At 35.6% G+C, this 72,089-nt stretch overlaps 4 protein-coding genes across 4 annotated transcripts; 2 read left to right on the top strand and 2 right to left on the bottom strand.

The window, feature by feature from the left end:
- Positions 1 to 2,091: 2,091 nt before the first annotated feature.
- Positions 2,092 to 3,534, bottom strand: LOC145799171 (uncharacterized). The gene is made up of 3 exons (XM_082888716.1): positions 3,056 to 3,534; positions 2,875 to 2,973; positions 2,092 to 2,666 (listed from the first exon to the last, which is right to left on the bottom strand). The coding sequence occupies exons 1-3, from the start codon at positions 3,095 to 3,097 to the stop codon at positions 2,229 to 2,231; spliced, it is 579 nt and encodes a 192-aa protein (XP_082744842.1). The 5' UTR covers positions 3,098 to 3,534; the 3' UTR covers positions 2,092 to 2,228.
- A 38,346-nt stretch (positions 3,535 to 41,880) lies between these two features.
- On the top strand, positions 41,881 to 43,068 carry LOC145799724 (uncharacterized). Its single transcript, XM_082889356.1, has 2 exons — positions 41,881 to 42,877; positions 42,967 to 43,068. The coding sequence occupies exons 1-2, from the start codon at positions 41,885 to 41,887 to the stop codon at positions 43,066 to 43,068; spliced, it is 1,095 nt and encodes a 364-aa protein (XP_082745482.1). The 5' UTR covers positions 41,881 to 41,884.
- Positions 43,069 to 47,546: 4,478 nt separating this feature from the next.
- Positions 47,547 to 51,462, bottom strand: LOC145799723 (uncharacterized). Its single transcript, XM_082889355.1, has 3 exons — positions 51,310 to 51,462; positions 49,342 to 50,436; positions 47,547 to 48,598 (listed from the first exon to the last, which is right to left on the bottom strand). The coding sequence occupies exons 2-3, from the start codon at positions 50,429 to 50,431 to the stop codon at positions 47,547 to 47,549; spliced, it is 2,142 nt and encodes a 713-aa protein (XP_082745481.1). The 5' UTR covers positions 50,432 to 50,436; positions 51,310 to 51,462.
- Positions 51,463 to 51,893: 431 nt separating this feature from the next.
- LOC114306150 (aquaporin NIP1-1) lies at positions 51,894 to 66,912 on the top strand. The gene is made up of 6 exons (XM_082887594.1): positions 51,894 to 52,024; positions 63,057 to 63,221; positions 63,977 to 64,201; positions 65,499 to 65,702; positions 65,957 to 66,018; positions 66,472 to 66,912. The coding sequence occupies exons 2-6, from the start codon at positions 63,075 to 63,077 to the stop codon at positions 66,695 to 66,697; spliced, it is 864 nt and encodes a 287-aa protein (XP_082743720.1). The 5' UTR covers positions 51,894 to 52,024; positions 63,057 to 63,074; the 3' UTR covers positions 66,698 to 66,912.
- Positions 66,913 to 72,089: the final 5,177 nt, after the last annotated feature.

Genomic DNA, 72,089 nt, shown 5'->3' with positions numbered 1-72,089 from the left:
TTCTCCTGCTCTTGCATTACAATCGAGGTTGCTTTTTTTAGTACATTCATAAGGAAAACTTGAAAATGCTAAATAAGCAATAAATTTGGGGCATAGTTGAATCAAGTATCTCTGTGTCCCCTCCCAGAGCTAGATGAAGCATCTGATGCCAAGCTAGGCCCAACCTGTGCCTCCTCATTGAGCCAATCCAAGCACTCATCGGACAAAGTGCAACTGAAAGTGGAAGCAGGGGCCAGGAGCTCTCTAGTCCTCCATGCTGTGGCATATCGGGCAAGGTGTGCACCCCGGATCGGGAAAGCGGCTGGGTACTCAATCCCCTCCGGTGGGCAGGTCTGATCATGACCAAACTGACGCAGGAACCGGAACGGAAAATAGAATACGCAGTGGGTTAGACCAATCAATTGGATCCCAATCAGCCGAGACATACTATAGCTCATTGCCGGGAGGCTGAGCCAAGGACAACGCCAAGCAATGCCGTCTGCGGACAAGTTGCACATCCAATCGAACCACCACCTTTCGTCGAGAGCATTGACTAGGCGCTGTCGAAAGAAGTAGCCTCGAGCTGAATAAGCTGGGCAAGAGTCCACAACCTGCAACTTATCCATTAACCATACCTGAGGGAGGGATGGAAAATGAGAGAATAAAGAACAGAGAGATGTACGATGAGAGAAAAGTAAGACAAGGGTTTTGTGAGAAAAACCGAACCTGAGGGTCGAGTGATGTGAGCAAATATATATGTGAGGTCGGGTGGGAAATATTACCTGCAGCAGCAGTGGACTCCCAGCAAACCTAGTCGCCTCCCGGCGATAGACAGAATCTAAGCCCATCAGTGTCTCGGCCAAGGTCATGGCAATACAACTCTTTCCTTCTCTCAAGCCTTGGGCGACTTCAATCAGGCGAATGCTAGCCCCGCCGAAGCCCGAGGAAAGCAGAAAGTGAGACAACAAACATAAGCAGAGGGCGTGTTGCCGGAAACCCTGCCAATAATGGTTGCTGCGGTCACCAGCGTCGGAAAAACGGTGGATCAAGCCGAGGATGTCCAGTTCCCCACTGCAGATCAGAGATCGAGCGTCATGCGCCGTGAGCCCACACATCCGCCCTAAAACCTGAGCATGGCCAAAACGGAGCTGGGGCAAGATCACTTCAGAGCATTCAGACTCCATCAAAACCTGAAAATCTTCGAAAGTGGGACACATCTCTTGGCCGCCAAAGCTAAAAACGTGCGTCACTGGATTCCAGAACCTTGCCGCGGCATGGAGAAAAGGGAGCTGTAGCGGAGTACGACTCAGCGTGAATAGTGCATTCAAGCCGAAACCCCGGAAGTTCAGCTTTTCCGAGCCATCCAAAGAAGAGATCCAAGATATGAGATTTTCTGCGAGAAACGCCTCCATCTTTGTCTAAAACTAAGATGAAATGAATGTTCCCGAAGTTGAGGCTTTTATAGAGGGAAAAACACTATTCACGGGAACACGTGTCAAAAATCAGGTGGCTGCAGGACTAAGTGGCCGGCTGGCCACCTTTTCTGGCTGGCCAGCCATTTACTTTTTACAAAACTGGCCGGCCAGCTGTCTCTCTCCACAAATTTGGCCGGCCGGCTCCCAAAGGTGGCCGGCAATGCTATAGTGTATCTCCTTGGCCCTGTTTTACTCTTCGAGGGAAAGTTTCAAGCATCTCCATGCAACGGGAGAGTCAAAGACCTTCATTTCCCTCTGTTTCGGATGCGTTCCGGTGCCCAGATCGTCAGAAGTACGCCCTGTTGTTGCTGAGTTTTGTTTATCGAGTTGTTGTTTTGCTTATCGAGTTGTTTGTCGAGCGGACGTGTTTCGTGTTTTTGAGTCATTGCGCTCTGTTTAAGCAATCTTTGTTTAAGTCTTGTTTATTTGCGTTGTCAACGTCATTGCATTTTGTTTATCGAGTTGTAAACTTGCTAAAGGTTCTGTTATATCTTAGTAAGTTGAGTTGCTTAGTTTGTTGCATCGGTTCACTACCTGACTTGGTGATTACACAATGCGCATTCCCATTCAAATTCATTCTTTTCTTGTGCAAAATAAATGATACGATACGATGCTAAAAGTTTAAAATACAAACACCTTTTCAAAAGCTATTTCATTCCATCATGCTTTACAACAAACAAAGGTACAAGTTTTACAAAAAATAAAACTGCCTAACAATGTGCAAAGTGCTACAAACTACTAGCAAAAAGAAAAATAAAGCAGGAAATAGCAACATCAATGTCCTCGGGAGCGGGAACGAGAAGCACTCCTCATTCTCTTCTGCGGGACAACCTCTGCACCATCATCATCATCTGAGTCGGAGCTGTCATCCTCAGGATCCCCCTCAGCCTCGCCTCTGTTCCCCGAACCAAGACCGGAGCCCCCCTCCTCAGCAGATGTCTCCGACTGGCGGTCGGTAGCCTCCTCCTCCTCCTCAACATCCTCCTCCTCCTCATCAGGCTCCGCCTCTACAATGTGAGCCCTGCGTCTGCGGACAGGCCCTCCTCGAGCTCCTCGAAAAGGTCTAGATGGCCCGGCTCCTCGGAAAGGCCAGGATGGCCCCGCCCCCTGAAAAGGCCCGGGTGACCCAACTCCCTGAAAAGGTCCAGATGACCCAGCTCCCCAAGGAGGCCCAGGTGGCCTGGCCTGTGGCTGACCGGACCATGAAGGCATCTGAAAACAAAGAGTTCAATTCAAATACATCAATCCAAATATATACATCAGATACAGATACAAGCAAAGGCTACGTGAAGTGGGTGCATGTAAATACAGTGTACAAGTGAGGTGTGTGTCAGATGTGCTCTACACAAGTAGTCTATCGATGCAGTAGAAATCAGCATGTCATCAAAAGTATGATAAATGCCAGAAAACTGAAGGGTACCTGAATGCCCGCGACAGACAACTGTGCCTCCCTACGCAGGACCATGCCCTCGAGTGTGGCCACCAGTCCAACCACCTCCTCCATGTACCCTCGCGATGGCTGCAAATATGAGCTCATGATCATCAGTGAACGAAAGAATGTCTAAACATCTGAATGATGAATGAAAAACAGTGGAGCATACCAGCGGTGAGTCAGGATCAATGGCGTATCGATCACTGGGCATCGGAGGCTCTAGCGGGATCGGGGTCGGAGAGATAGCCCCATACTGCTACGCCATCAACTCAGTCGGCATATCTGGCCATCCAGGATGAGGATAAGTCGACGGAATCGGAGGAACCGGTCTACCCCCACCTCTAGATGTACCAGTCCTACTAGTAGAAGGGGCGTCTGCAGCCCGAGCCCGGGCCTGGCCCGAGGATGACATACCGGCAGGCCTCGTCATCGGGGTGCGAGCTCCCGTCAATGGAGGCATCAAATATATGTGACGGTAAGTGGCGTAGTCCCCTTCCTCAAGATATAATAAAGCATCGCTACCCAGCATAGCGCCGACTACCTCCGAGTAAGAGAGCCTGTCAGCAGTCCGCATACTGACTGGGGGTACTGCGGGAGGATCCTGAGAAAGATACCCCCATACCTGGCGCAGAAAGCGTTCCCCCAGAAACCATGCCCTGCCAACCGGCCCCTCGAGCAGGACCCTATACTGGGAGATGTCCGACCCTCCGATATACTGAAGTCGGAGACCATCACCCAGGGGCGCCCAAGGTTGCCATGAGATCTGCGGATGATAAATGCGTAAACCAATCAGAAATTGGGAGTATACAGAGCAAATCAAAGATGAAAATGAAAGGAACTGAAAGTTCTGATGTACCTCCGAATGCCGCACAGTGTTAAAGTACTGTCGCAGGTAAATGAGGGTCTCTCGGGGTCTCGGCTGGTGCGGGCCCTCGAACACTAGTGAGTATGGGGTCCTGGGAACCCCTGCCACCTCCAACTCTGGGGCTAATGCTGGGAAGTATACATAAACCCATAGCTGAGAAAAGCAGTGCAGAATGTAAGTACGAAATGCTGAGAGCAAAATACAGACTGTAAAAGTGCGCTGTGTGTGCAATGTACAAGTAATGAAGAGCAGAAATGTAAATCAAGAGGACAGAAAAGTACCTCCCAGGCTCTCCAGTAGCTGCCAAGTAAATCTCCCCGCCCGCGGGAGGTCACGCTCATATAAAAGTAAAGGGTAGCCAGGCCGGCACCACCCCAGTCATATCGATGGACCTGTGATAGGTCAACCAGAGCGCTCAGCAGGTATAGCCCGACTGTGTTCCCTCTATCGGCGAAAAGAGTAGTCCCGAAGAGGAACATAAGGAAACCACGGGCGTACTGCTCCGTCTCCTCAGGAGTCTCGGGCACCATCTCCGCCCGCCGGAAGTGGGAAGAGAACCAAGTGTATCGGACTCTCCCAGAAACCCTGTCAACGGGCGGGCGAGCCCCCAATAGATACATCCAAGCGGCCTTCCACTCGCCCATATCCTCATCATAGGGGATGGGTCAACCTCCTATGTCCAAGCCAGTCAATACAGCGAAGTCTAGAGGCGTCATGGTCATGTCCCCGGTAGCAGAGAAATGAAAGGATTTGGTGGTGTCCCACCATCTCTCTACCAAGGCTGCCATCAGAGTCCTCCTGGCAGAGCAACGGGACAACCCAACGCAGAAAGCCCCGAATCCTGCCAAGTCTACCAAATCTCGGACGGCCTCCGGGAGCTCAGCGTACCAGTCCCGTGCAGCGGTGGAACCATACCCCCGTACGCTGCGGGAACCAACCTGCATTCAGAATGAATACATGTGTCAATAATGAACTAGGCTGTGTGCCAATGAGATGAAATGGGCTGTGTGCCGATGAAGTGAACTGGGCTGCGTGCCAATGAGATGAACTGGGCTGTGTGCCGATAAAATGAAATGGGTTGTGTACCGATGAAGTGAAATAAGCTACATGCAAATTCTAATCTGGGCTGCGCGTTCAGAAAATTTAAAGTTTGGGCTGCGTGTTCAACTTTCAACTACTGTGGGCTGCGTGTTCACTATTTAATCTGGGCTGCGTGTTCAGAAAATTTAAAGTTTGGGCTGCGTGTTCAACTTTCAACTACTGTGGGCTGCGTGTTCACTATTTAATCTGGGCTGCGTGTTCAGAAAATTTAAAGTTTGGGCTGCGTGTTCAACTTTCTTTCAGTGTGGGCTGCGTGTTCACTATTCTAATCTGGGTTGCGTGTTCAGAAAATTTGAAGTTTGGGCTGCGTGTTCGAATTTCAACTAGTGTGGGCTGCGTGTTCACTATTCTAATCTGGGCTGCGTGTTCAGAAAATTTGAAGTTTGGGCTGCGTGTTCGAATTTCAACTAGCGTGGGCTGCGTGTTCACTATTCTAACCTGGGCTGCGTGTTCAGAAAATTTGAAGTTTGGGCTGCGTGTTCGAATTTCAACTAGCGTGGGCTGCGTGTTCACTATTCTAATCTGGGCTGCGTGTTCAGAAAATTTGAAGTTTGGGCTGCGTGTTCGAATTTCAACTAGCGTGGGCTGCGTGTTCACTATTTAATCTGGGCTGCGTGTTCAGAAAATTTGAAGTTTGGGCTGCGTGTTCGAATTTCAACTAGCGTGGGCTGCGTGTTCACTATTTAATCTGGGCTGCGTGTTCAGAAAATTTAAAGTTTGGGCTGCGTGTTCAACTTTCTTTCTGTGTGGGCTGCGTGTTCACTATTCTAATCTGGGCTGCGTGTTCAGAAAATTTGAAGTTTGGGCTGCGTGTTCGAATTTCAACTAGCGTGGGCTACGTGTTCACTATTCTAATCTGGGCTGCGTGTTCAGAAAATTTGAAGTTTGGGCTGCGTGTTCGAATTTCTATCAGTGTGGGCTGCGTGTTCATTATTTAATCTGGGCTGCGTGTTCAGAAAATTTGAAGTTTGGGCTGCGTGTTCGAATTTCAACTAGCGTGGGCTGCGTGTTCACTATTCTAATCTGGGCTGCGTGTTCAGAAAATTTGAAGTTTGGGCTGCGTGTTCAACTTTCTATCAGTGTGGGCTGCGTGTTCACTATTCTAATCTGGGCTGTGTGTTCAGAAAATTTAAAGTATGGGCTGTGTGTTCACTTTCGAATTCGGGCTGTGTGTTCGACAAATCAGTGTTTGAGCCGTGTGTTCACCTCTAAACTAATGTGTACTGTGTGTTCGCAATTAATTAATGAGCCGAGTGTTCAGAAATTCGAGTGTTGAAACTACATGTTCAGGATGCAAGCAAAGTACTATGTCATAAGCTAAACTGCGTGTTCAAGCATGGCAAAGGTGCGAAATGTACAAAAAATACAGAAAATGAAGTAAATACCTCTCGGGCCTCATGAGAGAGGTGATGCTCTGGCTCTCGGAGAAGCAGATCCCCGGGTGCTCGCTCGTCAAAGCTAGTGAAGTGACGGAAGACGGCACGAGGGGGGACATGTGCTGGCGGATGGTACCTCCCGGGAATAAAAGGTCGGGTCCTCGGGGGTAGAGTCATGGGATCAAAATCGTCCCCGGCACCTGGAAAGCCTCCGCCGTGGGGAGAATTGCCCGCCATTTTCAAAGAATCTGCAAAAGGAGCAAAAATGAGCGAAAATGAGCCAAAATTGGAAAAAGTCAACAAAAGTCAACTCTCGGGAAATGAAAAAGTCAACAAAAGTCAACTCCCGAGAAAATCTTCCAAATATTGAGACAAACTTACCTCAAGTGGCAAAAATGAGAATAGAAGCTCCGAAACCGAAATTTAATCGCTTCAAAGTGTTTAAAACTGAATGTTTTTGCGGAAACAATTTGCGTGGGGCGTTGGAAAACGCGTATAGAACTCAGATCTGGAGAAGAAAGTGGTGTAGAAGGTGAGAAAGGGGAAGATCTCGGCTGCCTTATATAGGCTCAAGGTCTTGGTTGAAGGAGCATAAAGAAAGAAGGTAAAAAGACCAAAGTGCCCCCGGATTTGGGCAGATGGCCGGCCGGCCACATTTACTAGCCGGCCAGCCATTTCCTTTTTGGAAAACCGGCCGACCAGCCTTTTACTTTATGGAAAACCGGTCGGTGGCCTCCCTTTGGGAAGATAAACGGCCGGCCATGTCCCTCACAGGCTCACCTAGCTCCCTGCAAATTTTGAGGAAGATTGGAGTTCCCGGGACCCGAAAAAGTTCAAGAAAAGTACACTTCCGGTCGCGAAATAGCTCCGCCGGGACTTCAGCTTCAAGTTCTGACATATGTCTCATAATCATTCATCGAAATCGAAGTGTATCCTTTTTGAATGTGTTGTAGCCATTCCGGGAAGCGGATCGAAGGCCGCGATCGAATTGCCTTCGCCGAAACACGCGTTTCCGTGCTCGTTATTTCATGACAAACGGGCACCCTGATTCATGCTCATTTTGTACTATCATGCACATAACTTGCATTCTCATGAGCATACTCACATTTTTATGCACATTTCTTGATATTGGCATACCTCTATGTTTGAGCATACGTTGTCACGCATGTTCCACTCTTGCATTGCGATGCATTCACTCACCGCCACTGCGTGTGTCGAACTTTCGGAATCACATTAAATATATGTTGTTAGCATATTATGCTCGTTGAGTTTCTCTCTTTTGCAGGCACGATATTGTATGTACGGTTCAATTGAGGCTGGTGCGACCAAACGAATCGCGCAGGTATCGTATCTTCTCCGTGTGAGACGTGGCGGGGATTGAATAATCCTCCGCATTCTTAACTGTATGAAATGTAGTTGTTGCTTTGCATTCTTGCTTAAAACTGTTGCATCTATTTGCGAATATTTGCCTCATTACAGCTTGCTGCATTTACATGATCATTGGGTTACCTCCGACTCTTTGCATATCATTTGCATTTTGCCCCTGCCTGCGGGCATGCCTGCGGGCACATTTCTGTTTATCTTGTACGTTTGTCTAAGTCTTCGGCCTTGTCAAAAATGGGTTGTCTCTAGGCTTTGACATTCACTCCCGTCACTTGTGACTTCCGAGTTTTGTCAAAGAGGGGCAACTGTAGACACCCCATTTTTGACCGACCTTAAGACTCAGACGTCACTGATTGAGCGCTTGGTGATGTTGCATAATGTGCTCGTTCAGAAGTTTCAGAGTTGCGGCCGTGAGCCCTGCCTCCGGACTTCCGAACCCTCTTTTGTACTTTGCCTCGGTTTGCGAACCAGGCTCGGTTTTCTTTGTTTCTTTTTCTGAGGGAAGGGAGAGGTCCCGTAGACCATCTCTCAATGTCCGTAGGCTACATTTCGGGGTCGTAGGCCATTTTGCCCATTTCGGAGTCCGGTTTCCATTTTTTTCGGGACCGTTGGCCGTGTGCCTCGGTTCGGGACCGCCTAACCATCTCCGTTTGCTCTGATTTTTGGCATGCATCTTATGTTCTCCCTTTCAAGGGACACTGGGGTCTGAGAAACCCACTTCGTGGCCGAATGCCACTTTCGGTGCTTAACAGCCCATTTTCGGGACCTCGAACTGCGCGTTTTGGTCCCCGAGCATTCGTTTTGCAACGGTTTTCGTTCATTTTTGGCAGGTACCTCTGTTTTATCACCGGGGAGGTCACTGAAGGGTGACAGGCCAGTAATTGCTGCAGCAACCAGTTATACATCCTCCGACGCCCTCCGGCGCCCGTTTTTCGCACTTCCGGGCTAATGTTGAACACCTTGGGGCCATCTTCTTGAACTTTGAACCACATATTTGTGATGTACACACTTGGGAGGATCCTAAAAAGTGGTGGCCGGCCATTAATTCAATTTGACCCTTTTGAACCCCTCCTTCCGGGCTAATGTTGAACACCTTGGACCCACTTTCTTGAACTTTCAACCACATATTTGTGATGTACACACATGGGAGGACTCTAAAAATTGGTGGCCGGCCAGTAATTCCACCTGACCCTTTTGAACCCCTCTTTCCGGGCTAATGTTGAACCCCTTGGACCCACATTCTTGAACTTTCAACCACATATTTGTGATGTACACACATGGGAGGACACCATCATGTGGTGGCCGGCCACTAAATCTGCTTGACCCTTTTGACCCCTAGCCGGCCGGCTAGGGGGTGTGGCCGGCCGGCCACCTGCAACCAAAGTAACTGGCCGGCCGAGTTCCTTGCACTGTTCACTTTACAGCTGTATAGCTTTATCCCCCAGAAAATATCAATATCCGGGGGATATTTTGTGGGGGAAAGTTGCCCTCCTTTTCCCCCACCTTTACACCCCCTTTTTGGCCCTTATAACCAGCAAGCTATATCACATGTTGGGGTTACAAAAAATGGTCTTCAAGCTTCCATAGACAAATCCCTCTCTATCCCTCTCATTTCCTAAAAAACTTCCAAGTCCCTAATCACCATTTCTTCTACACCACCAAGCTCTACCATCACCACTTCATTTCCAGCAACAAGGAGGGCTTCTCAAAGGCTAAAGGAGCTGCAAATTGGTCCAAGAAGCAACAAAAGCTTTAGTCTTCAAGGGTGAGTGACATTTCTACTCTTTTGACCCTTTTTCTTGATCCATTTGTAAGCCCTATATGCTTTTTGTTTCAAGCTCTGGCCCTAACTGAAAGTGGCCCTCTTTTAAGCTCATCTTCACTTTTCATTAAGGGCTCAACCCTGTTTGAGCCCTCCATGATGCACTTGCTTCATTGATCCTCTTATATGTCATAATCTTGCATGATATTTTTGGCCCATGAGTAATCTGTTTTTGAGCATGTTGTAAACTGATATTAGGATTATTTTGAGCCACTCTTCAACATTGAAGAAGGGCTCAACACCATTTGGGACTTCCATGTTGTACTTACCTTTATACTCCCCTTTTGGTCCCATTTTTGCATGCAATGGCAGCCTACCATGCTTTTGTTTTTGGCCATTTTACAGTTCTGAAAAAGTGCTTATTTTGGTCCATTCTTCATGTTTCATTTAGGTCCCTTCATGGTTTGGGACCTCCATATGCCACTTCATGTTATATCTCTCTTTTATTCCCCATTCTTGCATGTTTAGTTAGCCTATCATGCTTTTTTTTTTTTGGCCATTTTACAGTTCTGGAAATAGTCCTATTTTGGCCCATTCTACATGTTTTATTAAGGGTCTTTGGCTGTTTAGTGAATATTTTGCATACCTCATGTTATAGCCACTTTTGAGCCTCATTTTGCATCGCATTTCTATCATGTTTGTATACTTATTTTGAGGCTGCCATAAACTGTAAATGTGCATATTTTTGGTCCCTCTTTAGTGTTGTAGAAGGGAATTTTTCAGTTTGGATTTTTCTTATATCACTTGCTTCATTACCCCTCTCTTGGCCCCTATTCTTGCATGCCATTTTTGCCCTACCTATGCTTGCTGTTTGGCCATGTTTATAACTGTGAAAATCCCTTTTTTGGGACTGCCTAGCTTCTGTCTTTGCATTACATGTCCATATTGTGCATGCTTGGCATAGCTATAGGCCATTTCGGGTGCCTAAATTCGCATTTCGGGACAATTCCATGCATTTAGTGTCATTTCGCCTCATTTCGGGACTGTTTTCCCCCATATTTTAGTGCTGAAATTCTATTAGAATGATTTCTTTCCATTTCATGTCATTTGCATCGCATTATATCATCGCCTCGGTTTGCGTGCCCGTGTGCACGCATTTCGAGGCGCCTCATTTTCATCCATCGGCATCCTATGTGAGTGTGGCTGAGGCTCATTTATGTTGGTATAAGCCCATATCACATTTTCATGTCATTTGCATCGCATTATATCATCGCCTCGGTTTGCGTGCCCGTGTACACGCATTTCGAGGTGCCTCATTTTCATCCTTCGGCATCCTATGTGAGTGTGGCTGAGGCTCATTCATGTTGGTATAAGCCCATATCGCATTTCCATATCATTTGCATCGCATTATATCATCGCCTCGGTTTGCGTGCCCGTGTGCACGCATTTCGAGGCACCTCATTTTCATCCATCGGCATCCTATGTGAGTGTGGCTGAGGCTCTCTCATGTTGGTATAAGCCCATATCGCATTTCCATATCATTTGCATCGCATTCTGTCATTGCCTCGGTTTGCGTACCCGTGTGCACGCATTTCGAGGCACTTCATTTTTCATCCATCGGCTTCTTATGTGAGAGTGGCTGAGACTCTCTCATGTTAGTATAAGTCCATGTTGCATTTTTCATGCCATTTTAGCCATATTACATTGCATTCTGTCATTTCCTCGGTTTGCGTGCCCGTGTGCACGCATTTCGAGGCATCTCATTTTCATAGCATAGTGCATGCTAGGTTGTATCTTAGATCACATTCTGCCATCGCCTCGGTTTGCGTGCTCGTGTGCACGCATTTCGAGACATGTCATTCCATAGCATTGTGTATGTTAGGATTGTACCTTAATCGCATCTCATGCATGTCATGCATATTGCATCGTGTTCGGGATAAGAGTTAGCCCGGGCACGGGAAACGAGGTGCATTTCGTACTCCGAGTGACGGAATGTGTCTCAATTTCCCAGTCACCGACACTCCGGATCATCCATGATGGAGTTAGGTTTTATTGTGTTTTCATGTGCATTCATTCTATATTGAGTTGTGCAATTCGACTCCTCGGCCATCATGCCTCGGTATGCGTGATTGGTGGCACGAGGATCGAGGCATGCATATATTTGTGAAAATACATTGCTATGCCCCCTTCCTGCTCTCTGTTGCAGCAAAATGAAGAATCAGCAACTTTTCGGAGTCTGGCACGCTTTCCAAGAACAACTGCTAAACAGAGGCTAATTGGGGCATCCCGGTGGATTTCCGCGCAAGGTAGCCCAGACATGCATCATTCATCAGAAGCGAGGCAGTCCCTGGCTTGCATGCCAGTTTTATTTATTTTCTTAGTTAATTCATTAATTAATTAGGAATTTGTGTATTATTCGGACTGTAATATTTGGACTGTAATATTCTTTCATTCGGGACTGTATATTTATTCGGACCCTCTGCGCGAGGGCACAACTGTAATAAGTGTGCGTGAGTGTGATGTATGTCTTCCAATCCCACATCTTTCTCCCTTTTATTTATCCGCTTACGATGGTTAGATTAGGGCATATTTCGATTAGCATACAGTATGATAACATGTTTGCATCATTCATCTGTTTTGCATGCACCGGGCTCGGCGCATCATACTAATTGCATTGTACCTTCAATTCCAAATTGAATACATGATAGTTGTAGCATTTCATATGCCATCTTAGAATAGCCGAGCCTGCTATAATTGCATTTTTGCATGTGTTGCATTAGGCATTTCTGTATACTTAGGTTTCATGCATGATTTCTAATGAAGTTTCTATTTTGGCTTGGAGTACTCGGTAAGTTTTATGCTTTAGCATCCTTGCATGCATGTGAGTGACTGCCATGAATAGCATGCTTACCATGAGGCTATGTGCTTATATGATATAACTGCCTGAATGCCTGTGGGTGGAGGCTGGGTTATCTGAATTGGAGTAAATCATCAAATATTTCAAACCTACCTGCGGGTAGCAAACCATTTTCAAAAAATGAACATAAAATGTTTTGTTCCAATTCAGGCGATCCAGTCTATACTTGTATGCTGTGCGCATCACATAGTAACCTAGGCTAATAACCGGAATAAGAACTCACAATGTTTTCAAAAATTGATATCATGGTTAGTAGAGGCCGGTCTATGACCGGGCGAGCGGGGGTGCTCACGAAGTGACCTTCCCCAATCGTACCCAAGTTCCCGAGCCGAGGCAACTTTGGTGATGACGGACACGTGGCCTTTTGGCACCGAGTCAGGGTTTCCTAAATTTCCCAAAATAAAATATTTAGGTGGCGACTCTGTATCTGGCAAAGCAGTCCATGTTCGGCACTTCTTTCAAAAATCTGTTTTCTCAAAACGATTTGCCGGATTTGGACTCTTTGGTTCAGACTTAGAACCGTGACTGACAAAAGTCGAGTCCAAGCTGTAGCGAGGTCCCCCGCAGGCTGGTTACAGATAGCATGTGATCTAACTTGATTAATCTACGCAAAGAGTCAAAATTTATATGACCCAGTCTACCATGCCATAAATTAGGAAACTCAAACATATAAGCAGAAGAAGAAGCTTTCTCATTAATTTTAGGGACAAGAGTCATCACATTGAGCTTAAACATACTGCGCGACATATATCCCTTCCCCACATAAACCCTGCTCTTGGTCAACATAACCTTATCCGACTCAAATACCAAGCGAAAGCCGTGCTTGCTTAAAAGCGACCCCGAGACAAGGTTCTTACGAATGTTTGGAACAAATAGGACATCGTTCAAAGTCAACTCTTTTCCTGAAGTCATCTTCAACACCACCTTGCCTTTATCCACAACAGTTGAGGTCGCAAAATTTCCCATGAACAACTTCTCACCATTTGAAACCAGTTCGAAAGTTGTGAACATCTTCTTCTCCACACAAATGTGGCAAGTGGCTCTAGTGTCCACCCATCATTCCTTTGGGTTGGACCCCACCATGTTCACTTCGGTGACGACAGTTGCCAAATGCATGTCGTCCACATCTTGTGATCGATCCTCTATTTCAGCCATGTTGGCATGACTCTTGTTCTGTGGAGGGTACTTGTTGTAAGGCTTTTTTTTTTTTTGTGACAATCAACCGCCCGATGCCCATCACTTCCACAATTGAAACACTTTCCATTGAACCTAAAAATAGATTCTTGCGGCTTGTAGACCGACCTTTTGGAGACACCGCCTCTTGCCCCCAACTTTAAGCTTTTGCCTGTCAGTGGCTTTTTCTTTACCCCCGAGGACTAGCTGTGCTCAACCACATTTGCTTTCACAGTCGAGGTATTCCCCTCTTTCCTCCTATTGGCTTCATCAATTCGAAGCCTAACAACGAGCTCTTTGACTATCATCTCCTTTCGCTTATACTTCAAGTAGTTCTTGAAATCTTTCCAGCTGTTAGGCAAATTCTCAATTAGCTCAACTACCTGGAATGATTCACTCAGGAATATTCCATCTGCATGAATCTTGTGCAGAATTACTTGGAACTCTTGGACTTAACTAATGACGGTTTTTAAGTCCACTATCTTGAAGTCTAAAAATCGACGAAGGAAAAGCTTCTTTGCCTCAGCATCCTTGGTCTTACCCTTCTTGTCCAAAGCATCTCACAGCTCATTTGCCGACTTCTTGGCATAAAACACGTTGAACAGTGAATCTGCCAAGTCATTCAGAACATAGTTCTGGCAAAGAAAGTTTGACTGCTTCAAAACATCTAGAGCCATGAGCTTCTATTTGTCTTACTCATTCTCTTCCATGGCTGGTGGATCTTCACTCAAAAACCTCACAAGGCTTAGAACAGCATCTTCTACTGCGACCTCTTGAAATTTACTCTCGTGAACTTCTCCGGGCGCTCATGATGGTTGAGTAGGCTTCTTCGAACTGCAAAAGCAGCAACAGAGTTGACCACAGAGGTCACAGCAACAGGGTTTGGCAAGCTAGTTACTCTGGGGTTCTGATCCCCACCAACATTAGCAGCAGTAGCAGCAGCATTGGTAACAATTGCATTTCTGAAAAATACAATAGAATTTCACTTTTTGTGTTTCTAGAAATTAGACTTAACACTAGAAAATCCCAAAGATGGCAATTTAATTCAAAACTAGTCTCACCACTTCCCTAGAATCGAACATGGTCAGGAATGTTCCCAGGAAGACAGGAGGGGTCACGTCGGTCCCACTTAAAACCCGGATAACCTTTTGACAAAACTTTCAAGAACATGTTGACTCCTAGTCCATGGGAAACAATTTTTAGAATTAAGTTTTCCAAGGGATGAACTAGGTTAAAACAAGCCAAGGTCCAAACATACAAGCAATTTAAAATTGCTAACTAAATTACAAGCAATGTAAAAAATTGCTACAACAATACAAGTGAATAAAACTTACTTAAACATATTGGTAAATAACCACAATTAAAACTCAAGCAAACAATTGCTTCAAATTTAATCCAAAAATTTATTTCCACGCTTAGGTATTCATGTTCAACATAAAGGTTAGTAGTCCATAATTTTTGTTTTCCTTGCAATCCCAAACTTTATTCATTTGGATTTGTATTTTTTCCCATTCCCTTTCGTAAAGGTAAACCTGTAAAAAAAGTTAGCAAAAAGCCACAACAAAACACACAACAAATAATTTAAAGAAATTGTAAAAATAATAAATTCATTTAATAGTAAAATTAAGTAAATTAAAATGCTAGACAAGTTATACAATTAAACTTATAACTCCCAAATAAATTACAAACCTTATAACTCTAAAAATTAAATTAAAAATTAATTGACCAGAGTTACAGGAAATTATTACACCAAAATCATATAAATAAATATAGCAAGTTACAAAAATTTTATAACTCCAAAATTAGATTAAAGTTAATTGCCATGTGTAGTAAATGAATTTAATTCACAATAAGCATGTAAATAATTCTAACAATTAAAATCATGCAAGTACACTAGAAAATTATAAGCATGTAACAAACTAAAATCTATAAAACAAAGAACATGCACATTTTCTAGAAACAAGAAAACAAGTGAATTAATCTAGTATATAAACATATTGAACATGTTGATTATACTATAAATTAAAAAATAATTAGCATGTCAATATTAACTAAAAATTTAAACACTTATGAGCATGCAAATTATATTATAGAATTATAAACTAAAAAGACATGCAAAGCAGGGTAGAAAATTATGAATCATGTTCATAATATAAAATTATATTAGAACCAAATAAGCATACAAATTATGTAAAAGAGAAAAAACATTTTGATTAAATTAAAACATTCCATTACATTTATGAATTTAATAAACCAACCACGACTTTGTAATCAGGAATTCAAACATGTAACAGTTGCTTTCTAAATGCTACATGTAGTCTAGAACAAACAAAACAATAACATGCATATATATTAATCTAATCTTCTAATGTCTACCAAAGAAGTTCCTGACAAATTCTGACACAGCAACCAATACAAAACCTGGGCAATCTGGTTTTTTATTTTATTTTATTTTATTTTATTATTAACAACATGAAACCAAAATTTTCCACTAAAATACATAAGCATGTAATTGGTTTTTTTATTTATAACACATATCTTCTAATCAGGAATGTGTGTACATATGCATCCAATAAACAAACCTAATTAGCAAGTGCTATTAACAATGACCAATTGTCCTCCAAATCAAAACAGTATACAATTCCAGGGAAAAATTATTACATATTACATATGAATTTATTTATCATAATTCATGGAAACACATATATTCTGTTTTCAGATTGTTGTCCAAATTGTATATTAAATAAAATATACAAACAGATTCATATGAAACGAAATTGATTTACTGGAAATGAAATCATGGAATTAAAATATACAATTTAACGAACAGAAATACATATAAGAAAAGTAAGGACAGAAGAGCAAACCGAAACCTGTGTGATACCACAGTCTTCTTAAAACATATTAGCTGCCTCACCGTGGATATTGGAGGTATGTTGACTTCTGTCTCCCAGGATATGACGGTTTAGACCGGCTAACACAGAAGCACCTTATGATGGCTTGGGCGAACCGACAATGGTAGCACTCTCTCACATAGGAAGAAAATTATAGGAGCAAACAAACTGACTGTATAATTCTGGAAGGAAAAAATCTGTGTTTGAAAACCAAAGAGGTCGGTCTCTGTTTATACACCATGGGAGAGAGAGAAGGAGCCTCCAGCTATGAAAGCTAGCAACCAATGCCCATTACTCCTACAAAACTGTTGGAGTAATGCACACAATTGATGGGGATTCAATATGTGAGTTACACACACTATACACCATCTGCAGAAGACCTAGCCCAAAAAGATTAGGTTAGTGGACCACCAATTCGGCCCAATCCAAACCTAACCCATTTTAACAAGCCTCAAGCCCAAGTCCAAGCCCAAGATCCATGATCCACGACCCATAGATCACGGATCACAGACCACAAACCGAACCCAGCCCGGTCTGGGCGGGTGGGCGGCGTACATTCACACGTGCTTGTGGCAATTTTTCCATAACCAACTTGGACCATAGTTTTGGCCCAAGCCCATCCTTGAAGAATCCATAACTCCCTTCCTTCAGAAAATTTGGATGCCCTAAATGGCACATGCCCTTATCAAAATCTTGAGGTTTAAATACCCATCAAAACTTTCTTCTACAATCAATGTGAGATTGGTAGTTATACACAATTTCTAACCCCCCATTCATGAGGCCAACTTTATGAGACAATTTCTCAGTCAATTCTTAATGGTTTTTTGTCATTCTTTTTGTGGTATAAAGATCTATTTACGAAGAATCTAAACTCATTTAATCCCACCTCAACCAAACGTTGGGACCTACTTTAATTTCACATTAAAGTCATCATAAAACCATTTTTTCCAACAATTTGTTGTTCATTCGCTCGATCCACGAAAGGGATAAATGGCTCTCATAGGAAATTCTCTGGATGTCCAACATCAATTCACTAAGTTCCCAAGGCGGTACCTTCTCTGAGACACAGAGTTGAATAATTGTCTTGTTATCACTCTCAACTTCCACATAGGACAAATTATACGCCTTAGCCATAAGGCAAGCCACGTACACCGCATGAGCTTCCGCTTGAGAAGCCGATGAAGCATCAATAGATTATGCATTGCCATCAATGAGATTGCCAAATGGGTCTCTGACCACAACAACAATAGTAGCTTTGAAGAAAGCTTTACAAAACGCAGTTGTAACATGTCCGGGGTGCCCGCGCACATTAACAATTCAGACTCTCAATTATTTTCAACCTAGTCTCATGAGTGCAATGTAAAACATAGATGAGAGTTTAGATTTGGCAACTTTTATAGAAAATCCATTTTATTGCGAATTCTTTGCTAGAAATGGACTACATCACCAGATCTTAGAGTCGCCACCTAATGTTTTGAAAAAATTAAGAAATCCGTGACTCGTGCCAAGGCCACTGTTCGTTGTAACCAAGGATGCTTCGCTCGAAACCTTAGATATGAGAGGGTAATGTCATTAATTGAGCACCCCCACTCATCCGATCAAAAGATCAGCCTCTACTAAACCATGATATGATTTTTATTAACTTCACATATTCATATTCCGATTATTAATAAATCCTAAAATTTACCATGTGAAGCAAATCAATATAGACTTCGTCGTCCACTTCGGAACAGCTTGATTTCATTATGTTGAAAATGTTTTGGATAGTACAATTATGAAAATCAATTTTATTCTAAATTAAATAACACAACCTTCACCCACCGACATGTATAGAGTTATATCAACTAAGCAACTAGCCACATAGTAGGATGCTAAACATAATAAAAAAACACGCACAAGCAGGATGCTAAACCATGAAAATTTACATATTTACCAACGTCCCGTAAATAATTACAAAACAAAGTTAGTAAACAAATTCATGATCCTATATACAAGATCCTAATGCAATTCACTCATGAAATGCAACTAAAAATCTGGCTTCTAATATATGGCATGTGAATCATCTCAAGACATGAGGTAGCGCACAAAATCACATAATAATCAATTAAACTCATAGATGCAAATTTAGCTGAATCTTAAGGCATGAAACATGGATGTAAAGTATGGATATGATGGCAAGACAATATATAATGCATATTTACAGATAAGGAAAGCAAGTAAAAGAACGGGATAGGAAGAAGTAGGGCGGAAAATTTTTACATCATTTGAATATTACATATCAGAATAAGGGAGGAGAGGAATAAAAAATATATATATATATATCCTCACAAATCTCTCAAAATACAACAAAAAATAAATATATACGCCTTGGGGATCACCAGAAACCATTTTGCTCGACGCTAGAAAACATGTTCTGTTCTGTCCCCAGAAGAAGTTAGCTGGCCAGCCAAAAAATTAGCCGGCCGGCTGGCCAACTAATTTTGGAAAAAAAACTCTGTTTATTTCCTTTTCAACACCAAAGAAAAAATAAACAAGGGATTTATGTGTGGCTCAACTATCCACTTCCAGCTAGGGTACAACAGATTTATAACATGAAATTGAAGCAAGAAAAGCAATATAAGAAAGAAAAAGTAAGAAAGTAAGAGAAAATGAAAAGTGTGCAAAATTTACCTTCCATAGAAGGATTTGATTTCTAAACTTCATTTTGATCATCCTCATGTTTAGGAAGTGTGTTCTCAATCCTCAATTCAAATATTTGAAATTCTTGTTTGAATGGTGTTTTTGGGCTATTTAACAGTGTGGAGGGGGGGAGTTGTTCCAACTCTCTGTTTTTCTCTCTTTTCAAGAACACTCACACTCTTTTGGATTAAGGCTCAAGAACATGGCTCTAATGGAATTCTTGAGATGATTTTCATATATAGAAAGATGGAATATCAATGTATATAGAGTTGTTTTTGGCTAACTCTCAATATTTTCTTTTTTCCTCTCTAACTCTCTTCTTTTAATTCAATTCTCTCTTCTTTTCCCCTGTTAATCCTCTCTATCTCTCTATATAGATAATGAATATAGACTCAATCAAGGAGGTGGGAGACAATGTGGCAGACAAGGTTGATGGCATGACAATGGTGGTTGAAAATAGATGCCATCTTTTGGGAAGAAGACAATCCTCATTTTGACAATGGAGGCAAAAGGAGAATTATAGAGGGTGTGGGTGTATATCTCGTACATGAATATATTAACAAAGATCTAAAATGGCATAACCCATACGTTTTCAACAAGAATTTTGCTGAAACTGCCCTACTCCTGTGAAACTTAGTCGGACAACCAAAATTGGCCGGTTGGCCAAAAACTTAGCTGGCCGGTCGGCACTATTCACCAGGCACTATTTGGCTAGCCAACACTATTCACCAAGCACAATTCGTTGAATTTTTTTTTCCTTTCTTTTTCTTAGGGAAAATAATGGTTTTCAGCAAAATTATTAGAACTATAAATAAAAGGAATATTTTAAAAGAGAGTTTTGAACGGGTCTAAAACACTTGCCCAAAACAAGTTTAGAGTTAGGAATGAAGCACAAATTTTATCTTTCTTACTGAGAATTATGTGAGAAATACATTCTGGCTTTCATCATCAACTAATCAAAAGAAATCGCCCAAGTCTTAAGGCCAATTAAAATGAGGTGTCTACAGCAGCATCACAATTAAGTTTGACACTACCTTCATGAGCTGGTTTTCAACTTGAAGGTGGTGACTGGTGAGGCTTTTCTGAAGTAGGATTATAGGTATTCACTAAATGTAGTAGATCAAAATGTTCCCTCCAAAACTGCGAAACTTTGACGAGGGTGAGAGAGGGATCCACCGATTGATGGTTGAAAACAAAATCATTCCGGACCTTCCAGATAAACTAGGCAATCGATGCCACTTGACTGATAAGTTGATTAGCATCTCGTTTAGATAGGCCCAAGCATAGTTGATCCTCTGTCCACTAATCCACTTAGCCACATTTGGAATTGAACCGTTATCACTTTCAAATTAATGGAGCTCCTAAACCATACAACTTTGGTCCAGGGACAATCAAACAACAGGTGTTCCACAAACTCTTCATGATGTTGACAAATAGGACACAGGCCTGAAGGAGCACATTTACGCTTAAACATTACTGCTTTTGTAGCCAGAATATTATTATTATTGCAGACCCTCCATCAGAAATGCCGAATTTTAGGAGATGTTGTGGCTCAAGGCGTTTGTTTCATATTTTCCCTTTCTTGTGTTTTTAAATAAACAAAACGGTCCGTTTTGGTTGTCACAACAGCCTACTATGACAGCACCCTCCCCACTCCCTTTTTGATAGATGTTTAAGGAAAGAGAGGTCGTACTAGTATTTATTTCAAATGGGCAACATTTTGACTAAAATTGCTAGCTCGGGACTCAATTCTGAAGGAAATTTAGTTAGAGTAACGACAATAATTGATAGCTCAGGACTAGGGTCGAAAGGAAAATTAAAAGCATAACAATTGCAATGGAGGGCTCAAAACTTGGGTTTGGATAATAAGATTGCATATATAATCAATCAAATAAGTATTTACACAATCGTAATGAAACTGAATATGACAAAAATAATACGTCCAAATGAAGAACTAATCCAAAAATAAGATCGGTACAATAACTTAAGGGGTTTTAAATCGGGTCGAAAATTTGAGACGTTACAAGTTGAGAGTGACCGAGGATGCTATTTCTCAATAAGTGAGAGGTGAAACATCTTTTTTAAGAGGTGGGGCAAAAATGAAATGTCTAACAGTGGCAATTTATTAATTCACTTTGATGAAGCTTACGCATTAGCCTTTTTTTTATCTACATTTCATGTTTCAATTCCCATTCATCTTAATTTGCTGAAAATGCTATTCCCACTAAATCTTTTGGGTCACTGAATCTATACCTATATATTATGCTAAAAGAGGTCAAGTGGGTAAAAGTCCTATCGACTTTTTCTATTCAAGTCCAATAAGGTGTTGACTTTATTTCATACATATAAGTTTTTGGGTGAATATTCATACACATAAGTTGATAAACGAAAGATAGAGAATCTTGTTAGTTTAATAATAACCACCATGCACTAAAATCACCAAAAATTTGCATAAATTCAGTTCAATTTAGCAGAAGTGGTGGTGATGAAATTGATGTTTAGGTTGCTTGAAAATCTAAATGTACCTCCCATTGGTGAACACATATTATTGTCAATAAAGATTTTGAGAACAACTTAAATTGCTTTGAAGAGTTACATTACACAACTTAAGTTTAATCCGTTATCTATGCTACTTAAAATGTATCAATACTTATCAAACAATGGAGTTATGTTTGCTCATCAATTAATTTGAATTTGTTCTTGCATGGTACTACTTGAATTTAATGGGAGATTTGGTCAAAAAAAAACTTTAATGCATTAAGAATAAGTACAAAAAGTTTTCATTGAAAAGTTCAACATATACTATTATTATCAAAATATTAAATTTTAAAATAATATAACTTTTGATGTAGATGTCTGTTTTTAATAAAAATTAATATTGTTAGATTTCTCTCATCAAGATCTAATCAAATAAAATCCACGTTGACTATGAAATTTTTAAAAAAAAAAAATTAAAAAAAAATTATTACCATCGAAATTGATATAAACAGTAACAGTAACATGTTACTCTATCTCACAGTAACATGTTATTTTGTTTGACAGTTACTCTATTTGATAGTAACATATTATTCTGTCTCACAATAACATGTTACTCTAACAATATTGTCAAAAAATAATATTTTACTTTGTTTTTACTCAATTTTGTGTTTTTTCCTTAGGGAGTTTATGAAGTAAAATAAATTAGACTGTCATTGTCACTAAACAATGGTCCAATTGAGAGGTTTTGGCTAAATTTTCAAATTTAATGCCTAGACCACTATATTAATATGCATACTATAATGACAACATATATTAAACTATTACAATACATATTAACCAGGGACGAAGCCAGCGTGGTATTAGGGGGGCACATGCCCCTGAAGTTTTAATAATTATATTAGTAGCCCTATATAGATAGATAGATATATATTATATCATATATATCTTCTATAAAATTATAATAGTATCCCTTCTTAAAATTGTTATAGTCCCCTCTATTATAAATTTTCTTTCTAATTTTAGGGAACCTACTAAAAGGGGTCTTTCTATTATAGAATTTCTCTACTATAATATATCATTTCTATCTCAATTTTTAATTTTCTAATACACCTAAAATAGTTATTCCCCAATATTTGTATAAAACTTTATCTCAAATTCTTCAATATAAAATTCACATCTGTCCAAATGGACTCTTTATATTTAAGTTTAGTAATTTCCCGTTGTTCTTTATTATGAGGTGGGAGGGGGAATTCAGTCAGGGGTGTTTGGTTCATTTTTTTGAATTCAGTTTTCTAGAAATTAAGTTATTTGTTATTCGTATTTTTTTGTTTTTAGTGAATATTTTTAAAATTTCAAGCAATTTTTTTACTTTGTTAAATGCATCTTATTTAAATATATCTAAATAGTAAAATATTTATGAAAATATATTTTAAAAAATTAATAAATACACAAAAAAATAAGAAAAATGTTTCAAATTTTTGTATTTTTGGTATTTAATGAATTTTTTAAAGATTTTTTTCACAAATATTATACTTCTTAAGCGTATTTATGTTATGTGTGTCTAAAAATTTTAAAAATTGCTTAAAATATTAAAAAAAAAAATAGTGAAAGCAAAAAAACTACAAAAAATGAAAAAGTACAATTTTTTAAAAAATGAATTCTTAAAACTAAAACCAAACAATATTGTCATTCATTTATGCCCCTTCACTAAATTTCTTACTCCGCCACTGATATCAACCCACATTTCCTTCAATTACAACTCCAATTTACCATGGTGAAAAAAAAAAAAAAATCAACTTGAGAGAGACAGAGAGGGGTGTAAAAATTCAATTTCCATTTCTCCATAAAGGAGCATTATTATGAAGAAACCATGCCTACAATTATCCCCATCCTCCCCATTTGCTAAAAAATTGACCCCACTTTTGACGAAGAATGAGAGAGAGACACGTCATAAATGAGTGAGAGAGATTCTATTGTTTTAAAAACAGTGATGCTAGAGATTTTTAATTTAGAGGCTCTAAACACACCTCTAATAAGGTGGAAAAAGAAGAAGAAAAAAAAAAAACACAACACTGACAGTGGCAATGGGTGGAACCCATTGCCACATCACTAGTGACACCTCTAATTAGAGGTCCCAAGCATTTTTGTTTTAAAAAATGAAAAGTTGTTGCTGATCCACCTCATCAATTCCAAAATGACATGTGCACATTGATTGGGAAGAAGAACTTGTCCATGGCCTGTACTTATTTTATTATTATTATTATTTTTTTTTTTTAACAAAACGGAAACGTCATTACGTATTGAGAAGTGTTTTGAAAAATTAGTAAAAAATTAATTTTTTAATTTTTTGATTTTTTAGCAATTTTTTTTAATAAGAAAGCTCTAAAAGGGGGCAATACATTCCAAGTGACAGGTAAAGACCTGTGTGTAATGCGCCACTCCGTTGCGCATTCTCCTCATCAAGATTCCCTGCAAAGGCAAGAAGTCGCATTAAATGAGTTACTGAACAGTGAACACATTTAAAATTACAATTTACAATGGAGCGATTTAAAAATTTGGTAAAAAACTAATTTTTTAACTTTTTATCAAGTTGTTGTAAAAAAGTCACAAAAAAATAACTAAAAAAGCCAATTTTTTTGACCAAAAGAGTCACTAAAAAAGTCAAAAAATCAATTTTTTTACCAACTTCTAAAACACTCCGATCTATACTTTCAATTCAATCAAAACAAAGTTCAGAAACTTCTTTACACAGACTACGAGCTCAGATATACTATACCTTGCACGGTTCCAGTGATCCCACTACTCATCTTCTTTTTCTTTTTCTTTTTCTTTTTTTTAATAAAATAAAAATAAAAAAGACAGAAAATCAACTAAAGTATTACTTCTCAAAACAATCCTAAAATGTCTATATTATGAACAATCAAGCATGGCTGTCCCCAACAATTTGAAGAGATCTACTCAGAACCCAAATGAGTCAATTCAAAAAAGTGTAATAAATTGGCATTAAAATATACGGATAGTATCCACTCAATAATAGAATATTATTACAATAGATTAACAAATAATTACGTACCCATGTTTATGGCCATTGATGAATTCCAAAATCTTTGTGCACTTTAATAGTTGCAAATAATTCGAGACCACAGTGTACCACACTCTCTTAACAGTAGGATTTCACACGCATATAACTAATATTTATAGGCAATTGCGTGGCTACCACTAACCCAAATTATAATCAATTTCATCTATCACTTATCTTATTGGACTAAGGCACATAGAGGTTAACTCTATAATATTATGCAAAAGAAACTACTTTACAAATAGAATTTGTATACATGAAGTGCACTTCAAATAATGCGACAATACCTTATTTGTAATTATAAATTATAACCCCCGACCCTCCACCTCCGGCCAAGCTCAGTTGTCCCTTCCCATCCTCAACACCCCCCCCCCCCCCCTCAGTGGTGATCTCCCTTCCCAGTCCCCTTTCTCTCCCCCGACAGCCCCAAACTACCTTTCTTACCTACTTATCTATGTGTTTATTATTCCACTTATTTGTCTACGTTCTGCCTATCCGTTTAATGTCACTTATCTAACCATATAATTGGCTTATTTGTCCAGATCACCACTATTACTAGCCACAACCGACTGCCACTATTAACTACCATCAGCCACTTTTGATGACTATTTTGACGACCAACAATCCGACTGAGATCTAGCAACAATGGGCAAAAATTGATAACAAACAATTTCGTTAAAAAATAAAAAATAAAAAATAAAAATCCATAGATCTAATGCCATACACCTCCATAGAAATAGAATCTCATCAAATTTCAAATTTGTTATAGCACTTGGAAAATGTTATGAATGCCTCTTACCTAAATATTTTTTTTTTTCTTTCTAAATGCTATAAAAAGATGCTATTAAATATACTTTTTTGTTGTAGTATGCTCTATTATTGAAGTGGTGGTGGAGATTTGAGTGGGAAAAGGGAGCTTTGTGGAGGAAAGTGATTGGTGAAAAAAACTACAAGATTGCTCATGATTCTTGCTTTCCCAAGTTTGATGGTTCAGGACTTTTTCACCTATTTGGAGAGATATTATTAGCTGCAAATGAGAAATCCTTGTGTGAAATATTCTACAAATTTATCTCTATTAAAGTGGGTAATGAGAAAAATATGCTTTTGGGAATGATGATTGGTTGGAGGGTGTCCTTTTACTTTTAAGAAAGAGAAATTAGCAAAAGTCTTATAGAGAATTATAATAGAAAATAGTAAGATGGAATTTCAATTTTAAGAGACCCATATTATTGTAGGAACAAAAAGAACTTGGAAGGTTGAGACAGAAATTATTGGCAACACCTAGATTGGTTAGTAACAAGGAGGACATTCTACAATGGAAGTTGAGAGATCTGGTCAGCTTTCTATTAAGTCGTTATATTGTCATTATGAAGCTGGTTTGGAGATTAAAAAGAAGATTTTTGAAGCATTTTGAGTGAAAATCAAAATAAAAGAGTAATCATATTTTTCTCATATACATCTCAATGAGGAGAGGAGCTATTTATAAGGTTACAAGTATGACCTAGCTAGATAAGGAATAGACTAAATATGAAAAAAAAAAAAAAAAAAAAATCAAATAATACAACTATACAAATCTCATGATTCACGTTAAATCTCCCTCTCAAGTTGGTGCGTAAATGTCTCCTATGCCCAACTTGTCAAGTAAATCAATAAAAATATTTGTCGAAACTACATGTGTCAAGATGTTTGCAAGCTGCTCTCCGGTCTGAACAAGCGGTATGGCCACCAAGTTTGTTTTCAACTTCTCCTTGAAGAAGTGTCGATCTACTTCTACATGCTAGGTACGATCGTGTTGAACTGGGTTATTAGCTATCTCTCGAGCTGCTTGATTGTCACAATAAAGATTCATAGAACCAATTGGTCTAAAACCAATCTCTGTAAGTAACCAACGAAGCCATAGGAGTTCACAAATTCCTTGGACCATTCCTCGATATTCAGATTTCACAAAGGAACGGGCTACCACATTCTGCTTCTTACTTCGCCAAGTAACTAGGTTACCACCAACAAATGTAAAGTAACCTGAAGTAGAACGTCTGTCAGTCATACTACCTACTCAATCTGCATTTGTATCTGTCAATTTTTAGATGCCCGTGTTTCTTAAACATCAAACCTCTCACAGGGGTAGACTTTAAGTAACTCAAAATACGCATAACAGCTTCCATAGATCTTCACTTGGAGAATGCATAAACTAGCTAACAACACTCACAGCATATGCAATCCCAGGTCGAGTAAGTGAAAGATAAATAAGCTTTCCTACTAACCTATAATACTTGTCCCTGTTAGTTGGAACCTAATCTGGATAAATCCACAGATGATGACTCTACACAATAGGAGTGCTTGCAGGTTTACATCCCATCATACCAATTTCAGCCAACAAATCCAATACATAGTTCCGTTGTGCCAAGAAAATGCCTCCACTAGAGCAAGCAACTTCAACTCCTAAAATATATTTCAAACCCCCCAAATCTTTCATATCAAACTTAAAAGCAAGATAACCTTGAAGTTTCTGAATTTCATCAGTATCATCACCTGTGACAATCATATCATCAACATAAATAACCAGCAACGTAATCTTACCACTCTTTCGCTTTTATGAACAAGGTATGATCAGAATTCCCTTGACGATACCCACACCTCTTCATAACTTGTGTAAACCTCCCAAACCAAGCTCAAGGTGACTACTTAAGACCGTAAAGCGCCTTCCGCAATCTGCACACCTTTCCCGATCCACCAACTATACCATAACCTGGTGAGAAGTCCATGTAAACCTCCTCCTTCAAGTCTTTGTGCAAAAATGCATTCTTTACATCAAACTGCTTCAAAGGCCAATCAAAGTTAACTACCAAGGATAATAACACCCGAATAGCATTCATCTTTGCTACGGGTGCAAACGTCTCTATGTAATCTACTCTATAGGTCTGAGTATATCCTTTTGCTACGAATCGAGCCTTGAATCTATCAATAGTTCCATCAGCTTTGTATTTAATAATGAAGACCCACCTTACACCCCACTAGTTTCTAGAAAAATGGTTTTGAGACAATATCCCAAGTCCCATTTTCTTGTAGTGCCTCCATTTCTGCATTCATGGCCTTCACCCACTTCAGATCCTTCCGAGACTCTTCAACTCTGCTAGGAATTTCAATTGCTGCCATTTGGTTCACAATAGTTTTATGTTGTATCAACAATCGATCTGTAGATACATAATTAGCAATAGCATACTTCATGTTTCCTTCTAGTGAGTACCTGCATGTTAGAACACCATGATTCTTCCTAAGAGGCAACACATAAGTTCTTTTAACTTCATTAGAGTTAGTGAAAGTATTAATGTCCAAATTACTCACCTCGGGAATATCCAAAGAAACACGAGTTGATACTATAGATTCATGACAATAAGAATTATATATGAAGGCATCAACTTCTGTTGGACGAGAATTGAAATTATTTTCCTCAATAGAAAAAATCTCAGCATTTACTGGGTTCTACTCAAACACAGGGCTGGAAACACACCCTAGTTCAGTAGCAAAATGGCTAAAGCCATTCTCAGTTCCAATAGCTACACCACTTTCAATTCCAACAGCAACACTTTCAGCTTGTATTTCAATCTCCTGCTCAAAGCAATCAGGTCTATCATCAATATTCATCTCCCCCTAAAGGACAAGGTTGGACATAGGAGAAACAAAATACAACTCCAATTCTGAGAAAGTCACATCCATAGTAACATAGGTACGCCGGATAGGAGGATGGTAGCAATGGTATCCTTTTTGCGTAGGAGCAAAGCCAAGAAACACACAGCAAAGGGTACATGGATCCAATTTACTTCGCTGATCCTTGTGAATATGAACATAAGCCACACAACCAAAGATCCGTGGAGACAAGTGTAAATGGGTTGTAAATGGCACATAAGTGGCCAAGACTTCCATAGGAGTGCGAAAGTCAAGAGCCTGAGATGGCAACATGTTCATCAAATAAAGAGCATATTGAACAACATCAACCCAATATTGTTTTGGAACAGAGGCACCAATGAGAAGAGCCCTAGTAATCTCTAGAATATGACAAGTCTTACGTTCGGCAACTCCATTCTGTTTGGGAGTTTTAGTACATGAAGTTTCATGTAACAAACCATGAAGTTGCAAGAAGTGGGAGAGCTCAGAATTAATATACTCTAAACCATTATCAGAATGAAGAACCTCTATATTAAGAGAAAATTAAGTTTGGATCATGCGATGAAACATTTGGAATATAGGACCAACATTACTTTTATGCTTCATTACAAATAGCCAATTCATATGAGTACAATCATCAACAAACGTAACAAACCACCGATTGCCCAAAAAAGTAATAATAGAGATGGACCCCATACATCAGAGTGAATTAACACAAACGGAATAGTACTTTTATTAAAGCTCAATGGATAAGGAACACAACGACTCTTTGCCAAAATATAAACATCACATTTTAACTCGGAGTCACTAACATTCTGAAATAAAGACGGAAGCAAATGACGCAAATACCCAAAAGAAGCATGACCAGGACGTCGATGTCATAACCAGATCTTCTTAATCTTGTCACTAGTAGTCCCACGCACTTAAAGAACTCAATTGATTCTAACATCGTCCACATAATATAATCTCCCTCTCTTAGTACCACGCCCAATGATCTCCCGTGATTGGATATCCTGAAGCGAGCAAAACATAGGAAACATTAATACAATACAATCTAATTGTTCAGTAACTTGGCTGACAGATAATAAATTGTTAGATAAAGTGAGAATGAGCAAGGTATGATGCAGAGATAAGGATGGAGTGAGAGTGATCGAGCTTGCTCCAGTCACATGAACAGTATTGCCATTAGTAGTAATAACTTATCCTATTGAAATAAGGATTTATCATAATTCATGTGATCAGTAGCGCCCGAATCTATGATCCAACTTGGTTCACGATCATTCAATGAAATCAGAGCCTTGCCTACATCATTTGCAACTGGGGTGGAATCCTTGAATAGAGAGATCTTTGAAATAAGGGACAAGTGGCTACACCTGTTAGTACTAGCAGATATGTGGCTAGAACCACCAACACCAATAGACAAATGGCTAGAGCTACCAGTAGTCTCATCACTCGTAGCAGTAACGGCAGCCACACCTAGTCGATGAGCACCCTTAGCGGGCTTGTGGTGGTCCACCCACCAATCTGAATAGCCATTTTTTTTGTAAGCAGGTATCCACAATATGACGAGTACCATTGTAGAAAGTACACTACAAACCATCTTTATTTCCAATGTCAAAGGATAAAGAAGCGTGAGAGAGTGAAGAACTCAGTGCCTTCGAGACCATAACCATAGATAGAAGAACGACAACAACATTAGCACTGTTGGAACCAAACATAATATTCTAACGTTGTACCTCACGACAAACATATGCAAAGGATTCCTCCAAACCAGGGAGGGGTTTGATTCGCAGAAAGTCACACGAATAGTATCAAACACACTGTCCAATCCAATAAGAAAATCATAGATACGATCCTGCACAATTTCATCATGACAAGTCTTAATATCCACCGAACAAGCCATAAAAATTGGACGACGTTTATCGAGCTTCTGCCAAATAGTTTGGAGTTCAGCAAAAACCATAGGGACTAGTCTACCTTCTTGCTTAATACGGGTGGCTTTACAACGCAATTCATAGAGTTGAGAAGCATCTACACCATCATAATACATCTAGGCAATCCCGGCCCAAATAGTGACAGCCATGGGAAGACCAATAAATAGCCTGAGGAGATCAAACTCCATCATTTTCACCATCCAAACCTTTACTATGGTATTCTCCTTCCACCATTTTGCAAAACTAGGATCGATTTCATCAGGCCTTTTAATCTTACCAGTCAAGTATTCATACTTGTCTTGACTAATAGCATGCAATTCCATCATTTGGGACCAAATATAATAATTTGTGCCATTCAATTTAAACACAAACGGAACAGCAGTGGAAGATTCACTTTGGACAACGACCTGTGTACTGCCTCTAGTGATTTCCAAGGACTTCTCTTCAATTGTCATGATGAATAAGGAATGAGATCAAAAAGTTCCTGTATAGATATAACTCATTGTGGAAAAACACACAAGTGAGAGAACAAAAGAATAGATTGCTGTGGAAAATACATAGAGGCGATTGGTGAAGAAAGGCTAGACACGGCACAAGCTGCCGCAGGAAAAGTGTATAGGAGAATTGTTTGTTTTTAGGTTTAGCTCTGATACCAAATCAAAATAAAAGAGTAATCATCTTTTTCTCATATATATCTAAATAAGGAGAAGGGCTATTTATAAGGTTATAAGTATGGCCTAACTAAATAAGGAATAGACTATGAACAAAGAATAAAATCAAATAATACAACTATACAAATCTCATGATTCACGCTAACATGTTACACCTTAAAAAATGCAATGTTTCAACTAGTTAGCATAGTCAGAAAGGATAAACAAAAAACAAACACAAACATTTGAGTATCTATTCGCAAAAATTGAAAAGGATTCTAATTAAACAGATATTATTATGTCTAAAACATCAAAATTGTTGGGAAAGAGAGTAGGTTGTTTAGGATGTCCTCAATAAGTGCATTTTTTTGACTTTTTTGACTAAAAAGTTGAGGGGAAAAAAAAGGTTGTTTGGGATAACTTTTTTGACTTTTTACGAAAAAATGTGTATTAAAAATTGTATAAATTAGTGTATAGGAGAAGCTTTTTGGCGAATAGGCAGTACGGTGGCAACATTGTGCAGAGTAGTGTATAGGAGATGCTTGCCTCCTTTTTGGGCATTGAATTTGACGGTGCTGTTTGGCCCGTGGGCGCCCACCATGGGTCCCATTTTGCTAATCAGAACTGTTGAATGTGTAGAACTCATCGAGTACTATATGCTTGTAAAAAATCACATTGATCGAATATCGATAGTTATCTGATCGGATTAGTTTTTTGTCAACCGTTAACTATAACACTATCAATTTTTTATATATAACTGATTTGATCATGTAGTTAGCGATATCCGATCAACGTGATTTTATACAAGCACATAGTACTCAACGAGTTCCACACATTAACGGTTCAGATTATCAAAACGGGATCCGTGATAGGCCCCTACAGGCCGAACAACATTGTCTTGTTTGTGCACCGGCCTGTTCCCTTTATTCAACCAAAGTCAGCTAAAGTACAACTCACGTGAGAAGTGAGTTGTACTTTTTTTTGTGTAAAATTAGTTTTTTTATATTTTTTTAGATGAATAGTAATAACTTCTTAACTTTTTTAGTAACTTTTTGACTTTTTGACTTTTTTAAAAGATACCAAACCAGCCCTAAGTACCTCAAAAAAAAATAAATAGACAATTAAAATGTAATAGAGATCGTAAAAATTAATTATAAATTAATTAAAAAAATTATAATTTTTATTATTAATATTTATAATATTTGTTATCTTTTTATAAGTATTTTTTCTTGACTCCATTGTCAAGTAATTTTCCAAAAAATAAATTGGTACATAGTTAGGGGTGTAAAAATGTCCTGAGGCCCGTGGGCGGCCCGAAGCCCGCTGCGCGCCCTGCCCGTTTCGGCTAGGTTAAGCCCGGGCCCAAGCCCAGCCCAGTACCTTGGGCCTGGGCCTTCCATTTTGGGGCCTGACCCGGCTCGTTAGCCCGGCCCATTGGCCCGTTAGCTCGGCCCGGCTCAAAAAAATTTGGGCCCTACGGGCGGCCCACCCCGGCCCAGCAAATTTTAAAAAATAAAAATAAAAAACAACTTACAATAGTTAAATAATTAAAAAAAAAATAAAAAGATTGATCTTAAAAAAATTAAATAATTAAATAAATAAAAAAGTTGATCTTATAAAAATAAAAACATAAAAAAATAAAATTAAATTAAATAAAATTTAATATAATTAAATAAATAACATTAATAATTTAAAAATAAAACAAAAATTAATAATAATTTATTAAATTAAAATCAAATTATGAATTATTTAATGGAAAATGATGATATGATTTATCACTGTGTGCACAGCAGCACAGTCTGTGTGTGTGGCTGGGAAAGTGAGAAAGTGCACCTAATAATATATATGGGAAAGTACACCTAAGTTCCTAAGCTCACGTGAAAGGAAAAAAAAAAATAGATATATATATATATATATATATATATACTAAATTGGAAGGTAATACTGGGCTTGTGGAGGGGCTCACCACGAGTCCCATTTTAATAATCCGAACCGTTCAATATGTAGAACTCTTCCATTACTATATGCTTGTAAAAATCACGTTAATCGAATATCGCTAACTACATGATCAAATCATTTGGTATAAAAATGCATGGTGTTACAGTTAATGGTTTACAAAAAAAACTAATCCGATCAGATAGTTATAGATATCCGATCAACGTGATTTTTTCCAAACATATAATACTCGACGAGTTGTATATATTCAACGGTTTCGATTAGCAAAACGGGACCCGTGATGGCTCCCACTGGCCAAAGAGTACCGTCCAAATGGTTGCCCTAGAAGAAGGCAACCATTTCCTAGCTTAGCCTCAATTTTGAGCCGTTGCAAACTCAAACGGATATATGTATAAAACGATCATAATAATTCAAACGAATAGATTTTAAACTAGTATAAATATATTTTAGTTTTCAAAATATATTTCACAACAAATCATTGTCTCTTCCTCTTCAACTCTCTCAATCTCTCTCAACTCTCAATTAATTTTGAAGTGTCATCCCTAAGTGGCTATTGCAATTGTGCAACAAGAAACTTTTACCAGAATAAGAAAATTTCTATATCGCATTCGTCATTCGGTAACATTAATTAGTTTAATTAAATTTATGCACATATATTAATTATTATTTTTTACTGATTGAATTTACACATTATTTAAATTAATTGTTAATTCTTATATATTGTTTTACTTGCATTACTATGGATCCTAATATGTCTAATGTTTATGTCGATGTTGATACATATACTACACCACATGAATTTGTTGATTCTCCTTCTAATATCCATGTTCCAACAGTTGCATCATCATCTAGGAGCAGAAGTAGTAGTGTTTGGGAACATTTTGAAAAAATATTTATAAATAATCCTGATGGCACAATTATATTTAAAGCAAAATGTAAATATTATACACGTTTACTTAGTGCTGCATCTGCAGGGGGTACTAGTCATTTAAAAATGCATTCTGACAAACATTTACAAAGTAAACAACCTGATATTCGAAGTCAAATGCAATTAGGGGCTTCATCAACTGGTAATTTGCAAACATTTTCATATAATCCTATACGTGCACAAAATTCTGTAGTTGATTATATTATTAAAAAAGAACAACCTTTTAATACTAGTGAATGTCCTCATTTTACCGAACTGATTCACGAAAGTTTTGCACCGCAATATCAAAGTTTTTCAAGAAATGCTACTAGAAACAGGATTTTAAAGAAATTTTAGGATATTAAAAATGAATTATTTGATATCTTTAAAAATTTGAATGGAAGAATTTGTTTAACATCTGATCTGTGGTCAAATAATAGTTTTGAATATTAATATATCACTGCACATTTTATTGATAATGATTGGAAATTAAATAAAAGAATTATTTCATTTAAATTAATTGAATTTCCATACACTGGTCATTCGCTTGGTGTAGAAATAAGAAATGTATTATATGAGTGGGCTTTACAAAATAAAATATTTACGATTAGTTTAAATAATGCATCATATTATAATCAAACTGTAGCCCATTTAAAATCAACTTTACAATTACTTATTTATGGTGATTTATTTCATGTTCGTTGTTGTGCCCATATTTTAAATTTGATTGTTAAAGAAGCTATGCATGTATACAAAACTTATGTACTTGTAATAAAAAATGCAGTTATTACTATTATGTCTTCTAGTAATCGAATTTCAGAATATAGAAAAATTTGTCAACGAGAAAATATGTCATTTAAAAAATTAATTTTAGATTTAGATAGTATGTGGAATTCAACATATAATATGTTAAAAATAGCTTGTAAACAAAGAAGAGCAATAGATTTATTTTTTGCAACAACATCAATAGGAGGAGTACTAACACTCACTAAACTTAATTGGCGCCAAGTAGCCTTGTATAAAGATTTTTTAAAAGTTTTCGATACTTTAACAAAACTATTTTCTTATATATATATTCTTACTTCACTATTTGTTTTACATATGCTAATAGAAATAATTAAAATTTTCACAAAATACATGGGTAATGAACTTTATGTAACCATTATTACTTCAATAAAAGAAAATTTTGATAAATATTTTCATTCTTTACCTCATCTATTAGGTTTAGCTATAATAATTGGTCCTAGGTGTAAAGAAGTTAGTTTACAAGAATTTTTAGAACGTATTTTCGATGATCAAATATAGTTTGTCCCTATTATGCAAACATGCAACAGATTATTTCAAGAATACAGGATAGCTGCAGCTGCATCTGCATCTATAAATACACCTACACACACTGCACTAGCAGTCTAACAATCTCGAGGCGGGAGATTAAGTATTTTCACAGCAATAAAAAGTATAAGAATATCTCAACATACAAGTGTAAGTAGTTCTGAACTACAACGTTATTTGGAAAACTCGTCAGTGGATGATTTCGATAATTTTGACATTTTGGAATGGTGGAAACAAAATGAATCTATGTGGCCTGTGCTTTCACAGATGGCCCGTGATATACTAACCGTTCCTATTTTTACAGTTGCTTCAAAAACAGATTTTAGTGCAGGTGGACGGGTGCTAAGTGACTACAAGAGCAGGCTTTCAATCGAAATGGTTGAGGCATTGATGATATCTAGAGATCATATGCACGGGCTTACAAGAAGACAAAATTTTAGTGAAAATGAGCGAATTCAATATGATTTGGATGACATATCATCGGGCAACGCGACTGAAATGTCTGTCTCCTCCGATGATTGATCAACAATTTATTTTTTACTATTTAATTTCATTTCGTTTTTTTCTTGGTTTTTGTTTTTGTTTTTTTGTATTAGATTATTGAGGTGGAGTATAATGCAAATGATTGGTAGGCTAGTAGGTGCCAGCCTAGTTGGGATGTACTTGACCTATAGTGATGCAATTGATATATCATCATCAGTAATCTACACCTAATTTATTTAATAATATCAATTTTTGTAATATTTTATTTCATTTTGAAATAAAAATTATTCATTCAATGAATGCTATATAAATAATTTAATATTGTAATATTGAAAGTTTCAATTTCATAGATATATAATTATTCATTTCGAAAGAAAAAAAATTACATAATTGCATATTTTTTTAGTTATAAGTTCACAATTAAAAAAATATAAGTCATATATAATTAAATTTAAGTATCACTATAAAATAGGGCTGCTCGTGGGTCGGTTTTGGCCGGGTGTGGGTCAAAACCGACCCGACCCGCACTTATGCGGTTGGGGAAAAATGGACCCGCAACCGCCTGCGATGCGGTTCGCGGTTTGTGCGGGCGGGTGCAATTCGGTTTGCGGTTTAGTTTTTTTTTTTATTATTATTTAACTTAAGCAAATTTGACATTTTTTGTTACTTTCTAAACACTATTTTTTTTTTTTAGAAGAGTTATAAATTAAATTACAAGATATACAATTTATGATCATAATAAATAGTCCACATGTTAGATAAGATGATATGGAACCATGCTTGTGGATAGTAATTAATCTTCCTCCTTAGCTTGCAAAAACAAACCCTTAAAAGTCAAACTAGTAACACTAATTTAAATATGCAAAAACAAACCCTTAAAAGTCAAACTAGTAACACTAATTTTAATAGTGGATTAATCTTCACTGTTTAGTTTTTAATATGCAATAATGTGATAATAGAATGACAATTCAAAATATCATATTTAACTGTGTTTACTAGACTAATGGAATATAATAATTTTTTTTTATATATATAAATAAAAGTCAAACTAGTAACACTAATTTAAATATCATTAGATCATGATAATGTATATAAGTGCCCATATAATAAATTTTACTTTCATCCAAAATGTAAAAATAAAAATAATAACTAGTTATCTCCATCCATCCAAAATGCAAAAAATAGTAATAATAACTAGTTATTTTTTCTTTTTTTTAAAAAAAAAAAGAAAAAAATATGCGGGTTGCGGGTTGCGGGCGGTTCGGGTTCGACCTGAACCCGATCTTTAATGAATTTCTTGACCCACACCCGCCCGCCTACCTACATCGAAACCGCCCAAAGCACTGCGGGTAGGGTAGGGTCGGGCGGTTTGTGCGGGCGGGTGGGTTTGTTGCCCAGCCCTACTATAAAACATTACATAATCAAACAAAATATCTCATTAATCGTAATTAAAATACTTTAGTATAATATTTTTTAAAAAATTTTTATTTCTATTATTATAAAAAAGAAAATCCGACTAGGCCCGACCCGCGGGCCAAGGCCCAAACCAAGGCCCTATTATGTGTGGGCTTGGGCCTGGGCCCCACATTTTAGCCCATGGGCTGGGCCGCTAAAAAATCGTAAGCCCACAAAGCCAGAATGGGCCGACCCGGGCCATTATTACATACATAAATAAATAAAAACAAACAGTTGTGCTATATAGCTCGAATCCTCCCTTCCCCGAATCCCCCCCGAAATCAAAACGACGTTGTTTCGTCATTTTGAAAATTTTTTTTTCTTTCTCCAAGAAGAAGAAAATCAAAAAAGAAGGAAGAAGAAGAGAGAGAGAGACCAAGACCCAACCATTCATCTTCATCATCAACCATGAGAGAGAGAGAGAGAGAGAGAGAGACCAAGACCCAACCATTCATCTTCATCATCAACCATCAGATCCAGAAAAAAAAAAAAAAAAAAAAAAAAAGTAAAGTTCAACTTCAACCATTCATCTCCTTCTTCTTCCTCTACCGATCAAACAAAATCAAAATCAAACACAAAAATCAAACCCACACATCACCATCACCATCACCATTACCATCATCAAAAAAATAAAAAAATCGGGCTGAAAAAAAAAAATCAGAGGTGAGGTGGAGGCGGAGACGGAGGCAGCGAGGCGGCGATCCCCTCTCTTCTCTTTCTCTCTCTCTTTCTCTCCCTCTTCCTCTGTTTCTCTTTCTTCTCTTTGCTCTCTTGTTTCAGACATAAGCAGGAGAAAAAAAAAATTTGCCTAAAACGACGTCGTTTTGAACCGTCAAGAGATTCAAAAAAAAAAAATCCGGAGAACAAAACATTTTTCAAAAATAAATAGACCCCGAATGACTTGCACAAGAATCAAGACATAAACTGATGTTCCATTGTGTTCGGAACATCAGAGCCATGTCATATCCATTCGGAAAAGATATGTATAAGAATAGGGATGCGTAAAATATTTCTAAACTTATTAAAATTGTGTGGATTCAAATTAATTCCAATTGTTCTTATCGTTAATTGTGATTTAAATTTTAAAATTTATAATTTGTCAATCGAATCATTCCTTTTTACTATAGTTAATACATATATATTTTTTAACTTTTAATGAAATATCAATGTAAAAATAAGTGTGTAAAAAAATTTAAAATATGAAATTTACTACAAATTAGTGATTATATATATAAAACATATTATGTAAAAATTATTTTGTGTTATATATCTAAAAAATATTATATAAATTAGTGTTATATAATATGTAAATATATGAGAATTAGTTAAAATATTCTTTAATCCACTAATCTATCAAAAACCGTCCAAACCGTAATTTATCAATCCGTTAATCTGCTAACCCGTCATTCGATTTATAATTTTACTCTCAAACCGCTCGAACCGTACCACACACACGAACATACACAAAGAAAAATCAAATTTTTACAAATATACCTAATATTATTTTGGAAATGGTGTGGTGTTGTGTTATTGTTTGGGTCTATTTTATCAATTTCGATAATATGAATCTTTTAATTTTTATGATATATTGAGTAGAATATATCTTTAAAAAAATTAAGTTAATCGGATATTATTAACCATTTCATCAAACTGCATTTGTATCTACAAAAAATGAATAGCAAATTTAATTTGAAATATAAAACCAAACACAAATACAATTTAATGAAAGGATTATTTACATCTGATCGACTTAAAATTTTATAATATATTTACTTGATATATCTTTAAAAAATAAATGATTTGAATCATCTAAATAAACCCAAAATGAGTCGCAATGCCTGCTACACCATCCCTTGTTATTTTAGACAATTAAATATGCACGATTTTCAAAATTTATCACATGAATCAAAAAGTCCTCATCATATAGAAAAATGCTTGGGAGCACTAATTAGTGCTCCCACTAATTAGGTGGCAGTGGGTCCCGCCATTAATGATGTGATGTTTTGGTCTTGGAGTTGTGTTTTTTTTTTTTTTTTTTACTTTTTTAATGCATTAGTACTATTAGTGGTGATATTTTTAGTGGGATGAATCATTGTTGCATCATATATTATCAGTAATGATTAAGATCTCAAAAAACACAACTCTTAGAATCTTCACTCACATGTAATTAACAGTATCTTCTTGTTTCTCTACAATTTTCTCATTTTTAAGGTCTTCTATTTGTTTTGACATGTTATTGTTTTGGGATATTGCTAACACAAAATTTTGGATAATTACAACTCGGTGGAATTTTGAAAAAAAAAAATTATATATTCAGAAAAAAAATTATAATAATAATTATTAATATTTATAAAATTCTGATTTATAACTATTTTTTCAAAAATTCATTAATGTGATATTTTTCCTAAGAAAAATGCTTGGGAGCACTAATTAGTGCTCCCACTAATTAGGTGGCAGTGGGTCCCGTCATTAATGATATGATGTTTTGGTCTAAAAGTTGTGTTTTTTTTTTTTTTTTACTTTTTTAATGCATTAGTGCTATTAGTGGTGATGTTTTTAGTGGGATGAATCATTGTTGTTTTCCTAAAATTTTCACAATAGTATAGTGCGGCCCACATGGCGTACAGGTGCTGCGTGCCCATGTCGCGCATATGCCAAAGTATTTTTGCATTGTTGACTACCGCACATCTTACAATGCGTTAAATAGTTTCAAATTATTCGTTTTGTTTGGTTCTAATTTTTTTTAAAAAAATTATTTTTTTACTTTTTATATTTTAATATTTTAATAAAAAATTTTAATATTTTAAATAATTTTTTAATTTTTAAACGCACCGAATATAAATATACTTAAAAAGTATAATATTTATAAAACAAAATTAAAATACACTAAATACTAAAATATACACACACAAAAAAATACGAAAATTTAATACATTTTTTCATATTTTATGTTTTTTTAAAATTTTTTAAAATATTTTTTTCATAAATATTTTTACTATTTAAATATAGGGGATTTTTTTTTAAGGTCCTTAATAATAACAATTTAGAGGATAAAGGACACACAAAAAGATAGTGATGCCTCACGTCCCTGAAACAACTTCGCGCGCGTTTTTAATTATTCTGTGGACCAAAATACCCTCGCCAAACTCAACACAGAACCAAACTCATTCCGACTTCTCAGTTACATTCCAAACATCCAGCACCTTCACGAACAGGAGAACAGCAGAATTAGGGTTTCAACATCATCTGCACCATCGACATTACAGCTTTGTTATCTTCTCCAAAAATCATTCCCATTCCTTCCTCACAAATTTCTCTGACCTAGGTTAAAGCTTCGTTTTCACGGCTCATCATCATCTCAGTCCATCTTCGTCACGTCGCATCTTCATCGCGGGCCATATCAGCTCATCATTCAAGGTTCATCCTAACTCTGGTCAGTTTTTCTACAATACAACTACATTTTCTCTGGAAACACAGTTAATAGCATTTTATAATAACCTTTCATAAATTAGGGTTTCAATTTCGTAATAAAAAGCTACCTGAATTTGAAAAAATTTATTTCTGTGTATTTTGAAATTATTCTTCAACATATTTGTGTGATTTTATCAGTAAATTTCTCTGGCATTTGAATTTCTCTGATTTTTGATTAATGTAATTTTCTTCTTTCAATTTTCTCTGGCATGTTTATTTTCACAACAATTTTTCCTGCTCCGTAAATTTCTCTGTAATATGTATTTTTAATTGCAATGTCTATCTTAATCTAGAATGTCTATTGCTTTCTTGACTCTGTCTTAAGTTTCTCTGGTATTTATAATTTTCTCTGACCACATCACATCACTTTCCTCCCTTGTGTCTTTGTCATTTTCAATTTTCTCTGGAATTTTAATATTGTGGACTGGAATGAATGTTTCTTCTTGGAATTTTCTCTGCCATATATATTTGAGAAAAAGTTATTTCTCTGAATTTTGATCTTATTCTTGAATATGTTTCTGTCATTTTGTCTCTGAATTTCTCTGCTTTGTAAATTTCTCTGGAATATGTATCCTTCTCTGCAATGTCAATTAAACTCTTGCCCCTGTCTAAGTTTCTCTGGTATTTATAATTTTCTCTGACCACATCGCACCACTTTCCTCCCTTGTGTCTTTGTCATTTTAAATTTTCTCTGGAATTTTAATATTGTGGACTGGAATGAATGTTTCTTCTTGGAATTTTCTCTGCCATATGTACTTTGAGAAAAAGTTATTTCTCTGAATTTTAATCTTATTCTTGACCATGTTTCTGTCATTTTGTCTCTGAATTTCTCTGCTTTGTAAATTTCTCTGGAATATGTATCCTTCTCTGCAATATCAATTACACTCTTGCCCCTGTCTTAAGTTTCTCTGGTATTTATAATTTTCTCTGACCACATCGCACCACTTTCCTCCATTGAGTGTCTCTATCATGGTTAATTTTCTCTGCTTGTGTGTGTAAATTTTTCTTGCATTTTAATATTATGAATTGAAATTTTCTCTGGAATGGAAATTTCCTCAATAATGTGTAATTTTCTCCAGAATGTGCATTTTTCTCTGGTATGTTTATTTTGTTCAATTCTTGATTTCAATATGGTGTACTTCTCAGTGCCATGTTTACATTACTTTGTTTATTTTATCTTTGCTAATTGTGGAATGCAAATTTTCTTTCACTTGCCATATTTACTTTTTTCTATCATTCATTTTCTCTGGTATGTTTACTTCTATCTGTAATTTAAACAATTATTGAAAATTTCTCTCCCATGTTTATGATGTTGTGTTGATTTTCTCTGACATGTCAAATTTTCTGTAATTTTCCCTTATCTGTAATTTTCTCTGGCATATCCAATTTTCTCTCTTATCTGTAATTTTCTCTGACATTTCCATTTTTCTCTGGGATTTAATGTTGACATCTCTATGCTTTAATCATTGTCTAGAAATGGCAAAACGTAAAGGCAGCGAAACACCGGAAACACCAAGCAAAAAACAGAAACTGTCTCAGTCTTCTTATGGACTAGGATCAAAAACCAGCAGCAAAACACTAGAAACACCAAGGAAGCAAGAACAACTCTCTCAGTCCTCTTATCATCTAAGATCAAAAACCAGCACTAAAACACCACAAACTCCTTCCCAAAACACACAAGTCCAAGCTGATGAAGCAACTAGCATCCAGATGAGTACCCCAACTTCAAAAGACTCAAGCTCAAGGGGGAAAAAACCTGTTAAACTCCACAGAAAGAGAGCTCACTACAGCATTCAATTCCGATCCAACCTCTCATCTGTCGTCTCCTTCTTTCAAACACTTAAATTCAGTTCAAAACATCTTCTAGAGCTTCAAAAGACCCCATTCTGGTATTTGATCCAAGCTCTAACCACTGGAAGGATGGATCCAAAGAAATCTAGGAAATCCGATGATGATGTAGTTGCCATAATCCAATGTTACAATGAAAAAACAAAAGCATTCACAGTTGGGAAGAAGAACCTGACCTTTACAACAAATGACATGACCTTGATTTTTGGTTTGGAAGGAGGTAAAGGAGCCATGTCATTAAGATACTCTAAAAAGCCAAAATCTGCATTCCTCAGGAGAAGATTCCAAAAGGACACAAGGCTCACTGGTCCTGTTCTTAAAAATGCCTTGGTCAAAGCAATGAAAGGCAAGCAACCAACTGACTTCAAAGATGTAGCAATCATTGTTACATTGTACTTGTGTCTCACCCTATTTTTTGCAACAAGTGGGAATTCAATAGGTTGGGTTTTTATAAAGTATGTGGAACCTCTTGAATCAATGAAACAGTATGATTGGCCGGAAGCAATCACATCAACATTGATTGATTCTATCATGGCATTGCATAGAACTCCAGAAAAAGTTACGGGGTGTGTCATTGCATTGCTGGTAAGTATAATATCCATTCAAATTTGCAGTTATCATACTTACAAATTTGTGCGTTTACAAAATTTTATTTACTTTCATTTTCATCACAGTATTGGCTATGTGAACATGCAACTATCATTGACTCAGAAGACAGTAACACAACAGACTTCCCAAGATGTGCCAAGTGGAACCTTCAAACCTTGACAAAATAGCTGCAGAAGACACCAGTCCACTCTCTTGCACCTCGACAGGTTAGATTCCTATTGCTACCGAAATCTCAGTGAAATTTCAAAATTTCTCTGACCACTGCTTTGTTTCCATCCTTGTGCATTGATTGATTAAGATTAATTTTCTCTGAAATATCAATTTCTGTTTTCTTCTTTGTTAACCACTGGTCTATTTCTGCCATTGTAATCAATTTTCTCTGCCATCCAAATTTCTCTGACCACAATTGTAACACATTAACTTATATGCCCTGATTCATTTTCTCTAATATCTGAATTATGTTCTTTGTTACATAATTTTCTCTGGCCCATCAAATTTTATCTCCTTGTGTGTAATTTTCTCTGCCCATAACTTGTGTGCCTTGCATCTTTGATAAACACTGTTTATTTCTACCCTTCTAATGAATTTTCACTGGAATTCAAATTTCTCTGACACAAATATAGTAAAACATTAACTTATAAACACTGCTTATTTCACTGTTTCATAATTTTCTCTGCCCCATAAAATTAACTCCATGTCTCTAATTTTCTCTGGCCCAATATAATTTTCTCTGAAGTTTGTTTCCGATTAGTATCATTTAGATGAATTTTATTTTCCTTATTTGAATTTTTTCTCTCAGTGAATTTTGTAACATTTCTCTAATAAAAGAGTCTCCTGTTACAGATTGATAACAAGCAGCTAGTCAAAAACCCATCTGAGGAGTTCTGTCTTGGCAAAAAGACGAAGAAAGAATTAAAAAAGGCAATTGTCATATTCAAGGAGACATTACAAGATCCATCTGAAGATGGAGGAAATGAACAAAAAGAAGGCAACACAGAAGAATACGAAGCCAGCAATGGACAAGAACATCAAGCAAACAGCACAGAAGAAGAAACCACCAAAGAAAGTGAAGAAACAGAACCAGAAGACAAAGAACAAAATGAACAGAAAGAAGAAGACAGTGAACAAGAAGATGAAGATGAACAAGAAGAAGAGAACAAGGATGAAAGTGATGAAGAAGAAAATAATGAGCAGATGGACCAACAACATGATGGCATTTGTGGCTCAACAATGCATCAGCCTGAAGAATTTGAGGAATCAAAGGATGCCCAAATTGCTGATCTACGTCAAAGACTGAAGGCACTGTCTCAATCTAAAAAAGAAGAAGACAGAAATTGGATGGAATTACTTGCTGAAAAGGATATTTCAATAAGAATCCTGACATCACATAACTCAGAACTTCAAGAAAAAGAAAGCACAATCCGAATGAAACTAAGGATGTTGGAGGTTGAAAAAGCAGACGATGCAAAAACAATTCAACAGTTGAGGTGTTCAAATTCGGAGCTTGAAACTGAAAATGCCAAATTGCATGAACAAGTTCAAGAACTATCTGTCCAACTAGCAACACAACCATACCGAACACCACCACAACTTCAACCACAAGGTCAGTGAAAATCTTGAGCCACAAAAAGTTATGTCCTTGTGCCATCATAACTCAGAGAAATTTCTATTTATTATAATTTTCTCTGTCATTGGTAATTTTCTCTGGAAGTTATATCTCTCTCAACACATTAGTTATATTTCTACTGCTCATTTCATTTCTCTGTATATTTTCTTATTCCATTTTTGCGGCTTGTTTGATTTTCACTGTGTATAGTTGGAATGCAATTGGAACAACAACCAACAACCCAACAAGAGCAAATCCCACACAAACAACAACCGAAACAAAAGAAGAAACTTTATGGTAACTGCAAAATATTGAATTAAATAAATTTACATATTGAAATATCATCTGTTGCTTCAGAGAAATTTCACTTTTCCTAATATTTTCACTGCCTACAGTCAAAAAAGATCCAACCTCAATGATAAAAAATTTAAAGGCAAAAGAAAGGAAGGAAAAGCAGCATGATCCAGAATTCCAATATCCGAAAGTTGCGAAAGTGACCAGAGCTTCAAAACAAGTTGAGCAAAGCACGAAGGACAAAGAAGTGCTTGATGCTAATGCATACGTCTTGCCTCAACCTATAAACATCACAAAATCTTGGGTCTTTCCACAAACTCTTCCCATTTCAAGATTGATAAAAGATCATATAAAAGACATCTTGCAGCACATATCAAATGTGTCTGGGCTTGAGTAAGTACAACAAACAAAATAGAACATAACAAACAACAAATTACAAACTTATGTTGCATTAACAACAATTCAATCCCTTCTTTGTCATCTTGTAGAGCTTTAATTTGGACAAGTGAGTTGAATATCATTACCTTTGAAGACATTGAAAACCTCATAAAGCAAAAAGAAATTGCCAACAATGTAAGTCTTTCCCTTTCATCAACATTTCTCTGCAATGTTCCATCAGCCTTTATAAAACAATATTACAATTATAAATCATATTTTTCAGGTCATTGATGGCTATGGAGAGATCCTTTTGGCTGACCAAATCAGAGAGAAACAACAACCAACCTCATTTTTTTTCACATCCATGTGCTTGGTATGTTACTACTATTTTATTTGATTTTCTCTGGAATTTACTTTCTACTTTCTCTTCCTAATATACTTCTTGAAGTCAGTTGTGTCACTAACAAAACCATTTTTTGATTTTCTCTAAGCACAGAATTTCATCAACATGACAGAAAATCAAAGTTTTCGAGTGTCCTTATTTGACAAGCATATTGAAACAGCATGGAGGAACTATAGGTTCCTCCATTTCCCAATAAATACTGGAGGTAATGAGAAGTCCACACACGGAAATCACTGGACCTTGCTTGTCCTGGACAAACAAGACAATTTATGGAGGTTCTACAACTCACTGAGGCCAAGGAGGGATGATGCAGAAGACAAATATGTCAAAGATGCAAAACAATTGGTAACGAGTGCAAATTTCTCTGATCCATCATCATCTTTATGTGATGATAATTTTCATAGAATCCCATTGACTTGTCCGTAAATTTCTCTGTTATATAAAAATTATTTTTTTGCAGCAAGATTACGTGGAGAATTTTTTGAAAGCTTGTCTTGAAAGAGACGCTCAATCACAACCCTCCTTCAAATTAATTAACTCACAAAACACAAGTTATGACTTTGAGTATGTCAACAATGCTCCACAACAAGAAAGCGATTCGTAAGTTTCATACATCTATAAATAAGATAATTTCAGTTGCATGTTTCTTAAAACTAACCATACCTATAATTTGTATGCAGTCTGGATTGTGGCCTCTTCGTCTGCTATATAACGAAACAATATAGCAAGCATGAACCTATCAAATCCAAATTGTCCACACAAGAGATAAGGTTGATGAGGGCAGAAGTCATAGAGAGATTTGTGACCGAAGTTGGCCGGTCATGGACTGAACCAATTGAAATACCCCCAGAAGAACCACAAATGTAATAGTGAAACTAGTGAAAGGAAGACAATGTACATATCCACACAGAGAAAATTGTCTCACATATATGTATATATCCTTTCTTGTTGATACATTGAAGGAATGATGATCCTTGACGTATATGTATATATCCTTTCTTGACTAATCTAAATTTCATTTTTTTTTTTTTATTTCGACTAATGTAAATTTCAACAATTGTCTGCCAGAGAAAATTGTCTGCCAGAGAAAAATGTCTGCAGAAATTTCTCTGGGATAAACTACCAGAAATTCACAGAGAAATTTAACTTTTATCGTCCCAAGGGGATGCCTATATGATCATGTAATCTGTAAAACTTTGTGTTGGTACAAAACAATCATCAAACTCAACAAAACACAAAGCACACAGTAATTTTTTCTGCCACTGGAAAATTTCATTGCATGAATTTCAAATTTCAGAACACAATGCCCATATAGTTTTCTCTGATGGTGAAAAATTTCTCTGGTGAAAATTTCTCTGGCTTTGACACAAATTTTTGAGTTCAAGTGAGTCCAGAGAAATTCTTCCCTGGTCCAGAGAAATTCTCAACTCAGAGAAAGTCTCAACTCAGAGAAAATCCAAAAGAGCTTGATTTTGTTTCTTGGTTGTAGAATAATTTTTTGAATGCTCTGTCTGCTGTGCACATTTCTTGAAATGACTGATATGAAGCTACCAGAAATTTACAGATAAATTTAACTCATATCTCACCAAAGAAGGTGCCTATATGATCATTCAATCTCTAATGCACTGTGTTAGTACAAAACAATTATCAAATTGAAAAAACACAATCCACACAGTACTTTAGTCTGCCATTGTCAAATTTATGTGGATGAATATGAAGCTTCAAAACACAACACACAGAATTTTCTCTGCCATAGGAAAATTTCTCTGGATAAATTTGACAGGTACTACAAACCCACTGCCTATAGTATATATCAACAAACACACTTTAACTGATATTGAAAAATTTCTCTGGATGAATTTGATTGATATTATTATATACACTGTCCAAAAAATAAATTTCACAAAACAAAATACACAAAGTAATCATCAAATGTATTATTTCATCAATAAAATGTATAATCCTCAACTATTTACCAAAGGTTCCTTGCATGTCCTCTTATTACGGTGACCAATACTCTCACAACGACTACACTTAATCACCCTTTTAAACTCTCCAGTAGAAGCAATTCTGTTCTTCTTCGGCCTCCCAGCAGGTCTCTTGCTCAATGGAGGTAAAATCATAGCATCTTCAATGCTACACACAGGTTTTTCAACAGTTGGAACTGGGCCAATCGAAAAGGAGTATGCTTGACGATACATATCAGCATGAAAAAATGGTTCAACAAATGAATTCAAATTCTTTCCACTCCTAAAAATTGCAGCAACAGCATGTTGACATGGATACCCATTTATTTCCCATTTTCGACATGAACAAGTTCTCAACCCAAGATCAACCATAACCGAAGGAAAACAATGCACTTCAAAGACATTATCAGATGATAAACTCACATTCCATGTCCTCCCGTCCAAAAAAGACTTCTCCAACACACTATCCATACGAGGACACAAAATTTTATTCCATTTACTAGAGAGCAGCCTCCTATCAGACCTCATATTCATGATTTGCAACCGTATCATGTCCACCAAATTTGTTATTGGCAAGTGCCGAGCTTCTCGTATCCATGAATTAAATGACTCAGCAACATTTGAATACTTCTCACCATAACGTTTCCCTGCAAAATATGCATCACTCCAATTTTCATATGGTAAACTTCTCAAGAAAACACTCACAATGTCTCCTCCCTCACTTTTTAACTCATTTAACTTGAAATGAAATGATGCCTTTGTTGGAGCATATGCACATTCTGAAAACTTGGACACAATCGTCTCCCTAACCAAATTTGTATTTCCACATGACAACTTATCCCTCAAATTTCTCTTTAGATGTTCCAGACAAAATCCATGAAAGCAGTTCGGGAAAAACCTAGCAATTCCCTCCACAATTCCACAATGTCGATCTGATATGAAACTTATCACCCTTTCTGATCTTAATACTCCATATAAATGTTCAAGAAACCAACACCAATTGTCTTTATTCTCAGCATCAACAACAGCAAAAGCTACAGGAAAAAAACCTACAAAACAAATAGGAACAAGCATATTAGGTACACACATGCAGAGAAAAATAGAACAATAAACAACCAGAAAAGTTTGACACTGCCAACATCCAGAGAAAATTCACACATTTGCAACATCCAGAGAAAATTGAATAAGTGACCAGCTACAGAGAAAATTCACACAATCATAATATACAGAGAAAATTCACTTAGTGACCACCTACAAAACAACAGAGAAAATAGAACAATAAAACAACCAGAGAAGTTTGACACTGCCAACATCTAGAGAAAATTCACACATTGGCAACATCCAGAGAAAATTGACTTAGTAACCAGCTACAAAGAAAATTCACACAATCATAATATACAGAGAAAATTCACTTAGTGACCACCTACAAAACAACAGAGAAAAATAGAACAATAAAACAACCAGAGAAGTTTGACACTTCCAACATCCAGAGAAAATTCACACATTGGCAACATCCAGAGAAAATTGACTTAGTGACCAGCTACAGAGAAAATTCACACAATCATAATATACAGAGAAAATTCACATAGTGACCACCTACAGATACAATTCACACAATGACAACATCCAGAGAAAATTCATACACTGACAAAAATCCATTGAAAATTCTCACAGTGGCCACAACAATAGAAAATCCACAGTGGCCAAAACCAGAGAAAATTCACATTCACTCAATTCCTACATGTATAGAAAATTCACATACTTAGATAAAAATAGATATATTTACAATTACCTTCATTCCCATCTTTCCCCGTTGCAGCAAGCATAACTCCTTTGTATCGTCCTTTCAAAAATGTTCCATCAAGAAAAAGCAATGACCGACAATATTTGAAACCAGCAATGCATGCATGAAAAGCCACAAACACTCTTTTGAAACGCTTGTTATCTTCAAAATCTAACTCAAAACGACTCCCTGGATTGTTCTTCAATGCCTCATCAAAATACCACCGTAATTGATCAAATGACAAACAAGAATCCCCATATGTACTACATTTTGCTTTCTCAACACTCAACCAACCACAGTTATAACTAATTGAGACCCCATACTTGTCTTTCATTTCTTTCACAACATCCACTGGACGAGTTAAAGGTTTTGCACTTACCTCTTCAAGTATCAGCCCAGAAACCAAGCTGGAAGTCATCCTCGAATGTTTACTCGTACGAACCGCCACACCACACGTATGTTCATTGTTCAAAGTCCTTATGTAGAAGAACCCATTTGTTTTTTCAACAGAAGCATGTACACGCCACATACATCCCCTTGATTCCTTATATGCACATTTTGCCGTAACCCTCAGCTTGTCATTTTTAACATACGTAAACTGAAAACCAACCTCAATAGCATACTTGCATAAAAAAGTACGGAACTCAACCACACCACCCTCAAACTTTTGTCCAACACTCGTAATATTATTCCGCCAACTAGCCGACAATAACACCTTTTCTTGGTGAGAACAAAACTTAGAGAGTGAATTCCTTTCAACATCCACCAGCCTATCACACTCACCATCCACAACATCTACCCAATTAGACCCCACTTCATCCTCTTCATCAGAAGTACTACATCTACTAACTGAAACATCAACTATATCAACACCGCGTGCACAAACAACCCTCAACATATTCAGAAAATCAATATTATTTCGAACCATACAATTCGGATGGCCCAAAATAGAATATGAAATACACATAGTCTCAGGTTTCAAATTCTCCCATGTTTTACACAAAATGCCAACCAATTCCTCAAAATTCAATTCGCATGAAACATTAATGACAATAGTATCATTCCCATATTTGCACAGCAACAACACTGCACTGTCCATTGAAACTGAAACAAAAAACAACAAAGAAAATCACAGAAACACTTCACAATAACAACATAAATGTACAGAGAAATTTCTAAAAATCATAATTTTCTCTGAACTTAAAATAAAACTCCAAAGACATCTACAAACTGATATTCACCTTCAAGATGATAAAAAACAAAATCACAGAAACTTAATGAATCACAGAGAAATTTACTGCTAACAATTAAACACAATTATAGAAAAAAAATCACATAGAATACAAGTCCAGAGAAATACTTTTCTCTGAACTACAAACTGAAAGTGAGTAACAAACTTACAATTTTCTCTGAACTACAAATACAAGTATAGAGAAATTTATGAACTTACATTCACTTTCTCATATGCTATCTCCATTGCAAACTTCTAATAATATGTCCATATGCACTTATAATTTCCTCTGGACTACACAAACAATAGTGCAGAAAATGAAATTTCTCTGGTTTGAAAAAACATAGAACACAACTATAATTCATTAGCATGTTGATAAAAAACAGAGCACCAAAAATGAACTCTAAACATCAAAATCACCTACACTGTCAACACTATCTGAAATTGATCAAAAAAACAAAGAATGAAAAATTAATTCCAAAAATAAAAATCAACTCTATCAAGCTGGCCTCTCTCTAAACAAAAATCAAAATACATTTGGAATCTAAATCGAAAACAAACCTAATTCAACTCAACTCAAAAACCTACGCGATCAACACTGTCAACACTCTTTCAAATTGATTAAAAAACAAATAATAAAAAATTAATTCCAAAAATAAAAATCAACTCTATCAAGCTGGCCTCTCTCTACACAAAAATTCAAAACAAATATCAAAATGCATGTGCTATCTCCATCGAAAACAAACCTGATTCAACTCCACTGAAAATCTACGCGATCAATACACTATCACACCACTGAAATCTCCGACGAAATCTCCAACAAAATCTACACGATCGTAGCAATCTTTCTCGTCAACTCCACTGAAATCTCCGACGAAATCACCACCATAAAATCTCCACTGAAATCTCCGACGAAAACTCCGACAAAATCTCCCATTTAAATTCGGTTTCCAAAATGTATCAGTTAAGTCAACCATATAATATTCAAACAAATTTATGTTATAAAGGAAGGGTAATTTAGGTACTTTATAACCTAAAATAAATTTGAGGGACCTTAGCCATCAAAACATATTATAAAGGACCTCTCCTCATATCAAAAGTAGAGGAGGGACCTTAGGCCAATTTTCCCTTAAATATATGTAAATAAAGTGCATCTAAAAAAGTGAAAAAAAAATTTATTTAATATTAAAAAATATTCACTAAAAATAAAACAAAAACAAAAACAAAAAACAAAAACTCAACTTTTAAAAAACTAAATTCATAAAAGTGAAACCAAACCCACTAATTAATTTTTTCTTTATATGAAACTTTTCTTGTTTTTCTATAAAGCCCACCATTCTCTAATCTTTTGATGTTCCCTCCATGTTTGGGTGAAGAACTCTCTCTCTCTCTCTCTCTCTCTCTCTCTCTCTCTGAGAGTTAGGCCGCCTAATCCTTCTCCAGCTTCGTCATCTCTTCTCGGTAATCTCACTCTTCTTCTATTATCTTCGAAAATGAGTATTTATTACACTTTTTATACTTAAATATTGTTAAATTATCTATTTAATTTTTAAACTATTGATTCAATCTATTAAGTATCTAAATTATATAAATCAAATTCTATTCAGTTTTTTAATCTATCGATTGAATCTATTAAGTTCTTAAATTATCGATTAAATCTATTAAGCCTTTAAAATATTTAATTCCTAAAAAGATTACAAAAAAAAAAAAAATCATAAATATTATAAATTATTAAAAGACCCTGTCAAGTCAAGATTTTATTCCAAAAAAATATTAGATTTCTATTATTTTTAAAAAGTATTTTATTCCATTGTGCATTTAAATTAGTATTAGAGTCTAAACAAAGGCAAGTACAGAATCATTGTAGAAGTTAAGTAAGAAAATATTATAAATAATTACTCTTACCATTATGAAGAAAATTCACCAAAAGAACTGACGTCGACTTTTCTAAAATAAAACTTTCACTAAATAGGGCCTTTTATTGATTTATAATATTTATATGTTGGGAATGGCTTCCCTCCCGTCCGTGATCATGGACTGGAGGGTACTGTTGGGTCATGAGGAATGTGTAAAACTCATCGAGTACCATATGCCTGTACAAAATCACGTTGATCAGATATCGATAGTTATGTGATCAAATCAGATTTTTGTAAGCTGTTTATTTTTCACTATCCATTATTTTTCATACAAAACTGATTTGATTACATAGCTATCGATATCCGATCAATATAATGTTTTATAGAGATATAGTATTCAACGAGTTGGATTATCGAAAAGGGGCCCGTGGTGGGCCCTCACGAGCCCAACAGTACCCTCCAATTACGGACTGGAGGGAAGCCATTCCCTTGTATGTTTATATAAGTTTGAATTAAATAATTTAATGACTCAATATATTCAATTGATAGTTTAAGAATTAAATAGATTTTATTTACATACTTTAGAAGTTTAGTAGGCTCAATCGATAGTTTAGGAATTAAATAAATATTTTGATAATATTTTGGGGCTCAAAAATGTAATAAACCCTAGAAAATAATTTTAAGTAGGTGCTTTTGATTGTACTTATTTACGTTTGGCATGTACTAAATAAGTAAAAAAGTAAAAAAGTCACTATCTTATTTAAGTCACATCATCTTATTTAAATCACATCACCTCTCTAACACATCACATCAAACCCAACCCAAACCCAACCCAAACCCACCAATAAGTCAAAAAGTACATTTTTTTAGGATATCCCAAACCAACCCTAATAAGTTTTGAGTATTTTTTTTAAAAAAATTTATTTGTCCCTTGTTTTAATAATCAATTTTTTTTGAAAGACTTTTTAGATGTGTTTTATATTAGTGAAATGATCATTTGATATTGATAATCATATCGTACTGATAAATTTATTAAAGTAATAAATGAGTGGGTATTTTAGTTTTTATTTATGAATTTTGATTTATTTTTAATTTATTTGTATTGAAATATGACCTAATAAGTATAGGTAGTTGAATTGTATATATATATATATATATATTCTAAATTACAGTGATAAATTGAAGTAAAATTTTTTGGTAAATAAATTCGGTCACCTGGTCGTACCCGCCTCTTATCTCTATCGTATTCACATATATTACATTTGAATTAGTGTAAACTTTGTGATAATTTTTATTTTTTCAAAATACAAGTATGTGTTTAGGGTAAATTGCACTCTGTCCCCATTATGTTTGATTCTTTTATCACTTTGGTTTAATTTTTTTTTATTTGGTCCTTCATGTTTCAAATTGTTTTTTTTTTTTAATTTGTTCTTAAAGCTAACTTTTCTTTAAAATTAGACCCAAAAAAATATCACGTTAATTATCATATGACATAAAAAATATATTATTATATTAAAATTTAGATTTATGTCAAAAGTATAAATTATTTATAATAAAATATTTTTATATCACGTGACTTTCGATATGTAATTTTTTTTTATATCTGATTTTGGATATAAATTAACTTTTAGAGTAAATTGACAAAAACTTAAAACGTAAAAGGCTAAAATGAAAATAAAAAAATTTTAAGAGTCAAACCAAAATGACACAAATCACAAACTGTAGAGATTGTTAGTGTAATTCGCTCTTTATTTAATGTTGACCCCTCTAGATTTAACACTGTAAGATATTATACCTCTGTATCGTTTTGTTAGAATTTCAAAAACCATTGTGAGAATGCTATACGAAGTGGTTGATTAGGATTTGAGAGTTTTCAAACATTTTCAAACAAGTATAAAAAAATAAAAAAAAAATAAAAAAACAAAAAACATCTGTCCAAACTCTCTCTGCACCATTTCTTAGGGTTTTTGAGTGCAGCGCTGCTAGGGGAGGGGGTTTCGGCCTCCAGCCACCTCTCTCCTCTCTCCTCCCTTATTTTTTCTTATGGTTTTTGTCAAATAAATATTGGGAGCTTTTCTTCCCAATCTCATTCTCTTTATGAGGTATTTTCTTTACTAATGATGGAAGTGTGTTGGGTTCTCCTCCTCCATCCTGCTATGTGGATCTGCGTTATCCCTCCTTCTTTGTTGCTCACCTAGTCGTCATCACCATCCCGTCGCTAGATCTGCTACAAATCTAGCCCCATCTCCATGGATCTGGCCGTGTTTGGTTTCAGGTCAAGTTTTCCGATTTTTCTTTTGTTGTTTTTTATTTGGTTTGGTTATGGAGTCCATCAGTGCTTGAAGTAGCCTATCCACTCTGCGGTTGCAACCTATGATCTATCTTAGACATACTCTATAGCCGATTGATTGGCCTCTGCCTTGTAATACAAGCACAAACACGAACACGAGTTGTGCGTTTAAGTATTTTCATAGATTTACTCCTATGTGTTTTTTGATTTATCTTTTCTTTGCTTAGTGTAAGTTTATATGTTAGATAGATTCCTCTTTGAATGTGCCGTTTGGCTTCATTAATGAAATTTTTTTTCTGATAAAAAAAAAATTTACTCTACTTAAGCCAAAATGAACTCGTTCCCCATATAACTTTTTTCACCCTTAAAAAAATTAAAACGAAAAAAAAAAAACCAAACTCACTCATAAGATATATATTCACATAGTTTGTTTCTTTCTTTTTTAATCTATGTATACATCTAGAGGAGTTATTTTACTAATTATCTTTTTTTTTCTTTCTTCTTTTGAGTAAGTTACACTAACCTTTCTTGAGATTCATAAAATATATAGTTATCCCACAATTTTGACATAATTATATTGACATCCCTTTTAGTAATGTTAAATGGATTGAAACTAATCCAAATGATGCAAAAATACAAAAATAAATAAAGTAAAGTATACACTTTTGTGTAAAACAGATGACAGTATCATTTTTTTTCCATCCATATAACAAACAAATTAGTGATGAAAAATGGATTAATTGTTATATGAATTAAAATTCAAGAAAATTTAATATAATTATGTCAAAAATATAAGATCAACTGTAAATTTTTTTTTAATTTCAAGAGAAATGAATGTAATTTACTCATAATATTTATTTAATGTTGACTTATCTGGATTTAACACTATAAGCTATTATATACCTCTTTATCGTTTTGTTAAAATTTGAGAAACCACTGTGAGAATGCTATACAAAGTGGCCGATTGGGATTTGGGATTTTTCTAGCATTTTAAAAAAAGTATAAAAAACTAATGTCCAAACTCTACTTATACCAAAATGAATTTGTTCTCACATTTTTTTAGTATGTAAATAATACACAAAATATTATTAGCTCAAATATGTAAACTTCATATATATATATATATAGATTCTATTCCGCTGTACCCAAAATATATATATATATATATATATAGATAGATAGATTTTATATTCAATAAGTATAATCATCTGAACCAAAATGGTAGGCTCTATCAATATGTGTATTGTTCACAAATTCAGAGATTGTGTGAACAAAATCAAACTCTTCCTCAAACTCTATCAAAACTAAAAATTTATATTAATTACAATTTTTATTTTAAAATATAAAAATATTTATATTAAATAATATTCGGACAATATGGGCAGACTTGAAATTTGTTGTTTTATTTTTTAATAGACTTTAGAATGGAGAATAGACCTGATCTTGGATTGGCTAGGTTTGAAAAAAGACTTTAAATGTTATTATGTAGTAGGAGCCTGACTCGAACCCTCCCAAGCCTGGTCATGTCCGCCCAAGATAGATTACATGTAGATTTTTAATTAAATGAGAGAAACAAAATCATTTTCAACTTTTCTTTTTGTTAAGATTGTAATTAATGTAGTAAATCAACTGGACTAGTTCGGCTGGCCACTGTTGTATGCTCGTATCTAGGAGGTCAGAGGTCAATCTTTACCTCCCTATTATGAGAGCTTTGTTGTATTGAGATTATTTCCTTTCATAATGGGGTTCTTTATGTTGGTGGTTAGTATTGATTATTGATGATAGGGCTCTGTTTTTTGTATTGGTGGTTAGTATTGGTTATTGGGTTAGCATTAGTTATCCACCCAAAAAAAAAAAAAAAAAAAAAAAAATTAGTATTAGTTGTTAGACTATGATGGTTCATTTGAGGTAATTTTCTTCTCATATTTTTAAATATCCTACCAATTGACAAAAATATAATAATAAATAAATAAATAATGAAGTAGTAAAATAAAAATCGACCTTGGTTCCCAACGAGCAATCTTAAGAAAACTTTTTAGCTAAATATTCATCTTGATTTGAACTCTTAAGTAATTTGATTATGTACAGATTACATTCTAATTACTGTGATTTAGCCTGGGAGGTGATGGTTTCCAGATATGAATTTTGAACCAAATCTCTCCAATTTTTTTTTTTTTTTTGTCAATCGATAAATACTAAAAAATCTAAAAATTCCGAAGATATTAATTTGTGATTATGTATCAATTTTAAACAGTAAATAACAATCTCAATCAAACAATCACAAACGAATCAACACAACGATTTAACAAGGAAAAACTACAATTGGAGCACCTCCAATTGTGATAAAAAAAATCACTGGTCAAAGTCACAAAACAATCATCTAAGAAGACAAAAAAAGGAATTACACAAATGTACTCTCAATTACCTAGCGAATTCACGTCAAAATTGAACCGACCCCAATCTGCCTCTTCCACCGCCATCTTCACCTCGAAATTGTCTTGCCCAATGTTGAATCTACAACGCTGATTCTGAATTCATGACAATGTGCTACTCCGGAATCCACCAAAGTTTCAGGCCCAAATTTCTTGAAATTCACTGAAGAACAACTTTCTCTTTTGTTAATAAAATCTCTTGATGATGTTGATATAAAATTTATGGATCCATTGATCGCTCTAAATCATCAAGGAAACACTCATAAAGCACCCTTTAATATAAAACACTTTATTTTTTTCTTCCTCTTTGAAAATCTGGACGGCACAAACCCTAAAACGAGCAAATAGCGCACTTTATAATAACCTAGATCGTGAAGACCGCTCGAGCAGTATGACTAAAGGCGGTGCGAAACATATAAGCTGACCGCTCGAGTGCAACTTTCACTACTCGAGCAGTAAAACTTTCTTCCTAGAAGTTTAGACGCTCTGAAAAAATACTAGATGATCATTTTCTTTTCTTGAACGCACAAATGATAGTTCGAGTGGTCAAACAACCTCAACCTCAACCACAAATGATAGTCCCTCAACCAAGCCCCCCCGCCATGAGGTGCTGCCCCTTGGACCCCCGTGAGCTAGCCGGGCAGCTCGATCTTAGTACTTAGTCAGTAAAATGGAAAACATGAAAGGTTTAAGATCACAAATTCCTCTGCATAGGTAAAATTTGGGTTAGATTTACACATAAATACTCATAGTTTCGCTGAAATAAAAGATCGAATACAATTACAACTAAAAGAAATTTTGACAAATGAGATTGCCAATAATAAAAACTTAACAAATACAAATATGATAAATATTTAAATTATCAAATAGACTACTAGTCCACAATAATTAGAAAGTTAACAAAACCTAACAAGCTCACTAAGTCCAATCCCAACAACCACTATTAACTACATACAACGCCCATAATGAGAGAGAAATAAATTACCATCACAAAGGATATCAAAATACTATTCATAAGAGTTGAAACCGAGACATTATACCACGAAATGTGTTACACAATCACTAGGTCAAATGTCATAGTTCAAATCTGCTATTATATCAATTTAGTATTTGTGGTTCTAATTGCATTGATTTTATCTTTTAATTTTTTATATTATGTCAACTTAATTCAATTAAAAACGTTTACTTAAAAATCTATACTATATATAATTACAAAACATTGTAAGGTTTTTAAACTTAAAAGTCTTCACCCTTTTTTTTTTTTTTTTGAATTTATTAAGTATTAAATACATTTGTCGTTAAGTCATTAGTTGCTTAATATGGTAATGTTTCTCATATTCTTTCTATATCAATATGAAAATTTTGAAAATTATTTAAATTAACTACTTCTATTTGAAATTTAAATATATTCATTGTTTATCCTATAAAAAAAATTGTTTTTCATCAAAATTTCTAGATTTATAATTCTTTTAAAAAAATTACCATATTTAGTGTATAAAAGATGCATTACAAAAATTATGACTTCTTATTTTATGCAATCAGTATATTATTTTACCTATGTAAGTATAAACAACATTTGGAAAGTTCACCAAATAAATCTAAAATATGAATACATGTATGTTGCAGATTACTAAATTTTGATTTCTTATTATTTAAAATCTTGCAATATGTTTAAATTCTTTTGCACAATATGTTCAAATTTGTAGGACAATAATTTTTTTATCTGGTAATCTTGTTCAAATTTGTAGGACAATAATTTTTTTATCTGGTAATCCCGTTTGTACTTTGCCACTAAAGTAAGAGTGGTAAACTTACAAATAAGATCACTAGATAAATGTATTATTGTCTTAAAAAATTAATAAGTGTCATGTATTTTACATGTATCTTGATTTCATTTAAATGTCTAACAAAGTCGCAACGAAAGGTGTAAAATGTAACAAGATACTCTTTGAGGTGATTACTGTTGAGTTTTAAAGTTCATAGGGACAAAGTGCAAATAAATCATAATTTAAAGAGATTTTCTATAATTTACCCTAAAATTAATCCAGAATGATGTGACACGAGAACACTTTTATAATTATGAGTCACAATAAGAAACACTTTGCCTTCAAATAAAAAGTCACAAAAAACTACACCATTAAAACATAAAATTTATATACAAAAAATTTGTTTGTATAGATAATATTAACTCATAACAAGTCATTAACAAACACAATTTTTATGAGTAAAACTCATCAAGGATGTAACATCGACATTTTTATAAGGAAAATGTTGAAAATAATCTTTAGAGTTATTATTGAAAAATGTGTAAAAAGTGTGAAATTATATAAAAGTGTTTTGAAAAATGTGAAGAGTAGATTGAGTATATAAATATTTTAGTATTATGTGATTGTTATTGCCAATCCTCAGGACTATTATTAGAAATACTTTTTTTTATAATTATTAGCCACAATGATAAATGCGTTGAATATATTTATAAGTGAATGCTAACAAGTGCCCTAGAGTATATTGTGCAATACTGAGATCTATGTAAAAAATATTTTGAAAATTATAAAAATGCTTAAAAAATTCAAATCAATAATAATTATTATAAAATTGATGAAAGTGTCTTGCTATTTTTATTTTTATGTTTTTGTCTTTTTTCTTGTTCCCTAATAATACTTGTTAGCCAGACACAAGAGTATTTCCAACACCACCTTTAAATTTGGATATGCCAAATTTATTTGAAAGTCTGAGTGGCGTTTTTGATATTTTGCAATTTAACATATCCAGATATAAATATTTACCAAAATGTCTATTATTATTATTATTATTATTATTATTGTTATTATTATTATTATTATTATTGACCTCTATCTAAAAATGGGCCCATTTAATAAATAAATTGAACAAAAATTGATTTCGTGGTTCACGTCAAATTTGATAAAGGATGTTAAATGTCAAATAAGATTTTGATATATTTCTTAGGAGCAATGCTACGTACATCGAATTTGGTTTTGTCTCAAATGGCTTGAATTTTGTCTAGCCGATCGTTCGGTAAAAAAGGCTCACAGCTATGGTTAACAAGATGTCAACCGCAGTAGACAAGTACTTCACCCGGTCATCCGGCCGGTCGTCCAATGAACACAAATTCAAGCCATTCAAAACAGCTCAATTTGAGACGGTAAGGATTTCTCATTTCTTAGAGCTTCCGACACTTTCCCACATGTCATTTAAGATTTAGCATTATCCTTAAGAAAAATGCTTCGGAGCACTAATTAGTGCTCCCACTAATTAGGTGGCAGTGGGTCCCGTCATTAATGATGTGATGTTTTGATCTTGGAGTTGTATTTTTTTATTTTTTTTTTACTTTTTTAATGTATTAGTGCTATTAGTGGTGATGTTTTTAGTGGGATGAATCATTGTTGTTATCCTTAAACCCTTGAAGATGCTCTGACATTGTAAGCAAACTGTTGACTTTTTGTGTTGATGGATAATGATTATTGACTGAATAGCCTTTAATAATATAATATACTTGGTTGGAGCATAATGAGATAGATGTCAAAAGTAACATCCTTGTCTTGAGGAGTCATCTCTTAAACAGAGGCTGCTGCTGCTAGTAACATCCTTGTCTTGGGGTTTGTGGCTGCTGCAGTTGCATTTTGTTTGGCTCCATTGGATGGTTTTGTTTATAATGTATTTTGTTGTGGTTATGTTGGTTGTGATTGTGATGCTTTTGTGTTAGGATTTGTTAGTTGATTGGTTCTGTATTGCAAAACTGGCTGATGATCAGCCTTTGGGTGGTTGGTTTAGCGTTGGTTTGACTTGAGTGTTGCTGTCAATTTAGTGGGGATTCGCTAAGCGCTGATGCTATTTTACCTTAGCTCCCGCTTTTGACGTAATTATGTTATACTCTTTATTACATCAATAACATTTTCCTTTTGCTGATAAAATAATAATAATAATAATAATAATAAAATAAAAACAACAACAACAAAGGCTACCAGTGGTTTTGTTAGAAGGTAAATTGTTTTGGAAAATTAGTTTGTCTTTTTTTAAAAATGATTTTAAAAAATTGTTTTAGGGAGAGACTTTTAAAAAAAATGATTGATTTGATGTGCATGAGAAAGAGGGTGATTTTGAAAAGTAGATAATCAAACAAAATTTTGAGATTTCTTTTAAAAAAATTTCTTTAATATAATTATTCTTGAAAATTTGTTTGTAGAAAAAAAATTTCAAAATTTTTTCTGAAAAACAAACCAAACAAGACCATTGTAATTCTATATACCAACTCGTGTTTTGTAATTTAATAATATTTGTATTTGGAGACAACGACCCATATATACTTCTTTAACATCCTTCATTAGAAGTACTCCACTGAAAACATTGGCCACCAGTGGTTTGTGATTTTGAGTGTCAACTCAACAAATCGTACCTGGGTTTTGTATTTTTATTCTCTATTTTGACCTGCTTAAGATACATCTTTTCGAATAATGTCAAATCAGTTGGACATAAAAAAAACAACAATGATTCATCCCCTTTTCCTCCCACTCCCTTTGACCCCCTCTTTTTCTCATTGGTTACATTTTCTTTTTCTTTTTCTTTTTTTTCCTGCTCCTCCAATCACCACCCGCCACGTGACAAAGGGGGGTGAGGGGTGACCCCAAAAGGGGGTCCCAAACATTATTCTAAAAAAAATAAGAAAAAAATCTCATTTTTATGAGATATAAGTCACTTCTTGTAATTAGTACAAGGTTTTTAATTTTTAATTTTTAGGTTAAATTATACCCGTGGTTCCTATATTTTACTTCTTATGCTATTTTGGTCTCCATATTTTTAATTGACTCAATTTTGACTCTTAATTTTAAATCTTATTTCAATTTAGTTCAATTAATGATATCTTTAGTGTTTTTTACGAAAAATTATCACTAACTTGGTTGAGATTAACTCACTAAGTTTAGTAAGTTTATTATTTATTTACAAAAATTACCAATAGGTCCTAATAGTTTGACCTAATTACCTTCAAGCTCTATTGAAAATAAGTTGTAGTAAAATTATCGCTAAAAATAATTTTTTTGTGGCAATTTTTTTGCATGTCATTAAAAACTAATAATTAGTGACTTTTTTTAATCACGATTTTTATAAATTATTGTTATAACTTACAATTAGTGACTTTTTTTGTGTCCAATTTTCAAAATGTCGTTGAAAGTTGAAAATTAATGACTTTTTTTGTGAATTTTTTTTTAAACTTTCGCTAAAACTTATAATTAGTGATATTTTTTGTGACAAAATTTTCAAACTGTCACTGAAAATTAACAATTAGTGACATTCTTTAATAGTGTTTGATGAAAAACGTCATTAATTATTATAAGACCTATTAGACAATAAATCCACCTATTAAAACTTACACATAAGTTCCTCTTATTATATTGCCCTTCAAAATATGACACATAACACTTATGTGCATATTTTTCATGAAAGATGCTAAGAGTTGTAATAAATTAGACCAAATTAAGACAAAATTATATATTCAGTGTCAAAATTGAGTCAATAATCAAAATGACGTAAGAGTCAAAATATAGGGATCACAGTCATAATTTGTCCTTTATTTTATATGCCAAACGTGCACCTAATAAATTTTCGTAGTGTAAATTTATTTAAAAATGCCTCACTGATAAGCAATTGAACCTATATTTGGTGACCTTTCTGATTAAAAATGTAGAGATCTGTATTTGTATAATACTGCTATGGACACAATTACTGAATAACTGCACTCTGTGATAACGTAACTACAATACTACTATTATTAGAAACTAGGGGCTTATGGTCAGACCATCTCTCTCTCTCTCTCTCTCTCTCTCTCTCTCTCTCCATACATGCATATATATAAATAGGATCAATATATTGTCTTGTCTTATATTTTATTTGAATTGTAGCACTTCTAGTAGACAATAATGGCTCAAATCTCTGAAGTTAAAAGCAACCATGGAGTTGTTTGTTTGGATATTAAAGATAGTGATCTCAATCTCAACTCTCCAAGCTCTGTGCCCAACAACAATGAACACTCAGGCTTCTATTTCACTGCGCCTTTCATTCAAAAGGTCATATCACGTGTTCTACTCTTTTGTTGTTTTTACAGCATTTTAATATTGTGCATTCACTAACCCACATTGTCCTTTTTGGTTTCATAGCTTATATAAGTTGCATTTTTTGTTTCTCTTCATTTATGACATGTTGGAGCAATTGGAATGATAAGTGAAATGGGTCAAGCTCTAGGTTGGCTAGGGGTAAAAATGTAATTTTGGTGAATGAGTTAGAAATTGCTCCAAACTTTAGTAGCTCCATTGGAATTGGCCTAATGATGAAAATGTAAAAAGTTTTTATGATCTAAGCTGGGTTTGAAAATTTCGTTGTTTATTTGCGCTTTTGAAATTGCATATTAATTTTCATTTTTGAAAACTTTTCTTTTACGAATAATTTTATTTAGAAATTTATGTTTTAATGCATTTTCCTTTTTTTTTTATAAATAATTTTCTTTATGACTTCATTTTTTGTCAGGAATATAATTACTCAATTGTAGATAAAGGTTTCATATATACTTCTCGAAGTAAACTCGCTTTTCTTTCTTTAAGAACTTTGGTTTACTAAAATAGTATTTAAATTTTCTTTGCCTAACAGCTATATCTTAAGCATAATTTTATTCAATTTTTATACCACAAACTCATTTGAATGCTTTTAGCATCTAACCAAAATACTTCAAAAGCAAATGAAACCGGTTATTTTCTCTTATTTGTTCATATGACTTTAAAAGATTATGAAACAATTATAACCAAAGTGTTGGATTTATAAATAGCAGGTGATAGCGGAGTTGGGAGGAACATACTTGCTGATATTTGGTGGTTGTGCGGTGGTGGTGGTGAATTTAGGCAGGGACAATGTGGTGACATTCCCCGGAATAGCAATTGCATGGGGATTACTTGTGATGGTTCTCGTTTACTCTATTTCTCACATCTCTGGTGCTCATTTTAACCCTGCTATCACCATTGCTTTTGCTTCTTGCAATAGATTTCCATGGAAGCGGGTAATTAAAAAATATATTCTTTTATTTGACTCCCTTGCCCATTTAGATCAGTCCTAATGCCTCTTATTTCTTGCATAAACTCGGGTCTCATTTGGCTGGCAGCTTTTTATTTATTTTTAAATAAATAAATAAATAAATTTCTGTCAAAATTTTGAACATTTTAGATTTGTTTATACCAGACATTTGTGTTCCATATAACATTGTTCACGTGGTACTCCCAACTAATCGTGTACTGGAAAATTTTACGGGTGAAAAATTGTTAACCCACCTTGTTAGCTAGTTAGGAAACAATGAGTAACTTAGTTTATGTCGAGATTTTTCTTTGACAGTAAGCATCAGATAGACAATATCGCATAATATAGTAAAACTATCCTTTTCAGATCAATATAATTTTTTTTTAATTATATATTATTATTTTATAAATAAGCCTCACACATGATTCGATCAAAGTGGACCTATGGAGAAGTCGGGAGAAGTCGGACCCAGGGCCAGTCTTGAGATTTCCGAGGCTTAAGGCGAACTTTGGGAATGGGGCCCCTCTTACATTGAAAAAAAAAAAAAAGTTTATAGATAAAACAATAAGTTACAACAACTTTTTTATTTGTTTATAATCACAAAAAATTTACTTGCATATATAATCATTTATAAAATTATAAACAAAAATTTACTTTCATGTATTAAGATAGGAAGTAATCATTACAAATACTCCAAAAAAAATAAAAATATGGTCTTGTTGTTTTATAGTTTAGCAATATCCAGTTTATAATTGAACCAACTATCACATAAACATTACTCTTCTCACATTTTTAGCTGCAAAATCACTAATGAAGCATGCATAATCGAATTTATCCATCATATCATTTTCAATAGATAACAAAGCCAACCTATTCAATCTTTCTTGTGACATGGTTGATCGAAGTATGAATGTGACAATGTGTTTTCTTTCTTTCTGGTTTGTCTGTGTTTATTTAACTAAATTTATTTTATTTTATTTTATTTAGTTTAGTTTGACGCAGTAGGTTGTAACTCTTAAGATCTGTGGACTGCGTTTCTTTTTTTTCTTTTTCTTTTTTGGGCCTCATGTTCAGTTGGGCCTATAGTATTTGGACCTTTTTTTTATATCTAAAACACAAAATTATATTTGGGACTCCTGTTTTCAGCTCAAATTTGGAGGCCCAAGGCGCAGGCCTCTCTTACCCGCCCTCAGGGCCGGGCCTGGTCAGACCCTTGTTATGGACAGAAATTTGAATGTTGTATTCTAACCATTTCTTTTATTTTTGTGTTTAATTACTACTAGGTACCGGCATATATTGCAGCTCAAGTTGTAGGATCAACACTAGCAAGTGGAACCCTAAGACTAATATTCAATGGAAAGTATGATCACTTTGCAGGAACAGCTCCGGCTCCGGGAGGGTCGGATGTTCAGTCTCTGATACTGGAGTTCATTATCACTTTCTTCCTCATGTTTGTCGTATGCAGTATCGCCACCGATGACAGAGCTGTTAGATCTTATTCTTCACCTCATCATTAACTCAAAGTTCTAATTGTAACACACAAATTAGGGTATTCTAAGAATGGTAACATATATAATATTATAATAGATTGGACATTGGACTAGCTTCTTTGAAGCCCTTTTAATTTTTATTGTATTTGTTAATAATGATAATAATAATAATAATATAGTATACATGATTTTGATTCTTGTACATCATCATCATCGTCTAATTTCTTGTTGTTTTTGTTGTTCATTTGCAGATCAAAGAACTTGCTGGGCTTGTTATTGGAGCTACAGTCTCAGTTAATGTATTTTTTGCAGGGTATGTAATTCATTCATATTAGTTACAACTTATGCACAAGTCAACCAAATTTTCTTTTCTTTATTTGGTACAATTAAAAACCCATTTAAGCTTCACCATCACAGAAGTGGCATGTCCATGTCTGAGTCTGACTGGTGCTTGCTCTAACCATTATTTCGTAGTACAAAGTAGCATGTCGAAATGGTGTTTTCGGACAAATAAGAACAGTCGTCATGAGAAACCACTTTTGTCAACTGAATGAGAGACAAAATTGGCTCTATCAATTCTTGATATTACAATTTTGCTACAGACAGAAAATGCAAAGTGCATAAAATAGATACACCTCTTGTATTTATGTGTTATTCGATTTTGGGATAGTAATGGTAATGAAATAGATAAATCTTGTTGGTTTCAATGACAAGAAACCTTCTCTGCAGCAAGAAAACTCAAGATGGGGAAATTTTGAATATGCAGGCCAATTACAGGGGCATCAATGAATCCGGCAAGGAGTTTGGGGCCAGCAATCGTATGGAACCAGTACAAGGGTCTGTGGATTTACATAGTTGGTCCTACTTTTGGTGCTGTAGGGGCTGCTTTGGTCTATAACATCTTCAGGCCAAAAACAGACGAGTCTTTGCCTAGCATTACCAAGACTTGGTCTTGTTGCCACAGAGGCTCGGGTAGAATCTCCTCTAGTTAACCCAAAATGCTCCCATTTTCTGACTCTGAATGCTCTCCTCTTCCTCAAGGAGACTAACTAGTTAGGAGATTTGTAATGGAAATCAAAACTCCACTTGTGAACTTTCTCTAGTTCACTTGTTATCTATATGTATAAATGTGTTTTGGATGTACATCTCAGTGTATTTGGATCTTCTCTACTTTATAATGGAATAGCAATTCTCATTTTGTAATCAATGACAGAAAAATTTTCATCAACAAATCTGTTCTTTAAATTTGAGAATGGTTAAAGGTAAGTTTACCATGTGAAATGTGGCCTAATTACAATATCCAACTGTGTGGGTGATTTTCTAACCACACTACCAAATAGGTACCCAGCTGGAGAGCACCGGCAGAATAGATTAAGCCCGAACGACCTGCAACAGAAAGAAAAGTTTCCGACGGTGGCTCGTCCACCCGGGAGCACTCCAACGATCAAGTCAGTACTCAATATCTCTCAAAGATAACCAATAATGCTTAACTCACTAGACAGAATATCAAAAGCATATCTTAGACCCATGGGGGTGCCTCTTTTTTATAGCCAACATAAACCTAGTCCCAATAGAAGCCTAACTTCTATGGACTCAGGATTATTGCTAATCTTGGACTCCCAGTAAGATTAGGATAAACTCTCTAAGAGTCTTATCTTAATCCAAACTGAAGTCTTCTCTCATTCTAGGACTCTTGCCCCTCATCCGCTTATCTCGGATTCCGATATCTTCGGAGGTAACCTCGGCCTATCCGAGATGACCTCGGCATAACATCCAGGACACGTGGCACCTCGGCTGACACGTCGGCGTCACCTTGGCCACGTGTTGGTACTCAGAAAATATATCCCCACAACTGCCCCCTAGGTTCTATTACCTCGGTATTCTGAGGTGATGGAACCTACACTGTTCGTTCATCTGTGCCCCTCTGTCCGAGATCAACTCGCTGACCTCAAAGTTCCTTGGACTTTACTGTCCACTTCTGTCAAGTATCAAGCTTCATGCTTTCCAAGCTGCTCGAGATCACACCTCCTAGCCGAGGTTCTTGTTCCATTAATTCGTATACTCCAAGAGCTTTGCAACTGTTCCACTCATATTCTTTGGTGGGTTCCCGACTTCCAGTCATCTATTTGACTCCAGCGATCTTTATATCGGCGTTCATTTCTCTTGGTAGGCTCATAAACTCTTTTATTAAGCTCAATCTTTCATAACTCTTCTGAATCTGTTTACTTGCCCTCTGTTGTCTTCTATTTTCGTCTATTTTCAAGTTTTGAATTGTTTGAACGCCTGGCACTGTCCTTGCCATATCCGCTTTCTGTTGCTAGCATCGTGTCTGGGTCATTACTTTCTTGTTCTTCACATACTTACTTAGTGCCTGTGCCTTTGGCTTTATTCTTGAACTTTGTCGTCTTCTTGACTCTGATTTTTCTCTTTTTTCATTCAATCCTCTGGTTTTTTCTCTTTCTAGCTCTTTTGCTTAAATCCGTCATTGTTTCAAGCTTTCAAGCTCTGCAACTGTTTTCGCTCCTCTCCTCCGGTGAAGCTTACGTCATTCTGTCATTTTCGCATCCGTCGTCAGACTTCGGCAATTCTTATTCCGGCTTCCCTCTTTCTGGTAAGCCATTGTTTCTCCTGGTTTTATTTCTTGTTGCTTTCCAAGAAGCGACCATTGCTGTTTTACCCGTTGTTTCCAAATCATCTTCTTGAATACATACTGTTCACACATCTATTGATTTCTGCCACTGTTCTTGGCTTGACACACCTGTACAATCTTTTTGTCTTGATTTCCTGATAGCTTCTTCACCATTCTTGATTACGAATTACATTCTTATTTCTGTTTTCTGTGTCTTTTTCCAGATTCTTGCTTTCAATCCTTGCCTTCAAACTCCGAGGTGTCAATCGGCGAGAAGAGCTTTGATCAAACTCTTCGGGAGATCGATGCTGAGCTCGAGGCCGAGAAGGCTGCTGAGAAATCTCTGTCTTCTATATCCTGCCATTGATGCCGAGTAGTTTTGTTTCCTTCTTTTACTCCTTGTACCTTGTACCTTATACTTTGTCCTTCTTTGTATGCTTTTAATCCGGCCGACGTGCCATTTTTGTAGTCTGAATAATTTATTTTTCAATATTCAGGTCGAAGTGCCTTCTTTCTTCTTTAAATGCATTTCTCTAATTTCTTCTTTGAATGAATGTCTTCTTTTTTCTGCTCTTGTATGATTCTATACTTAGAATAATTTGCATGTCTTCAAAGTACACCTTGACTGTGCAATCTCTTCGGGTAAAATACCTCTGTCACAACTTCTAATCTTGCTCATCTCGGCCTTGTCCTAACACTTGAAAATATTGTAACAAATATTTTCACAAGTGTTGCTTAGGACTTGTCACTTTCTCAATGTCTTCTATCAAGACTTCAGTTTTCCATATTTCAAGTTTTGACAACCTGGTAGCTTCGGCAAGTACGCAGATTAGTGGTGAATATATCTTTTGTACTGATCAAAGATATAATAAATAGAAATTATGAGATTATTGATCAATTGTAGCACTATTAAGAGTTGGGTTACTGTTAATTACTTCGGGGAGTTACACGATTCTTCTGCAATTAAAGTTCGTTTGTTAAACACACGATATGTTTTACTTGTTCAAAAATAACCAAGGAAAATAACTTCATCAGATTTAGAATAAAATTTTTCCAAGTTATCTTTGCCATTGTTCAAAATAAAACATTTACAACCAAAGGCGTGAAAATGACTTACGTTTGGTTTTCTTCCTTTCCATAGCTCATATGGGGTTTTCTTTAAAATGGGTCTAATCATAGCCCAATTTACAATGTAGCAAGCAGTATGAACGGCTTCGGTCCAAAAATATTTTGGTAAAGAATTTTCAAAAAGCATGGTCCTAGCCATATCTTCTAGAGTCCTATTCTTCCTCTCAACTACATCATTATGTTGAGGAGTTCTAGGAGCCGAAAAATTATGGTCTATACCATTTTCATTACAAGAATTTTCAAAAATAATCATTATCAAGTTCTCTACCATGGTCCGTTCATATACTTGAAATAACAAAACCTTTTTCATTTTGAAGCTTCCTATATAATTTTGAAAAGTTTGGAAAAGCTTCATCCTTAAATCTGGAGAAATCATCAACTACAACAAGAATGTACTATTTGCCACCAAGACTAAGTGTCCTTAAAGGACCAATTAAATCCATGTGTAATAGTTGCTGTCGGACAATCTTCACTGTATTTAAATTAATTAAATTATGTTGTGTACTAAACAACAACCAGAATATAAAGAAATAAAGAAAAGGAAAGAATTTGTTTGATTACAAAAATCAAACTTGAAATAAAAATAAATAAATAAAAACAGATTTTATTTTGTTACAAAAACAAAATTAAAATATGAATAAATAAACAAATAAAAAAAAACAACACTGAAAATAAATTAAATAACTTATTTGATTTAATTTCTTTGAATAATTATTTGATCAAGTCCAGTGTTTGACACTGTGTCCTTAAGACAGATTCGTCCTCTCCACGGTGCTTTCAGAATGTGGACGTCTATCTCCCAAGATAAAATGATCTACTACAAACAATAGCAGCACTACAAATTGTTTGCCTAACGAATACACAAAGTGTTTATACTCTCTCTGACAAGAAAATAATGCAGCAAAATGAAGAGGAAGTTTACAGAATTATGAAGGACGAAAATTAGAGTTACAAAATCCAAATGAGGGTTGTCCTATTTATAGATGGAATTGTGGCTCTAGGTTTTGAATTGAACAGGTATGATACCTGTTGGTTTTGAATTCAAATAGATTTGAATCTGTTAATAATTCAAACAGATAGCAAAAAACGGGAAGGGCCCTGTTTGGGTGTGCACTAATTCCAAACTAGTTTATTTCTTGTTTTTAATTTGAATTCTGGATTTTATTTTATCAAAAAAAAAATTCAAATGTTTAAGCCCAACCCAACCACACACCCGCGCCCAGGCCCAGCCCGCCCGACCGGACGGGCGGCGGCGCGTGCGCGTGTGGTGATTTTTGGGTCCAATGGGTCTAGCCCATTTTGCCCATAACCTCTCCCTCTAAAACACTTGGGTACCCCTTGGGGCACACCCCAAGTATCTCACCCAAGCTTTATAAACCCTTTCAAAACTTCCCACCAAATCAATGTGGGACAAGCCATTTTACAACTTTAAGGAATTTCTACCAAAACTCCATTTCCATGGAGCACACTTTGGCTTCAATTTCCCATTCACTCGGTAATGGTTTTAAGCAACCAAATATACCACGTGAATCACAACGCGACATAGAACGCGTTACCACTTTGACCCGAGTAAATCGACGCTCGGGGCTCACCTAAAAAATAGACTAAACTTGAGAAAAAATTTTGGTTTTACCCAGAATTTTTCTACCATTTCCAACAATCCCCCACATGAATGGAATTTGATGACAACAGAAATGCAACAATATGCAGACTTTAATGAAAGAGTATAAGTCGAAAATATCTTACATCAGGATAGGTAGTTTTCGGCCTTGAACATTCCCTAGTGATAACCTATCGGACTTACTGGCTAACCAATGGACGCGATGCCTTGAATTGTTCAGCCGTTTGTGTAAGCCAAGACAATAGATTTCACACAAAATATCTTCTAACACATCGTGGTTCTCACTGTTGTGTTCATTTTGGCCTTGAATGCGCCTGGTTTTCATAAGTGTTTCTAGAGAATTTAGCCTTTTCATTCTCATAGAACCGGCCCCAGTTCAACACTCATATAGGTGATTCTTATTGTGAGTATCTCCTTATACTCGTCTTGATTTTATACCTTAATCAAGATATAAGTAATCATTAAAAGAAAAGCTTATCCTTATACCCCTGCATACAACATATGTTGTAGATATCACTCTCACCATAAGAATGGGTAGGGAATTTTAATCCCTTGGTGATTTCTGGTGAGCCATACATAACTTAATTGTCCCTTTGAACTTAGTTCTTGGGATCTCCAGTCATATAAGTAGGGTTACCATTATGACGACTCTTATGTAATAGGCTTTAATCCCATCCCCTTCGATGAACTATACACTAGCTCTTTTGTCAAACCTTTTGTTAACGGATCCGCAATATTCTCTTTAAATTTTATATAATCTATTGAGATTATTCCGTTTGACAACAATTGCCTTACGGTATTATGTCGACGACGAATATGTCGTGACTTACCGTTATACATGTGATTCTGTGCCCTGCCTATTGCAGATTGACTATCACAATGAATGCAAATAGCTGGCACAGGTTTTGGCCACATTGGAATGTCTTCTAAGAAGTGACGAAGCCATTCTACTTCTTCACCTGCTTTGTCTAAAGCAATGAACTCGGATTCCATTGTGGATCGTACG

This window comes from Camellia sinensis, chromosome 9 (assembly GCF_055761805.1).
Source record: "Camellia sinensis isolate YWXY chromosome 9, ASM5576180v1, whole genome shotgun sequence".
In the NCBI taxonomy this organism is placed as follows: domain Eukaryota; kingdom Viridiplantae; phylum Streptophyta; class Magnoliopsida; order Ericales; family Theaceae; genus Camellia; species Camellia sinensis.
Note: the sequence above shows the minus strand (reverse complement) of the source record. Positions and strands in the feature narration are given on the sequence as shown.

Excerpts from the sequence above, each read along its gene's own strand:
- LOC145799723 (XM_082889355.1), bottom strand. The coding sequence starts at position 50,431 with ATGGACAGTGCAGTGTTGTTGCTGTGCAAATATGGGAATGATACTATT. Across the intron at positions 48,599-49,341 it reads GGGGAAAGATGGGAATGAAG|GTTTTTTTCCTGTAGCTTTT; the intron begins GTAATTGTAAAT and ends TTTGTTTTGTAG.
- LOC145799724 (XM_082889356.1), top strand. The coding sequence starts at position 41,885 with ATGTTGACATCTCTATGCTTTAATCATTGTCTAGAAATGGCAAAACGT. Across the intron at positions 42,878-42,966 it reads GGTGTGTCATTGCATTGCTG|TATTGGCTATGTGAACATGC; the intron begins GTAAGTATAATA and ends TTTTCATCACAG.
- LOC114306150 (XM_082887594.1), top strand. The coding sequence starts at position 63,075 with ATGGCTCAAATCTCTGAAGTTAAAAGCAACCATGGAGTTGTTTGTTTG. Across the intron at positions 65,703-65,956 it reads TCGCCACCGATGACAGAGCT|ATCAAAGAACTTGCTGGGCT; the intron begins GTTAGATCTTAT and ends GTTCATTTGCAG. Across the intron at positions 66,019-66,471 it reads GTTAATGTATTTTTTGCAGG|GCCAATTACAGGGGCATCAA; the intron begins GTATGTAATTCA and ends TTGAATATGCAG.
- LOC145799171 (XM_082888716.1), bottom strand. The coding sequence starts at position 3,097 with ATGCCCAGTGATCGATACGCCATTGATCCTGACTCACCGCTG. Across the intron at positions 2,974-3,055 it reads TTGATCCTGACTCACCGCTG|CCATCGCGAGGGTACATGGA; the intron begins GTATGCTCCACT and ends TCATATTTGCAG. Across the intron at positions 2,667-2,874 it reads TGTCTGTCGCGGGCATTCAG|ATGCCTTCATGGTCCGGTCA; the intron begins GTACCCTTCAGT and ends CTTTGTTTTCAG.